The sequence below is a fragment of the Mauremys reevesii genome, linkage group 13 (assembly GCF_016161935.1).
Source record: "Mauremys reevesii isolate NIE-2019 linkage group 13, ASM1616193v1, whole genome shotgun sequence".
In the NCBI taxonomy this organism is placed as follows: Eukaryota; Metazoa; Chordata; order Testudines; family Geoemydidae; genus Mauremys; species Mauremys reevesii.
Window position 1 is genome coordinate 43,376,118 of NC_052635.1, and position 60,948 is coordinate 43,437,065.

Genomic DNA, 60,948 nt, shown 5'->3' on the forward strand with positions numbered 1-60,948 from the left:
TTGTATGCAAATTCACGGTTTTCATTACTGGTATTATAGAGTTGGCCTCAGTGGGACATGTGCCCGAGCAAGGACTGCTGGTCTCTCTTCTCCCCCTTTATTTTGCCATCTCTTAATGAGGAGCTTTACCCAATTAGGCTACCAACGAGTGTGTACCTGGCTTTCAATAAGAGACATTCTTGCTGCAGAAAGAGATCCAAGGGGAAATTATGGCATTATTTACAAAATGGTTTTATGGACCTAACTTTCTTTCCTGGCGGTTGTTTCATTAACGCCTATGTGCAGCACAACTGGGTCCGGCCGCTGTTTCAAAAGGAAAGATGGTGGCCTCCAAAGATCACATGCCACTCAGGTGGTATCAGACAAGTCAGTTGACTGGACATACCGGCCTGTCTCAATAAATGGAAGAGGATACGTTGAAGAACCGTGCATTTGAATTATGCATTTGATTCTTACAGACTCGCATCTCTCTCTTCACTTGTGTTAGTATCTGCCTATGTGTCAAGTGTTTTCATCTGAATATGGTAGATACCGTTTCTATTTAGCAGTTTCAAGAGTCACCTTTTAAAAAAAAATCAGTTTCTAGAACTGGATAACAATGGGTGTTTTAGAAAGACGCGACAGAAAATCTTTTTTAAAAACCTCAAATATGAAACTAACGTTTAAACAATCAACAGAGGCAATTTAGCAAGCCTTCCTACTGAAGATACAGCTGCCAAGGATGTTATAGGGTAAAAAGACACTATTTCTGGACTAGTGACTGGCATAAGCAAAGTGTGGGGTTGCACAGGATATGCTAGCTGAGTTGAATAGGAAATCCTAAAGCACTATGTTGAACAACGGAGGAAGCGGTTCTGTCCTAGCCTATAAACAACCAACCAAAAAAAAAAATCTAATCCTGAAACCTGTGATATAACCGCTAAAATCCCCCAAGATTTCCCAGGTATTAATTGGATCTTTTTGCGTGCTAAACACAATTTTAATTCCTTTCCAAATCCGTGCATGTAACTTTCTTCCAGAGTGACTGAGCGTGAGTGACTCGAGAGTTCTTGAAAATGTCTAAACATTGTTTTTAATTCAAAGCCTGAGATACAGAAGTGCAATATTTTATCTACATTTTATAAAAACAATAACCCCGAAATCCATCAGCAGCTCATGATGCTAGTTGTGCCTTGCCAATGTGGCTGGAGGGGAGAAAAAAAATCAAACTATAATGCCCTCTATTTATTGAAAATACAAAATAAATATCTATAGAAAAAGCTTTCTCCAGTGCAGAAGCATGGTGAAATGAGAAAGAATATTAGGTAATTGGAAAATTACCCAGCTATTTGATGGACTAATCTTTCCCTAAAGAGGAAATTCTTGACATGAGAATTCTGCCTGGGTCCGTGAAATAACGTGCGGATCAAAGTGAGGGTTCTTTTTTTATGATGATTATATTTTAAATTTGTAAATCGAGGAACAAGTGGAAGGGAGGGGGGAAGGCGAGCTTCTGGCATTCTTCACTTCAGATGCTTGAATGTTTCAAAGTTGCTGCTGTGCTGTTAGCTGACGGCTATTGTGTGTGTTTAAGACGGGGAGGGGGTGAGGAGGGGACTTTGACCCCCTGTTGGTGTGGATTTGCTGTCCAGAGACCGTTAGAAACAGGCAGAATGAATTGAATTGAACGCGATTGTAATGCACAAGGCCCTCCTCCTTTCTCAAGGAGTTGTGAGGCCAGGAAAGCAGCCGGGAGGAGAGCAAGCAGATTTCTTACGCGAAGGAAGATGCTTTGCAAATCAGTGAATTGTATATTTCGAGGGGGCGGGGTAATATTTTTATTATTGTTGTTGTTATTCCAGATCTGAGAAAAAAAATCAGCAACCAAGGCGACCAAAAAGACACAGAGAGAGAGAGAGAGGACACACTTGGTAGAGAAGTCTGAATCCCAAACCTCTTGTAAGTGTAATTACTTTCTAAGGAAGCTTTAAGTTATTCTTTTAAATGAACCACAGAAAAGACCAATCTCTTTTCTATGCCGCTAGATTGTTTGTGCCTAAACTAGAGGCCAGGGATCTATAATCCATCCCTCTATTTCCTTTACTTTGTGAAACAGAACAAGGCCTCGTTTAAAAATATATTATTGTTTGACTTGTGGGTCGGTTCCGAGCGACTGATTCTGGGGGTGGAGGGTCGAAACGTTGTATTCGATACCTGTGCCCAGTTCCGATGGCAAAAGAGATGCTTGTTAGTTACTTAATCGGCAGAAGAGGGAAAAATAAGAGGACTTTTTGAAAGCAACGCGCTTCTCTGATCACTTGCATCGCCTGATTTCACTGCAGTGTGTGTGCGTGCGTGTGTGTAATATATATATACACACACACACCTTCCTGCCTGGTTTAGGGGTGATCGTGTGTTGTGAGGGAGTTACTAAGGATTTCGGGGTATAATTTTTAACATGGTCAGCTAGGCATTGCAGAGTGAAGGTCTGAAAAGGGAAGGAAAGTGATAGCGTGTTTCTTGTCTTTAGGATCTCTTTGTTCGGGGAACAGTAGGTGGTATGTTTAAAGAGAGACAGAGGGAAAGAAAGAAAGAAAATGGCCTTTTGCAAGTCATCTGACTATTTTCTTCCGGAACACAGAAATGCTGCATTAGAGATTAGGGAAGGGATGTTCTTAAAACAAAATGTCTAGATGGAAGTGCTACTGAAATAGCCCCAAACCCTACACATCGTTAAAGCCTTTCATACAGGAGGTGGAAACGGGGTGGGGGAGAGAGTCGATTTAATAGCACATTTAAGAGGGGCTAAACCATTGGTATGGCTTATTTTAAAGCGAAGTAAAATCATGCCGCCTGGATGCCAAATAGGAAAGTTTTTCCCCTCTGCAGCCTGACACTGCTCAGTTACAACAGACGCTCTCTTTGCCTTAGTAGGAGGTTAAAAATATCACATCCATGCTGGGGCCACCAGGCTTACAACTCCAGAGTCGCTAGGAACATTTAGAAAGGCAGCGCGAATGTTAAACAGCACAGTCTGTGCATGGATGACAGGCCGACCCTCCCCCACCCGAACAGATCCAGGGATGGTCACTTCGCTTCTTAAGAAAGTTTATTTTAAGTCAATCAGGACGTATACGATTTCGCTGATCAGGATTCGAAGGAAAGGGAAAATCTCTATTTAGTACGAAAAAAAATACTCTTAATGATTCCTGATTGTACTATTCAAATACACCTGGAGTTAAATGATACGTTTTAAGTCAAACTGGCACGGGGTGGGGGATATAGGAGGGGAGGGCAGGGAGTGGGGGCACCGATTCTGAATACCAGAAAGGTGACTGATGTGAAGGGGGGGGGGGGGCTATTTCATTCAACACCATGGACAGCGAATCCTTGGCCGGCAATGGACCCAGAGGCCTGTAAGCTCACCTTTCTCTGCGGCACCTTTCCCCTGCAGAACAGGACCTGGTCTCTGTACTCGAATCCCTTCTTCTAACGTGAGACAGGGGAGGGGAAAGGAATCAATGTGGGGCCTCAGACCCAGGCGAAGGGGAATGCACAACAAACATGGAAGACCGAGAGTTTGAGACTATGATCATTGTTTCCCAGACTGACATCAATCGCCCTGTTTTTTCACTCCGCTGCCATTAGCTGCTCTGTATTAAGAGCACAGCAAGGTGTAGGCAGCTGAGACAGGTATTTCCTGAATGCCAGCTGGGACTAAAGGGGCAGCTCTAGCGAAATAGAAATGTCATTCTGGCTGCAACCCATGCAGTTGGGGGAACCCAATGCGCAAAGACTGAGCCTGAATGCTGTCCAATGAAATAAGCCTAGACCAGGCAAAGCAATAATAAATACATACTACTACTAATAATAATAATAGCCCCCCTTCAAGAACGCAAATCCTGGATTTGGGTGTGAAAAGAAAATTAATTCTAAATTTGGCTGAAGATGGGCATCGTGTTGATGTCAAATGCCTGAGAAAAGTGCTCCCTCGCTCACGTTAATGTCTTTAGATTTTTAACTTAGATTCACAAGGTACAGATTCGCGTTCATGTAGCTTCTCGTGGGCATAAATAAGTCGATAAACAATAAACTAAAATGAACCAGGTGAAAAAAGGTAGCTTCAGAAGATGGAAAAATGATGCTTAAATAGCAAATTTCCACTTGCAGCGTAACAAACAATGTATTTGCGCCTAAGATACATGCCATGCACTGTAGCACTATACAAAAGAAGGGAAGTCACACACACGCACGCACAATGAAGGTGTGCGAGTGTTTGTCCTATGGGCCTTAAGCCTTGAAGATATTTCACAGAGCTGCGGAGCATTTCTGATGGCTACTTTATTATATAATAGTTACTCTGTCGTGAGTCTATTTTAAACTGCCTTGAACCGATTTTTCCCCCCAATTGTGTCTCTGGGTTTGCGTTTCAGAGACCCTCTATCTAATATAAACAAACTATCAGAAACAACAAAATCCCCGAACAATTGGTTTGATCTAGTGGGAACAGCACGTATAGTAGTTTACAGTTCTACTAACACACCCATCATGTAATTGCTCACACAGCAATGGTAAAGTGGAGACTTTCAGAACTGGAACAAAAATGATTTCCGTCATAATCAGAGTCCAACTCCCACATAAGCATGTAAAATATCTGTGTCCATATAAATCCTACTAGAATCAAATCAAATCATAGTCTTAAATCATTCTAATAATAGAATGCAGCGTTTTGCTAGCTACGGAAGGTTATTATAGCGGAAGATAGTGCAGATTTGTGGGTTTTCCACCTAAAAATCCTTACATGGGGGGGGGTGTAGAAGTGGTTCGCCATATTTTCTAAGGATAAGACTAAAGTACAATGGGACGTGTTAGAACATTTCTAAAATACTCATCTCTGATCTGTATAGAGAATTATTTAATACAAATAAAAACAATCTCCCCTGAGCGAAAGGACACTGACTCTTAAATGGCATGACACTGGGAGTAGGCAAGCACAGCCTGATGAAAGAGGTCTCTAGGTATCATGCATTCATTCGCGACTTAAAAAAACCAAACAATCCATAAAATAAATCGGTTAAAACCATATAATGAAACGCCAGCGATAAATACAAGCAGAGCCCCGTTTGCTGGGGATGGTTTAAAGAACCACCAGCATATTGTATTCCGTGAAATATATCAAGACTATTTGATGACATTGCTACATTGTCCCTCTCGGTGGGCTTTTAAAAACGAGAACACTCTTTCGGTTTATTATTGAGAAATGATCTAGAAGGAACTCCTTTCCTTCCAAACTCAGCAATTCTTAGCTTCTGTGGTTATGTAACTTTAAGAAGCTTGCTCACAAGGAACAAAACCACATGTAAATAGGGAACCCCTTTATTTTAAAGGTGTGGCTTTAAACACATTTTCTCTTCCTGGGAAGGGGAAGGGAACAATTCCTCTACAATTTTCTCAAATCTGTTTTTTTTTTAAATTACATCCATGTCAGCTTTAAGGAAAATTATTGTTGATGTCTTTTGAGATAGGAAATAGAATTGAAGGCTATACAGTCCTCCCCCTCCTGCCTCTGTTTAAAAAAAAAAGCAACAGAAAATATAAAGCTTCTCTGATTAACAGTTTAGGTGCAGATCCCAATTTATAACGTCTGCGTGTTCCTATAATGACTAGATTCTCTAGCCCTGTAGTGCAGCCAGACATTATAGATGCAGCTGCAAGTGCTTAAAGCTTAAAACAATATTTTCCGAAAGCCCGAGCCCCCAGCCTGAGAGGAAGGTGGGGAAAGAGTCTCTCCAATGTTACTCCTATAGTTTCAAGGACATCTTGCTGATGAGGATTTGGTTAATGGAGGAGAACTTATGTCCTAGCGGTGACGTCATTGGGTCCCAATGTAATCCTCTTGTGCTGAACCCAATCAGCAGATGTGCTGAGAGCCTGGACGGAGGGAAGAAGCGCTAATCCTTTAGCCTGGATGAGATCAGCTGAAACAGGCAGGACTAGACCCAAAAACCCCTCTGCTAGGAAGATCAAGAGAAAAGGGATAAATTGAGAGAGGCGCCTCATAACCCCTTTAAAGAGCTTTGGCGAAGAGAAGAGCAGGAGAATGGAAAGATGCGTGGTGCACCCGTACAAGTTCAGCTGGCTTTTTCCACGCCGAGCGGGAGCCTGGGTTTCGCGCTGATGAGGTCTTTCTTCATTGTGCCAGGGGGAGGAAGAGAGAGAGAGAGAAAAAAGGTCTAAAATTCAAAAGATAATGAGGGACTAGGCGCTTTTCTTATTCATCTCTAGCCCGCATACACAAAACAAGCCTGCTGAAGCCACGGGAGGGCGTCCGCACTGGATCTGAGAAAGGAAGCGGAGTTTCTGCCGCCCAGCCACAGAGGGCTGCTTCCATTGGAATGGGTAAATCTGCTCCGAGCTAGGCTTGCCGGTGCCGTAATTATGGGGTTTAGGCGACAATGGTGGGAGAACATCCCAGCTCGGTTGCGAACTTGGAAGAGCGTCAGGATTTCCCCCCCCCCTTCCTCTTTTGCAAGCGTCCTTAATGGGCTTTATCATTATTATTAGGGGTTTTGGGGTGGGGGGTTCAGCGGCAAGATCTATAGAAAGAAATCGTCCTAAATTAATAAAGTGCCTTTAACGCCGATGCCAGCAAGTCAACCGCTTTAATCATGGTCACTCTCTTTCGATCCTTATTTAAGAAAGAAAAGCAAAACACCCTCCCCCCGAAAAAAACCCAAACCGTGGAGCTATTCTTGTGCCTAGCCGCTGCGGATTGCCAAAGGCTCCTCTAAGCTATTTCGGTTTCCCTTCTAAAGAAGAGAAATCAGCTCATTTGCATTGTGAGCGGCTTAAAAGAAACACGAGGATTATTTATGATTATTAAAAAGTAGAAGAGAGGACAAAAAGGTGCCCAGCACTGGCTAGCCCTGTAACGCTAGAGAAATTGACCCATCCCTTGACATGACGGATCTGTGGCTTAATTCAGGTCTGCCTGACTATCGGGAGGCCGCTAACAGTTTCTGGGGTGCTGTTATATGTTAAGAACGTATCCCTTTAATACGGTCTAGGCGGTTCTATACATGACACCGTACAGAAGGTTTGCATTACAAGTGGTTTGTGTAGGTATTATATAGGGTTTTTTTTTGCGTGTGCAGGCGGTGTAGAGGATCGGGGTTGTTGTATAGGTTTGTAGATGGGTTCACGGTATAGGCTTCTGAGCTCTGGGCTTTGCAGTTGTAAAGAGGTTTATTCTAGCGGGTAGAGCGCAGAGATATTTTGCATTGGACACGGGAGGGGGGGGGGGTTCTTTCCTAGGGTTTGTTTTTACATTGTCCGGTTTTTGTATACGACAAGGATTTTATACCGTATTGGGGAGGGGGTGTATGTCTCTGTGTGTGTGTGGGGGGGGTGGTTCTCCTCTCGGGGGCTCAGAGAACCCCTGTTCTCTCCCGCTCCGCAGGGGAGCCGAGCCCTTGGCCGGCCCGGGCGCGTGTTGGCGAGAGAGGGGGGCACACGAGCGGTGCCCGCACGGACAGCATCGCTCCGCGGAAGACGCGCCGGTGCCTTGTTCTCTCCCTGCCCTGCTGCCGACGAGCCCCTCTCTGCGTGTTCACAGCGGACCTTGATTTAATGTCCATACAATTAAGGCACGCGGTGAATGCCAAGAGAGGAGCCTCACAGCTTCATTTTAATGGAAATTGGGGACATAAACCCTCTAATTACACTTAACAGCAGCCACGGAGCGATCTATGGAGCATCCTCGGCCTTTTGACAAACAGGCGCAACAATGGCTCCAACGTCTTGCAGGGCAGCTGTCTCTTTACATTAAGAGTGGCAGGGGGGCGAAGCAGGCCCCTTCTGAATATGCAGAGGTTTAGGGGCTCCGGGCTCACAAAGGGAAAGGGCAGGACAATGCAGGGAGAGCCAGGCAGACAATGCGGTAGGGTTGCTATTATGATGGGGGGTTTAAGATGTCCTTGCAATCCCCAAGGTGGTAACTGTGCCTCGCTCGCTTTAGACGTTTGCAATGAATGGGGAGGTCCGAGGGGGTACAGAAGGGGAATTGCAAGAGCTCTGAGTAAGCCAGAAACCCGCCCAAGGTTCAGGGACGCGGTGCTGTCCATTGCTCAGTGTCGCTTGAAGCAAGGATTGCACTTAATAAGAAGAGAAAGATTTGTCTCTGGCTTGGAGGCAAAGCCCTCATCTTGGACTTAATGTCCCAAAAGCGTCGCTTGTATGTAACACACACATCCCTCCACTTCGAATTGGCCAAAGCACTTTAATTCCAGTTTCTGTGGTTAAGCGAATCATGTTTCAAATCTAAGAACAAGGGGAAAATGTGTTGGAATAAAGAGTTCAGCTTCTCTCGTGGTTCCTGGATTAATCGTTGCAATAACACTAATAAACTCCTTTTTTCAAATGGCAGCCGAAAGAATTTTGTGCTTCCTTTTTTGTTGTTGTTTAACGTCAATTTTTTATCATTATGCAGCAGGTTCAAAGTAGTGCTGCGCTTTAAAGATGTTACAGAGTTTAAATATTTTGAAACCACCACCACTATTTTGGTTGCTTCTTTAATCGGTTATTTACATCAGTATTGAAATGCACATTGCTTAGGTTTTTTAAATAAAATTCGTGCTTCTGTGTATTATTTTTGTTAAGTTTAGAATACAGCTATTGCTGTAATAGTTATAGTAAGAGGATTGGGGGTGTTATTTTAAGGAGTTTGGATTTTAGAACCCAAAATTGTTACGAATGCAGTTTAGTTATGCAGAAAGTGTCTAGGTATTTATGGATCTCTAACATGGCCATTCTAAAATAGAAATATATATATACACACGAGTAATTCTGTATGTATAGATATGTGCATGTAAGTTACATTACGTTTATATATGGTGTGCATATATAATCATGCATACAAAGGTGTTGATATAGGTATCTATGCAATTTATATCAATAGGATTGTGAGAATGTAAAGAAAGCTGACGTTTCTCGTTTATCTATTCCCCCCACCCCCAATCTGTGTAAAGACATTTTAAAAAGATTCTCCTAATACCCCCTTACTTTTAACATTAAATTGCTGGTCTAAAAACCTGGCAGAAAAATTGCATTTCCAGCGGCTGCAGAAGAGCCCTCGCATAGCGCCCCCTGCTGCTCCCTCTGCTGTACGGCAAGTATTGTCCGCGGTCCAAGCGCGAGATGCTGAAGGCAGCGCCCGCACCGCTTGGTTTTCTATGTTCAGATTAACTTTGTGCCGCAGGGTCTCCGGTCATCAAGACACAGCGGACCGGATCCCGCCTTGCTTAGGCCAACGCCCAACCCTACGGGAGCTTGCTCAGGCAGGGATTTCAGCAGCTGGCCTCAGGCACGTGCATGGAGGAAGAGAGAGACACACGAAGACACGGGGGACAGGGGCATCTCCAAAGGTGTAACTTGGGACCCAGCGCGTGGAGGGTTGGGGCTGGGCCCGCCCGCTGGAAAGGACCACAACGGGGGAGTGGCAGGGGGCTATTTGCCTGGCTTAGGGGTCTCCCCCCCCCCCCCACCGGCCCAGGGTACATCGCATTGTTTTGTGTAAAGCCACGTTCCCTCCGGGGGAGTCCCCCTGCCTCGCGGGGGTCTCCCAGCGGCTTGGCGTTTGGTCTCTGGGGCTGGTCCCCCAGCAGGACTCGCTGACGCTGGGGAAAGACCGAGGAGCCATTGCCCACCTGTCTACACTCAGCAGCACCAAGACCTACCAGCCAGCCTAGGCCCCCTGTATTCGGGCACTGGGGAGTCCTCCAGCACCGCGCCCCCAGACGCGTCTCAGCCGCGCTCCGCGCACCCTGTGCTCCAGGATGCGCCTGGCTAAGCGGGAGTCTGGGGAGAGGGGCAGAGATCGCCAGGACAAACTGAGCCCGTGGATTCCCCCCCCCACAGCTCAGGCCCGGAGAGGGGAGCCGAGCCTTGCCCCCCCCCCCGCTTCAGGCGCTGCAGAACGGGGGTTTGGGCAGACCTGGATCTCGCTCGCACCTGGTATCGGGCAGCCCCCCCCCCCAGTCTATGGAGTCTCCGCGGGGCAAGGCCCGCATGTGCGAGCTCAGAACAGGCCCGGGTCAGGGAAGGCGGGTTCGCTGGTCTATGGCCAGGCTCGGGCAGCCAGCGCTCTGGTCCGGCTAGACCCGCTGGGCCGCCCCTGCTGCGGGTCCCTCCACGGGGCCGTTTCCGTCCCTAGAGCAGAGCGGGGGGAGCCAGCGGGCTGGGATTGGGGGGCGGAGAGCGGTCAGGCGGCGTCGGGCCCGCCCTGCTCCCCGCAACCCTGGGCAGCGGGCTGGAGGGGCCGGTTCCCTGCCCGGGGCTGGCCCGGAGAGCGCAGGGGGCTCCTGGCCTCTCCGCGAGGCAGGTTCCCAGAACGCCAAGGGATCCCCGCCACCACCAGAGCCAGGCCGGGTTTGAAACACACCAACCCTGCTCTGACCACATCCTCGCTGCGGTTCAGCAAAGGCCACGTGTGACACACACACACACACACACACACACAGGGTAGCACCTTCACACCGCAGCAACAGCGCCCCCAAGCGCGCGCAGGGGGTGCCCAGCTCGCCCGGAGCTCGCTTCGCCTATTCGCTCCTGGGCTTTTCTAAAAGCCGATGGCGACAGCGGGGCAGGGAAAGCGGGTCCTGGACATGCCATCAGGTGACACCCCAGGCTCTGGGACAAGCGTCTGGAGTTTTTTCCAGGGCCTAGCAGCTACTCCAGTGGACAACGGAGAACCCAAATACCCCCTACTTCGCTGGCCTTTGCCACTGGCAGGAGAGCCGGGTGTTATCCGTGCCCGCTGGACTCGAGCAGCAGAGGGAGAGCGCAGTCCCCCGCCAGAGACCCACCTTAATACCCGCACCACTCACGCGCCCATGGCTCCTGCTCACAAACTGCCCGATCCAAACCCACTCAGACAGAGAAGGGTCCAACCAAAGCTGCCGGACCTCCCCACCCCCGCCCCGAGCAGGGCTAACGCCGTCCGGAAGCCTTGACCCACTCACCGCTAGTAAGTCCTGCTGGGGGGCCCAGCTGTCTGACTGTCCCACTCCCGGGCAGAGGGGTTACGCCAAAGAGGCAGAAGCTGCATCTTCCCAACACTCAAGGACCCCCAGGTGGTTCAGAGCCAGAGGCCGCTCTCCCCTGCCACGTGTTTCCCCTTGATTAGAGCCTCCCACGTGGCGAGGACTGGCCGAGAACCTCTCACCTGAATCCCCTTTGCCCCCGGGAGTCAATCAGACGCGGCTGTCACAGCTGTGCGCTGGAGGGAGGGGGGGCTCTGCTTTTACAGCTGGGGTAACCTCATTTCACCCCGACGCTCTGGCTCCCAAGCCCAGCAGCTATTCTTCAAAACCCACCAGCCTGGACATCACTGGAGACGATTGACAGCAGCTGAGGATGAGGGGCCCTATGGCCCAAGGAGCAACCATTAAAGCCCTTTCCTCTCCCCTGGCTTGTCAGTTGCCCCAGCAGGTTAGGCGCTGCAGGTCAATTAAAGCAGTGTGCCACGCAGATCTTGATCAGAGAGGAAGAAGCAGCGGAGGCTGACCCTGATTCACCCCCGAGCCTTGGTTCCATTTTACAGATGGGTACATCCAGAAGGAGGCAAAGGCTCAGCTCCTCAAAGGTATTTAGGTGCCTGAGGGTGGGAGTTAGGTAACTGAATACTTCTTAAGAGCTGGGCCAAAAGGATTTACCCAAGAGCACAGGGCGAGCCAGTGCCAGAGAACATCTAGCCCCTAGCTAAACACCCAGTTCCCTGCTGCTGGGGCTTGGTTGGACTGAAGCCAGTAGCAAACCTGGCACTTGATTCAATAACACAGGATTGGGCCCCACAAAGGGCGTGATAGCTGCTTCTTTCCCCTCCTGAGTCCGTCCCAGAGCCAGAGGCCCATTTCTTTTGTGCATCATAGCAAGTTCTTTGTTCCCAGTGACCCACTGCTACTGCACAGAGAACCAGTCCTCTCTGATTTACCCCTTCACCCTAACCAAACATTAGCCTGTTTGCAGGTCCTTGGGGGTGGGGGAAGGTTAAAAGTCTTCACAAACACTCACATGAAAGAGGACACAGGAATCTACACAATTCCCTCTCCCTGGTGTGGATCTGCTTTACCCAAAGCCCTTCTGTAAATACAGAGGAGGCCCACTGGTTTAGTGCCTGATTCCTCACACGAAGTGGACAGAGGCTTCCCAACATCTTCTCGCCTCCTCCTGCACCAGCTAGGGAACTCTGTCTCAGCTGCCAGCTCTTTTCCATAAGCTGCCCCGCTCCTGCCATGGCTCGATAGCTCCCTCTTGTGTCCAAACCTGAACCCACACCGTGGCCGGGGGTTAAAAACGACAGCAGTGGACAGAAACGATGGTTATGTGTATAAAAGCAGGAGCTAAAGCTCCAAGGATTGCCATTCACACGCGTGTGAGAAGGGGAAGAGGCCTGGAAGTTTCTGATGCATCCCCAATGGTAATGTTAATGAGATAGAGATAGAGCTACAGCTCACTCAAGGGATTCCCAATTGCAACTGGAATATACAGGTCACACTCAAGCTGTTGGAGTGCTAAAGTTTTTCTATTGAACTTCTAGGTTTCTATCTATACGCATCTAATTCATGCGTAGAAAGAGAGATTTGGAAATCTGGGTCTTTGCTTATTACATTTGCACTCAGCTGGTTTCATGCTCCATACAGAAAATACACAACCCAGCACTGCCCTCATATGCTGATGATCATGCAGATGACGTGTAAAAAGAGAATTTGTGACAGAGAATCCTTTCCCCCAACATTTCCAACCTTGCTTTATTTCTCCAGAACGTCATATTTTGAGGGGAGGAGGCACAATCAGCCACTACTGTATTAATATTATTTATTTGTTGTCCAAGTAGCACCTAGAGACTCCAGCTGAGATCAGGACCCATTGTACTGGCTGCTGCATGGATGATGCATAATAAGAAACAGAGCAGTTCACTCTCTGCAAAGACAAGGGACGTACCATTTTTAAAGATGGGGAGGGTTTAAGGATGTCCAGCAAACCAGGGAATTGAACCCACATTCAACTCCAGTGCCTTCTCACCAGTGGGAATAATTCCTTGGCTCAGTCTGTAATGAGGGAAGAAAAAGACCTCACCCCCTAACCTGACAGAGGAGAGACCTGTCAAAGCAATGTTCACAGAGATGTCCCCTTCTCAAACCGCTGCACAGTGTTTTGGTTGAATGCCCAAGACAGCCCTCTCCAGAGAAGCAGGTAGCTCCCCAGGGGGCCAGGGAAAGTTTGTGTAGGCCAACAACAGAGGACCAGCATTGGTGGGGGTGTGGGGAGAATAAACACACTCTTGTCAGAGGAGTAGCTGCGTTAGTCTGTATCCACAAAAACAATGAGGAGTCCGGTGGCACCTTAAGGACTAACCGATTTATTTGGGCATAAGCTTTTGTGGGTGAAACCCCCTCTTCTTCAGACACACTCTTGTTACTCTAGCTGGAATGTGAGCTGACTTTGTAGTTCATGTATCAATTTTTCCCCATATGGCCCGAGACTCCTGCTTCCTGATTGGAGGACACAGAGATATTGGCAGCAAATAAACCTCATCTAAGCATTGCACAACCCAAGCAAACTTTGGAGTTACTTGGTGCCTAGAAGAGAGCAAGGGTCCTTACTTATCCAGGGTACATATTGACCCCCATTACCACAAGATCTGAGCACCTTATAATCTTCAATCCATTTACACACAAAATCCCCTGTGAGGTAGGAAAGTGCTGTTATTCCTGTTTATAAGATGGGGAACTGGGGCCTGGACAGACTAGCTTCTCACAGGAAGTCTATAGCAGAGCAGGAAACTGAACCCTCATTTCTGGCTAGCACCCTAAACACTGGGCCATCTCTTTACTATGATTTACTGGGCCCTTCACAACCACAAGTAAATGTTTCATGCCCATGCCCTAGTCCAAAATAGTAGCTGAGAAGGGAGAGACAAGGTCTATACATAGGGCTTGAATGTCTTCTCACCTATGCTGATGTAAATCAGGAGTTACTCCCCTGATACCAATGGAGTTACATCCATGTGAACCTGATGCGCGTGGGTGGAGAATAAGGCCCACATAATGTAAAACAAGCCAGAAACAGGACAAGGTGTAGTTTAGGACATTTAACCATGAAGTCATCATCAGTGATATTTGTTCCCAAGACCTTTTTGAGCCACTTTCTGAAATAGGAGAGGATGGGTTATTAATCCATTTTAATAACTTCTCTTCTCTCTTAGGAAATGGTCCATCTGTCTAGAGACAGAAGCCTACATATGTACACACATGCCTTTAACTGAGGAGGGTGATGAATAAACTTCCCCTATAGGCCAATTATTCCTTTATTGACCAAAAAAAGTTTGTGAATGGGAGATGGCAGCTTGCATGGGGAATGGGCAGGGGGCAGAGTGGTCCACAAAACCACCTCTTAATTGAGGTTCAGTCAACATATTTTGAAAAGTCTGAGCACCCCGGCATTGGTACAAACTGAAGGCCAAACTCTGCTTGCCTCACTCACCGTCCCTTTGAACGTCTCAGTCTATTTAGTCATACTAATAGGCCCAAACTGAGAAAGAGAACACATTGATCTTAAACAAACCTCAGAATGAAGATTCAAGTGCATTACCAGGAGGACTTCAAGCCTCTACCACACCGCTGTCCCTGCACCTTCTGCCATTTGTCTTAACCTCCCAATAGATATTCTCGCATGCCTGGTCTGTATTATTTAAGAACATAAGATATGAAGGAAAGTATGTTGGCTTAGTCGTCCCATTGTGCACGTGGTCAAAAGTGTGAAGAGAAGGAAGGTGTAACAGCCCCTTCTCTTCTCCCTCCTCTTCCCCCAAGGAGAAGGTCAAGAGGTCTGGGAGAAACCAGGGATGGAAGAAGTTCAGCCGGTAGCTCTATTCCAGTCAAAAGGCCTGGACATTAGCATTCCTCCTGCCCTACAGAGAGGGAAAAAGTCTTTCACAGGAAATCACCGATGTTCAAGGGAATTCACCCTGTAGAGTCTGTAGTTTGTTTAAACTGGGCTGGCAGAGGTTTTACGGTGGGAGGGGAGTAGATTTTTATGACATTATGTAACTTTTGGGAATATAGCATCAGTAACTAAAGAACTGCTCTGTATTTGAAAGTAGAGCTTGTGTTGTTTTGGTAGCTATTGTGTGAGTACTAGGATGACATGTTTAATGCAAGAATAATTTTCACAAGGCTGCTCAGAACCCTGTAGTTAGTCCCTACAGTGCCAATTGCTCAGTGGACACATGCTGTGTAAAGAGAGGCAATACAGTTTTAAAATAAAATGGAAAGAAGGGACACTAATCTAACTGACTCATACATGGAGGGGACTCAGTGCATACTAAGCTTTGCCCGCGCTTCCCCTTTGTCTCCTCCGCAACAGAGCAAGAGATCAGTCCCTGGAAGGAGCCACAGATGACCACACGAGGGCACTACTCAGCATCTATTACATCTCCTGGAGTTTTATTTTATAGCCTGTGCCAGAAACTGGAAACAGACCTAACAAGAGGGCTGTGCTGCAGACAGTGCTTTGGGTGCTGAGACAGTATTTCTGGGGTTTGAAAGAAAATGCAGAGGAGACATTGTTTAAAGCTCCCAGGTGGTGTCTGTCACTTAGCCGCCAGTGAATGACTCAGGACGCTTGACCTATTCAGATGCTGAGCCATGGATTTGGTTTTGAGATGGTGGCTTGAATTGGATTTCACTCTGAGTTGAGGATGCGGTCAGAAGTGACCTAATGCTGCCTCCTTTCCCTAGTCCAGTTTCACTCTCTCTGTGGAGTAAATCTCCTCTCTTGCTGTTTATCTGTAGTGTTCACAGAATGAAGCCTGGGAATGGCACATAATGCAGGATTCTTTCCTCCTCAGCACTTGTGTCCATGATTTTCCTGTCTTCTATTCCAGTCTGACTTTACTTTGGAAACCCTTTGGAGTTTGGCAGGACAAGTAGACACTGCCTCCCTGTGATCTACTAACAAGGTATTTATTGATACAGCAAGAAAGCTAGAGATTTCATTTCACTCCATTCTTCCTTCATCACAGAACAAACACCTTATCAGCCTGATTCCCCATTGACTCGCAGTGCTTTACACAGGTGTAAATGACTACAGAAGCAGCAAGGGAGTGGAGAAGAATCAGGCCTCAGGAAGGAACCAGCAGAAATCTTTAGAGGGACGGAAGCTCCTTGTGCTTTCCAGAAGATGGCGCTCATTCTCCATTTGATTGGGGAGCAGCCTGAGCTTTAGGCAGAGAAAGGAGCTACTTGAACAAGATGCAAAGATACTTTGCTTGAGCCTGGTGATGTGATCCTTTGTTTTGTGGTTATGAGCTGGACATACAAAAATAAAACAAACACATATGTACCCAGAGAGCAGCTCAGCACAAGAGACCAAGGCCCAGATCCTCAGAGATATGTAGGCGCTTATTTTAACTCCTCCCCATTGCAATGGGAGTTAAGTGTCTAAAGAACTTCGAGGATCTGAGTCTTCTGTAGGTTGCCATGCCCACGTGGTATGTCTTACAGCTGGTACTGCTGTGTGCCAAGCTCCATGGAGCCACCAAATGATAGTCAAGAAAACATCTCTTGAAATCACAATAGCACAATGGGAATTTTAACCCAAGCCACATGCCCTTCCCATCTGTTTGCAGACTGGTATAATGGAAAAACAGAGACAGGCACTTTCACACCCCAGTGACTAAACTTAGGCACCTGAATCCATATTTAAGCCCCTGTGCATGCTGCTTGATTTTCAAATGCCCTAAGCTCCCCTGTCTCCTTCTGACAGGTGCTCAGCAGCTCTGTAAACCATTTATTTAGGGGCCTAAATATAGATCTAGTTGACTAACTTTTAAGCACCCAGGTGTGGACATATTTGATCACAAGCTTAACTGTGTAGTAGAAGAAAACAAATCAGTGTCTGAGCAACCACGAGACAAGAAGCTCTTTGCACAGAGGTAAAGGTCTCCCTCTTTGCAGCTGCAAATTGGCTTTACCTTGGGCTCCCTGCATTCTGCTCATGTCCATTATAATCTCCCTCTTTAATGCCCTCTTCCCTAGAACAAGCTTGGCTCTCAAATGTCTAATGAAAAGGAGGAAAGCGAGATATGTAAAACTGCTCACACTGTTAAAACAAAAGCTTTGCAATGGCAGCTTGTGTTGCAGATTTCTAATTTACTGAAATACTCTCAGCAATAAAGTCTGTCAGTTACCTAAGGAACAGTCCCCTTCATTAGGATCTACCACTGGATAATTGATAGTCAAAAACATAATGGATGTAATGGATGTCAAGGGAAACCACCAGGCAGTAATGTCTGCAATGATAGGATAATTGAACTTTTTTTTTTAAATGCACCAATACTTAACAAAATTATTCTAATACACAAAGAGCAGAATGACATTTTCTCTTAATTTGAATTACATGGAATAGGCTGTTGCCACAGGTCCCCTGCTGAGGCAAAAAACCAGACATTGATCCAGCGATAATGTTCTCTCACAATGATTTCATTTTTATTAGGCCAGATGACTGACGTAGATGTAATCATCTGATCTGATTCATGCTGCTGCAGCTACAATGTATGGTGGCTCATTGTAGCATTATAGACTGGCTGTAGAGACTAGGATCCAGATCCTTGGCTGGTGTACATCAGAGTCCAGAGTTCCATCGATTTCAAAGGCGCTACCTTGGTTTGCACCAACTGATTTCAGTGGAGCCATGTCGACTTACACATGCTGATCCACTTTAGGAAATGACCCCTACGGTGGCCAATTGGAAGAAGAGCAGTGCAGCTATTCAAATACAATGTTTGGAAAGAGGTTTTTATTCATAAAGTCCTATGTAGGGCCCTTCGATGACCCTCAGTACCACAGTATCTGAGCACGCTACAGACTTGAATGTGTTTATCCTCACCACGCCCCTGTGAGGTCAGGAAGTAGTACTATCCCCGTTGTACAGAGCAGGAGCTGAAATACAGTGAGATTCAGGCCCAGATCCTCAACGATATTCAGGCTTCTATTGATTTCATACTAGCTACTCAAAGACCTGTCAGTCATTGTCAGCCTGCAGGCAGTCTCCCCTCCTCCCCGACTCCCACCCCCACTCCCACCCCCGGCCACACCCTTCCCCTTCTCTTCCCCCCCAAAAAAGTCTTTTTTTCAAGGACTCCAAAATGGAGTGTTGGGTAGAATAACCCATCCCCTTATTTTGTCCACCAATTAGGCCTAATTTCCCACACACCAATTTTAGTTCACTGATTTCCAGTGTTACACTTCCCTTGTTTACCACACAAGATTTTAACACAGCACTTGAGTTATTTCAATGAGAGCTAGGCTTCACAATACCTTGGAGGATCTGGGCCTGAGTCAGTTGCCCAAGGTCAGACATGACATGAGCAAGGAAATAAACTCAAGTCGCAGGCTAGCGCCCTAACCGCTAATCGTAAAATTGTTTTTTGACTGGCTGAAGTTTCAGGTTTTAACTGTTTTCAGCGAGTAATAACCCTCTACCTAGAAAGCTGATTGGCTGGCATAGATTTTATTATGATAATGTTTAGCATTTATGGAGAACGTTGTTGTGTACAAACATTAAATGAACATCACAACAGCCCTGTGAGCTAAGTCTATTGCAGGGGTTGGCAACTTTTCAGAAGTGGTGTGCCGAGTTTTCATTGATTCACTCTAATTTAAGGTTTCGCGTGCCAGTAATACATTTTAACGTTTTTAGAAGGTCTCTTTCTATAAGTCTATAATATATAACTAAACTATTGTTGTATGTAAAGTAAATAAGGATTTTAAAATGTTTAAGAAGCTTCATTTAAAATTAAATTAAAATGGTGGCCAGGACCCAGGCAGCGTGAGTGCCACTGAAAATCAGGTCGCGTGCTGCCTTCAACACACATGCCATAGGTTGCCTACCCCTGATCTGTTGTGAGATCACTCTGTGACAAATGACAACAGAGGGGCAGAACTGAATGAGTTGCTGAATGGCTCCAAAAAGGAGTGTCTACTAAGACATTCCCATTAGAAATTGCTTATCTAGGAATGGATTTTCAAAAGATCACAGCACTCAGAAGTTCCCATTGTTCTCTACGGGGGGAGTACCCATTTTCCTTAGTGGAACTGTTGGGTGGTGAGCAATTTTGAAAAAAAAACTTGACTCTAATATTTAATGAATATTAGCTCTGGCTGATTAATGGGGGGTGAAGAAGAGAGACTGTGTTCATAAATTATTCAGATTCCAGATGGTGGTTTGGTGCATTATTCAGTACTTATTTTTTGTTACTTTTTGTCCTGAGGTTTAAAAAGTTTAGATCCTCCAATCAAGGAGAAGAAACAGCATCTTGGGACTCAGATTGCCAACTCCCATTGGCCATCCCATCCAACAAACAGCAAAAAGTGGAAGTTGAATAGGTCATGAACACCACTCAGAATGAAAGTTGTTCTCAAATCTGTTTGCCAAACCCCTACAAACAACAGACACATTTGAAGGGATCACAAATGATTCTGGAGCTGAAAAACAGGGCTACCTACATTTATCAGACCATGCACTCATAATTTATCTGTCAATCTCTATTTTAATACACACAAGACTCAGATAGGTAACACATAAAGACCAACTGGAGCAGAAACCTCCAGAAGGGAAAGTTCCTTTGAAATATCTCTGACATTCCCAGAAAACTGAATATGCACCTAAAATTGCCAAGACTTTGAAGATAAAAAATATATATTTTTTCATCACTGTGTTTAAATGTTAAAGACCGTGGCATTCGCTTCAGGCAGTAACATCTGAATACAGTTCTTTCTAACCATCAACTTACATCAGCCATTAGCTGCATTTTGTATGTATGCAAACAAGTACCAGGTACCATGCCTTCTTACATAAAAGCATTTGTCCTAGCTATGCTATGACATTTATTTCCGTGTTCTTTCTATCCTTTTTGGCACAGCTGCTCTCACAGTCTCTCACCCAACGTCAACTCAGCACCTTCTGCTGTTTTCATCGTAGACATCAGCTCTCTGCAGGTTCTGAGTTGGGGTGACACTAGAACAGGGAGTGACAAACGAAGTACCATGGCACAAGAAGAAAGGGCACGTTGCCCCCAGGCAAGTTGGAGAGTTTTTCCGAATGGGATTTCACTGGTCTATAATAAATGTTCCAGCCACAGAATATCAGGGTTTGGAAGGGACCTCAAGAGGTCATCTGGTCCAACCCCTGCTCAGAGCAGGACCAATCCCCAGACAGATTTTTACCCCAGTTCCCTAAATGGCCCCCTCAAGGACTGAACTCACAACCCTGGGTTTAGCAGGCCAACGCTCAACCCACTGTAAAAGCGGAGAGTCTCAGTGCTTAAAGAAATACTGGACTAAATAGTGACCAAAGCAAAAAGAGAAAGAAAAATGTAGCTCTTTGGTACAAATTAAAAAAAATAAAAACTGCATGTAACACACCGTTGCGCCTCCTTAGCTAGGTGGCACGAACAGACTCTGCTTCTAGAAAACTGGTTGTTGCATAGGTGTGTGTCCACAGAATGGCAGCTATTTGAATCCTGTTTTATTTAAAAAAAAATAATGAAATGTTCTGACCTGAGAGCCTGAAGCCTTCTGTCTTCGGAGAAGGTACTTTATGAGAACAGCGCAGCCCTCACTTCCCACCGCAGCCTGCCAATAGGCCCAACCCTGAATTGGAGGGGCCATTTCAAGGCTCCAGAGCTAGAGCTGGCTGGAAAATGGCAATTATTTTTCCACAAGAAATTTCCATTTTAAAAAAATTTTGTCCAAATTTCAAATGAATTTTTTTTTTAAAAAATGACCCCTCCCCCTCATCTAATGACATTTCTCCCGTTCAATTTTTGGTCTCCAAAAACTGCTTTTGGTTAAACAAAATCAATGAAAACTTTCACATTTTTTGTCCAAAAATCAGAATTTTGTTGAAAATTATATTTTTCCATGAAATGTTTCATTTTTGATGAAATGCCATTTTTGGTCAAAATTACTTTTCAATTAAAAATGTTTTGACCAGCGCAAGTCAGTGGATAGTTCATTCTCTGTGCCCGGTTAGTTCTTGGAAGCTAAGTAAGGCTTTGTACCTGCTAACAAAAGTTTGTTTTTATGTTGGGGTAACTAATGCATATGAACAATCTTGAGGTAAAACCACAGTGATGACAAGTTTACCATAGGGTAAATTAGGCCAGGTGAACCAGGAGTGAGGGGATATGCTGACCTCACTTAGTTTACCTCATGGTAAACATGTCATCAGTGTGTTTTTACCTCAGGATTGTTCACATGCGTTAGTTACCGCAGAATAAAAACACACCTTTGTTAGCAGCGAAGACAAGGCCTAAGCTGTGACAGGGATATCTGCCTAAGATAAAGTGACCTAAGATTTCCAAGCTCATTTCATGCAGACCAGGGAATGGACAGGTGGTAGAGCTTTGTTCTAGTATAACTATTTTGGATAGAGATGTGATTTGTTTTTTTTTTTACCCATATTGGCTATGTCTACGTGATGAGCTTGGGGAGTGATTCCCAGCTCGCACAGACAAACTCACATTAAAATAGTAGCATAAATGTGGTACCAGGGGCAGCTGCAGCGTGTGCTAACAGCCCTGGGTATGTACCCATGGAGTTCAGGTGGGTTTGTACTCAGGGAGGCGACCACAGTACCACCACTGCCCATCCTACCACAGCTAGCTCAAACGAGAGCTAGCACAAGTATGCCTATGCCAGCTGGGAATCACACCTCTAGCTTATAGTGTAGACATAGCCACAGTCATAGTACAACCCCTAGAGTGGATGCAGTTATACTGGTATAAATGTGTCTTCTATGTAGCATTTCCCCTGTCCCATACAGGAATATTGACATCGTTAGAGAAGTACAACTCTTGTGCAAAGATGAGGCCAAGGTCTAGTGTATAACCACTGAGTCAAGCTTGATTTAAGCTATTGATTTAGCTAGCTACCTGTAGAATATCCCATAATTCTGTGGTTAGTGCTCTGGCCTGGGATGCCAAAGACCAAGATTCAATTCCCCCACCCTCTCTGTGAGAGGAGGAGAAAGGATTTGACCAGCCCCCACCCCCACCTCCCAGAAGAATCCTCTTACCACTGAGCTATGGGATAGTCTGATGTGGCAGTCCCTCAATTTCTCTTGTTGAAGCTGTTCCATTGTGAATAACTAATAAAAGAGTGATTGGAACAGGGGGAGCGGGCTCAGGGTGTCCACCTCTCAGGTGTGTGCCCTAAGCACTGGACTACAAAATCGTTCATGTTCTCTCTCCCTCTGTCTCAGGCCCAGTGACACAGAGGAACAGTCATTGGGCGAGAGAGACTCTGTAGTCCAGTGGTTTCATTATTTATCGCTAATGGAACAGCTTCAGCAGGAGCGATTGAGGGCATCCCCCATCAGAATATCCCAAAGCTCACTCTCCTGAGAAGTATTCAGATCGTTTCTCTCTCTTGGGCAGAGAATGGGGAATTGAGCCTGGGTCTGCCGCATCCCAGCTGAGTGCTCTAACCACTGGGATAAAAGTTATAACTCACCTCTTCCTCTCCCTGGCTCCAGGAGGCATTCCAAGATGCCTGTCTCGCCACATTCATTGTATAGGGAGCCTGGACATCTAACTCGGCTTTGTGGATCGCCGTGCTGTTCCTGGGGGGGGGGGGGGGTAATAACAGGAGCCTATATAAGACAAAGCCCCAAATATCAGGACTGTCCCTATAAAATTGGGACATCTGGTCACCCTATGTCAGAGCCCAAATGCAAAACTTTGCTTCATTAAACTGAATCTCCTTGCCACTAAATTCAAGTGAAGTTCTTGAAGATGGGAAAGTCACTGACATAGAAATGACTGAAAAGGTTCTAGAGATGCCATAGGAAATTACCGGCCAATTAGTTTCAACGTCATCCATGGGGGAAGTGTTAGAGAGTGTTTAAGGGCTCAAATGTGAACGCACAGCTTGAGTTTGAGTAAGGAGGGCCGGTGTGGTCTGGGGGAAGGAAGGCTGTGTGGCTAATTTGATGGAGCTTTCTCAGGATATTACTGCTAGAGCAGGCCGAGTGAGCAAAACGGGCATCGCCTATTTAGATGTGGAGCGAACACTGGACACGGCTCCACAGAGAAGGTTAATGATCTAGGTGGGGAGTCCCAGAATAAATGAATGGCTTAATGGCTTAATGCACAGGAAATTGGCCAAAAGCAAAGGAACAAGTGGGAAGGTCTTAATGGAACCTTTCTATGTCAGGAGGAGATTGTTACCGGGGTTCCTGTAATGGACCAACACAGCCAGCTTACCTGGCACAGAACAAAACCCGGCAGGGCTGGATTGTGAGTGACTGAGCTCCCTAGGGCAGGGAGCAGTGACTTTAGGTCTGAAGCACCATGACCTTGTATAAACATGGCTTTCAACAGTTTCAGTCACAGCTGTTGGATTTTTGCATTTGTTTTGCACTGTCTCCCCCCCGTCGTTCTGTCCTAATGGATTTTTTAAAGCGTTTTTCAGAACTAACAGAAGTACAAACAAAGGCAACTGCACACGAGTGACAGGGGGCTCGATCCTGTTCCCAGACACTTCCGCGATCGTTTTGCCACTGACTTCAATGGGGACAGATTCAAGACTGTCAGATGGTAAGACTGGCTGAACACGCCTAGATTGCCAGGGTTGCAGAGTGTGTGCATCACATTGGGAATTGAGGCTGAGATTTTTCTAAGCGATTCCGAGCCCCCAGTCCCCTACTCGGTGTTGATGGTGCTGGCTATTATTTTTAATGGCTGAATAGTTTCGTGTTAAGGGTACATCAACGGGGTGTGGGCAGGAGACATTTGAAATAACGTTCATTTTATTATCATGGAACCTGATTTTCATAAACTCGAGCTAATCAAACTGGTACACACATGTAGGTGCCAATGCATGCCTAATTTGCACATGCAGTTACTAGGACTGAGCATAAAGCAGGTAATCATTGACTAGATCGGGCCACTTGCAACTGTTCCATTTGTGCACATACTGCAATCGCATGCATAAATTAGGCACATAAATGCATGTATTTCAGGATATTTCACTTACTAGGACCAAGAACTACTCCGTGTTGCTCTTTGAGCCCACGATCTAGCTGCAGAGCCATATTCCTGAGACAGTATGATACAAATAGTGGACCTTCTGAGCTCTATACATACCTATAGGCTAACATTTTCAAAAGCAATGAGATGCCCAACATAAATCACGGTGAAGACAATGTTGTAAATTGGAGAGGGTTCAGAGAAGAGCCACAAAATGATTAAAGGCTTAGAAAACTTGCCTTATAGTAACAAACTCAAAGTGCTCAATCTATTTAGCTTAACAAAGAGAATGGTAAGGTGTGACTTGATTACAATCTGTAAGTATCTACATGGGGGAAAATATTTAATAATGTAAAAGCAGCAACACGGCTACCCCTCTGATATTTAATAATGAGTTTTTCAATCGGGCAGAGAAAGGTTTAACACAATCCAATGGCTGGAAGTTGAAGCTAGATGCATTCAGACTGGAAATAAGGTGTACATATTTAACAGTGAGGGTAATTGACCACTGGAACAATTTACTAAGGGTTGTGGTGGATTCTCCATCACTGAAATTTTTTAAATCAAGTTTAGATGTTTTGCTAAAAGCTCTGCTCTAGGAATTATTTTGGGTCAGTTCTATGGCTTGTGTTATACAGAAGGTCAGACTAGATGATCACAATGGTTCCTTCTGCCTTGGAACCTATGAATCAATAAAAGAGGCCTGATTCTCAGGGGGTGGGTGCTCAGCACTTTTTGAAAATCAGGCCCCTTTTAAGGCATCTCAGTTCATCAACCCAAAATTGATACCACTAAAATCACTAGTTAATATAGAAAATCTTGGCCAGAGAGCTCATGCAATAACAAACAATATGATGGACATCAACATGCTAGTAAAAGAATCCTCCCCAACCCCAGCAATTGAACTTGAAACATTTTCAAGGACATGTAATGAGTCACGAATAAGGGGTTAGAACTTGGTATCTGAATGTAATCTCCAAAAACCCAAATCAAAACTGTCTAACGGGAATGAAATGCAAGATAATTGCTTTCTTAGGGAATTCTCCAAGATGCAGCATGGTCTTTATCAGATTACATTATTATCCACATATAAAAGGCATCAGCAGGTCATAATGCAATTGTCAGGACAGCCACCTGAACCCGAGCTTTAATGCCAGGGTAACTTTTGTTAGAGGAAGAAAATAAAAGGGGGTGTGCATGTAGGGTTGGATTTTGTGATAAACAGAATTGCTAGTGCTTGAAATAGTTTAGGATTTCTATAATACAGTCAGCACTGCCTGTCCAAACTTGCTATCCTTTTATCAAATCCAACATCCCATTGTAATGTCTATTGCTATGCTGATATTAGAAACTCTGCTGGAAAGTTACAAACATGAAATGCTGTGGCTACCTGAAAAAGATGTCCAGGGATTTCTCTTCCTGCCCACTTGACATCTGACTGCATCTCTCACTTCCATCTTAATACAAAGCATGCTGTAAAGTACCTCACCCTGTCTCTGGGAGAAGGCAAAAATCCTCAGTTAAATACAAAACCAGAGCATCTTAATGTTGATTTTTGTTGGCTTTTTACATGGTTTTTTTTTTAGCAAAGCCTTTGACTGCAGAAATAACATGCAGATCAATTGATGACTTCATGCAAAACAATAGCAATATGGCAGTATTTTAGGAAGGGTTGAATTGAGCCGGTACACAATGGTGCACCATACTAGCCCTTCAGCAATGTCCTTATCAACTGCTGCAGACTGTAAGCTTTCATATATGTGTGTGTGTGTGTGTCTTGATTTTCAAAACAGTTGTGAGAACAGCTCCCATAGAGGTTAATGGACATTAAGTCTTATGCTTCTAGTGTTGTGGAGGTAAACTTCAGAATGCCACGTGATGCAATATCATTGTACTGAGTCTCTGACTAGACACACTGAAACAATGGTTCAGAGAGGTGTGAACTGCTCCCATTCAACTCAGCAGGAGGATGAATCTGAAGTCTGCCCAGGACCACTCAAATGTCAGTGTTAACTGTTTCAATGATGATCAATTCAGCAGAAACATCTGGCTACTGTGATTGTGGGTGCAGATTTGATGGCGTGCCATCACTTTTATCAACGGTTTTAAGCAACAGAAGAACCACAGGTGCCTGCCATCTCAGCTTCTTTTTGGCCTTCTGCAAGTTCCTGCATATGACAAAACCCATACTTGCAGAACTACCCTTTTATGGATGGCTTCCAGACAGTCATTGTTTGATTTACTTTTACAGCATAACCAGCTGCTCATTTTCTTATGCTCCTCTGATTAAGGCTTTAAAAAAATGTGAAAAGATTTTTCTTGCCGGGTTCTATTTTATTTTAGTTATGGTGAACCATTCAGACCTCTTCTTCCTCCACATTTTGTCTTTTTTCTACATTCCCCCTTTTCATCTATTGTCATCACATTGTTTTAGTTCTCCAAGCCAGTCTCATGGTCCCTCCAGTGCAGTAAGGCCAGATCCTCAGCTGGTATAAATCAGGATAGTCCACTGAGCGATGTCAATTTACATCAGATCAAGAACTGACCCCTAGTGAACATGGCGATAAAATCACTCACCTCGCTATCTGTATAGAGCGAAAGCTGGTGTTATTTGTCACTGTATTTGGCTCTTCAAAATGCAAACCAAACCAAAAAATTACAAATATTATGGCTGGTTTTTATATCCTGGGTTTAATAAGATCTCTTTGAAGAAAGGAATAATTTACAGGAGGCAGCATGTCCTGTTCTACCAAGGATAGATTCTATGTAGCATCATTCAGTCTGAGCAGGCTGCAGGTTTAACTGCATTAGAAGTGAGGCAATTAGATCATCAAGGACATTTTAATTGACAGGGCTGTGTCTTCCCTTCATTCTTTGTACAATATATTTTGCTCGCAGACCTCCATGAGCCATAGAACAGCACAAGCAGAGGTACAGCCTATAAATCCCACCTTCTTTGTGACTTGCTGGTCCTTGTAAGTCATTTGAAAACTGATTCAAGGTCTGTTGTAGTTACTATACCCTCTGCCTCTGGACAAACTGTACTAAGGTGACTAATGGAACAGTTGGTCACCTTGGAATAACTCTGATGATTTCCTTATCTGTACATGAGCTGCAGCTGCAGCTATCCTTCTTCTTTTATAACCACTCGTGCCTGGGTTTACACTGCTGGTATGTTTGTCTTTTACAAGTCATGCAATGACTGCACAAAGGACGAGAATTCCTCACACCTCAACCACTGACATTTCACACCAGTGATTTGCAGGCACAGAAGTATTTACATGGAGATGTCATTATATATGGCACAAAAGGTTTGAGACATTAACTTTAACTTCACCACCCCCTCCTTCCAAGTCTCCCTTCCCTTCCTGTCTTCCACTAGGCCACACCTAACATGCCCTCGCACAAACCACAACATCAAAGTCAAAATCAGGACACTAACATGTTATTTGCTGTCATCACCTTCCTCTGCCGCATGTTCACTTTGCTTGTGTGTTATACCCCTTCTCCCTACGCTGTTTGTCTAGTCAAATTACTTTGTAAACTCTTTGGGGCAGGGATTCTCTCTTAATCTTTATGCTTGCAAAATGCCCCTGCTCTGGGATTTTGACAAATAATGACCTCAGCCTACAGCATTTATGAATTAATAATTACACAGGTTCAATAGCCTAAAAGCCCCTTCCAGTAAATGCCTTACATTTGGTTACTTACCATTACCAAAAGTAGATATTCACCAGTAAATATCTGATCATCAATACTTCCATCCTGTCAGTCTCATTCCTCTCCACTGTTACTGTAGACCACTTATTCTTCTATAAAAATACTAGCCAGTTAGTGGGAGGTGATTAAGAGCAGTGTGCTTAGCACATTGCCCAGTAGTGCTCGAATAAGTCATTTCCACCATAGCAGGAGAGGTTTTTGTATATGTTCCTGAACCTGGGCTTCTCACTGCAACACAATCCACAGCCATTGCACTAGTACCAAGATGTGTTTGAAATCTAACACAAGAAAGGAGTATCCATGTGATTGTCTCTACTGTGACTTCAAACTTTCAGTTGATTATATTTATTATTTAAAACAAACCCACAAAGATTAATCAAAAACCAATCTAAAGGATCTTCTTATCCACCTCTCCTTACCAATCCACTTCTTCCAGGACTTGTCTCCAATTCTCACACACTTTAAAACTGTTCAGCTTGCAAATATCTGGTAGATTCCCCCCCAGCAGATTCAATATGTCAAGGAGGAATTTGAAAATGTCTTGCTCATGAATGAAAACATTTTGATAACTCACTCATGGAGTCACTATCCATCACCCATCAAGTTCTTTACTCATCACTGGTAGGTGAAATCTCCCATAGGAGCTTATCATGTATCTTCCTGATTTTACACCATGAAATGTTTTGGAGCTGCTCTTTAGTCCCAGCTAGTAAAACACAGATTCCTCCCCCGCACTCCACCTTACTTCCCCCTCCCCTGCATTCATTTTGAAACAGCATCATTAGAAAGAGCTTTTATGGACACAAACCCCAATGTCTGTGACCTTGGAGATAACTTTAAAGATTGAGTGTTATATGAACTGAATGTGCACCAATGGGACAATGAAGGATACACTTATTTGACTGAAGGGTTAAAACCAGGAGCTCTTCTTTCATTACCTGTCAGATCAAACAAAGAATCATTACTATTTCTGTGTCATAGTCACACTTCACATTTTACGGGTCAAATGTATAAAACTAGAGAACAGGGAATCTTATTTCTTTCCCCTCCCCTCCACATCTTTAAACACTGCACATTTCCAACATATTGATATGTTTCCTTAATTTTTTCTTTCCATCTGGGTTTCTCTTGGCTAATGCGCTGTCAATGAAAAACAAATCACTACACCAGGATGTTCCCAAAGATTGCATATGATGCACGGCAAGCCAGCTCAGCTTGCTACATGCTCTACAGAAAATAAATATTGTTTAAAAAATCAATGCAAGTGATTTAATTTGATGACATGTTGCACATGCTTGCTTTATTGCCACACAGACTTCACTTTCATCGGAAACTGCCATTAAATAATGTGCATTAAAGTGAACTTTGTATAATAGTTAAACAAGCACTTCTCATATTTTGGGAAGAGGAAAAAGGTTACATATATTTATCATTGGGTTGAGCGAGCAAAGCTGCTACAGTATCTAACGATCTAACATAATTCTAGAATTAATGATTCACTGGTGATTTCTATCCACAAATTATTAAACCTCTTGCTGCCATTGTAACATCTCATTCAACGTCAGCAATTCTTAAATCCCACTGTCAGTGTTCACACTTGTGGATTTGAGGAAGCTGTAGCGTGGTCAAGACAGGCTATTTGAGACCTCTGTTCTCTTTAAGCACCTGGAGGTAGAGCACAAAACAGCTTATTGAGGGATCAAGCTCTGCTTATGAGCTGAGTCACTATAAAAAAGAAATCTGTGATTACTGCATCTTCATCACTATGCTTTTTCACATTTGTCCTAGGAATAATTCATGGTTGCTTTCCAGAGTTTGCCGTGTCTCAGGATGTGCTACTATGAATGGGAGGCATTGAAAGGTTCTAAGCTCCAAACTATTCTAGAGTTTAAAACCAGCAGAGCTCTAGAACAGTGCTAGGTAAACAACTGATTATTTGATTTTCTGGCTGAACCAAAAAATTGAAAATAAAATTTAGTTTTGGGTTGAACAAAACATTTTGTTTGAGTTTTTTTAAAACCTTTTATTAGAAAATACATTGAGGTAAAATGTGAAACAAAAAGTCATTTCAAACTGGAAAAGACAAACACATTTCGATTTTTTTCAGAATTTTGTTAGGTGTTTTTGGGGTGTTTCTTTTTTTGGTTAGCAAATTCAACACAAATTCATTCAGTGTTTTCGTCTACCCGAATCTATATTTTTTTGTCTGAAAAAAGTGTCTGCCGAAATTTTTTTCCCATACTGCAGCAGCTATTTTTGTCTCTTATAGTTTATTTCTGATGAAAGAGTGGAGGCACTAGAAATTGAATTCACTTTCGTAGTTACACGGGACAGATTTCAATTAGAAACATCTTTCCATACATATCATGGGCCAAAATTTGCAAAACTAGGAATCTAACATTAGTGTCTTCAGTTCACATTGAGATGCCTGCCTGATTTTCAAAAGTGCTGAGCACACAACAGTCCCCTCAGGGTAAATAGCATTTCTGAAAATCAGGCAGGTGCCTTAACAGAGATTAGAAGCTTAACTTTAGACTCCTAGTTTTGCAAACCGTGGCACATTGCAAGTCTATACAGCTAAATGTATACTGGCTGCTTGTTTACTCTCTCTAATACTGAACTTAGTACGGGTAAGTTTCTAGTGGGGCATATATATACATCTATTTACTCATTTAGGCGACCTAGGCGGTCACCTAGGACACTAGGATTTGGGGGGCGCCATTTTCTTCGGCAGTGACTGTGGCGGGTGGATCTTTGGCCGCCCCGGTCGCCACCGGCATTTAGGCGGAGGGAGCTGGGGCAGGGGAGCGCAGAGAGGGATGCCTGCAGCAAGTAAGGGGAGGGGGGGCAGCACGCAGGGGAATTCCCCGCCCCTGCTCACCCCTGCCCTGCCTCCTTCCCTAGCATGCTGTGGCCACTTCACTTCTCCTGCCTCCCTGGCTTGTCGCACCTAAGGCGCCGCAAGCCTGGGAGACGGGAGAAGTAAAGCAGCGACGGAGTGCTTGGGGTGGAGGCGGAGCAGGTGGGAGCTGGAGCCGGGGGGGGGCCTCCGGGCGGGGGAGCTGCTGCAAGGGGGGCGCCTCAGGGTGGAGGGGGGGAGATGCCGCGGGGGGGGGGGCGCCTCAGGGCAGGGGCGCGGGGGAGGGAATGCGCAAGGTGGAAGTTTCTCCTAGGGCGCGAAACATCCTTGTACTGGCCCTGATTCCATTGCCCCAAATATATTTATTTATAACTAGTATTGGGGTAAATATAGTTTCTGCAGAGCATGTTCTGTGGAACAGTACAATTATGATCAATAATTCTGGTAGCACAGAATGTTTTTAGTTCACCTTAGCTCTGTCTTGTGATGCTGCATGAAGAGAATAGATGACAGAAGAGATGCAAAGCTGAGAACAGCAAGAACACTAGCTACACTAAATTGCACCGGCAATTCTGTTACATTGAAAGTACGTATTTACCTCAGCAGTGTGATAAAGCACTGAGGGGTGGTCCAGCAGAATAGACAAATTACCTTGGAAAAGCTCCTTACCCATTTCAATACAAATATTTAATTCTTATCTTGAACCTATTTATTTTCCTCCTGTTTTGTAATTATTTTTAAATAAAAAAAGCAAAAATAGGTGGTGCTGGTAACAGGGTACTCTTCTTGCAGGTGCAAGGCAACTGGTATTGTAACAGTACTTGGGGAGAATATATTTGGCAAGACAAGTATTTGCCTCCCATCAGGGCTGTCTTCGTTACTGTAACCATTGTGTAACATTATCAAATCCTATCCATTTAGCAGTATTTGCACAGTAAATGATGGTGTCAGTGCACCCCAACACCCCGCACCCTCAGCTCTGCCACTGCACCCCAAGCCTGCCTGCACCCCAGAGCTCTGCCAATGTATCTCAACTCTGCATCCACAGCTCTACCAGTAGTGAATACCCATCCATGGCTGCTTTTCCAATCTGAATCTTTGTACAGCTGTGCAATAGAGATTTAGGAACGCATATTCCTTACTACAACACGGTCAAAATGGCCTCAAATGGTCATTTTTTAGTTAATCTAGTCCATGGTACCCACTAAGTTTTTGGAGGAGACAAATTCTGAGCAGTATTTAGGAACATGTTCACTTCTTCATCTGCAGTCTGGAAGGATTACAGAATGCATACACCCATTAAGAAAAATATCAAGAGGGTTACTTTATGTCGCCCTGGGTAGTTCAAATAAAGATTGGATAAACTCAAAAAGTTGATTGCTGGAAGTTGTCTGTTATAATATAACCTATTTTTATTTTTACTGTGAGCATAACAGAATAGTCAGCAGCTGATCTAACCAAAATTGCTATATTGTGTGGAGCAGAAGCCAGAGACAAAGGGCTGTACATCTGCATGTGTACATTTCAGCAACTGTTGGGTTGATAAAGGTGTGTATTAAATGGGGCATAGCGGAAGGAGGGCAGAATGAAGAGGGCACCTCTACCTCTATAGTTCCTGTTTTTTGGAAATTTGTGTTTTTCTCAACCCAGTATTCTGCCAGGGAACAATATACAACCAAGTACCCTCAACTCTGCATTCATAATTATTTTGCCATTGAATCAGGAATCTAGTTGGTGAAGACATGGCCAAATAGTCTATTGCCATGGTAACATTCCAGGTAAAAAGAGTTCCTTTGATATGTCATAAGCCAAGTAATGGTAAGATGACAGACAGCAATAAAATGGATTTAAAAACAATTAAACAAGATGTGGCAAACAGTAATTCAAACATCAGCTTTTCAAGCTTCTATTTGCTGAACAAACTGCATGCCCTAAAACATCAAGGTCTGCTTCATGTCGTCAAACACTCACGTCAGGTATTTGTACATGGAGGAAGAGTAGGGAAAATTATAAAGGGCGAACAAGACTGAGATAGAATAGGAGATGGTGCCCTTTTGCACGTACATAGGACTTCCCTGAGTCTCCCAAAAGAGGTTAGTAAAGGATCACCAGGATTAGCCTCAAACATAAAAAGATAAGTGACTTAAATCACACAACAACCCTGTCGGGAATAGAACCCATCCGCTCAACTCCCAGACCCCTGCTCTAACTTCTAGCCCATACCAGGAATTAAAAACACTGAAGTCCGCACTCATGGGAGGGGATGCAATGGTAATATTTTCCATTTTTGTTATGGATTTTTTCCAGTAGGGGAGTTTTGAAGGGAGGAAGGAGGTGAAGTCAGTAAGATATCCAAATGCAAGCAGGAAAATCAAATTCAGAGGGAGATGCCAAGAAATATAAACTGTGGAATCTCATGAAATAGACGGCAGCCACAGCACGGTTCAGTGGATAGGCCAGAGCATCACAGGTCAGGAAAATGGTGTTCCACCCCTGCCCCTGTCCTGGCTGAGTCACCAGCTTGGTCAAATCACTTCACTCTGCTTAGTTTTCCCCATCTATAAAAGGAGGCAACATTTAACCTTTGTAATGAGATCTATTCGAGAAGTGCTATGCAAGAGCTAAGTATTATCATGGAGGACAATAATATGTCCAGAGGCAAGTTTATGTACTATCACCGTATCAAGCTCCACAGAACAATACAGCTTTGGAACAGGGGACTGAGTCTTCATTACTTGAGAGCGGCACTGGAGCTGAATTCTGATTAACAGGCAGTATGTCTTTAAAAATTGCAAGTACCTTTCTGCTAAAGACTGTACACAGTTCGTAGCTGCAGATATTCTTGGAAGCCAGAGGTTTCCCAAGCTTAACGGATTACACAAGGAACACCAGCTCAGCCAGGAGACCCGTTGTGAGAGTTAAGAGGGACTGCTTTGTCTTCCATTTTCTTGCTTTACTTTCAGGTTTACAGGTCTGTCTCATCTTATGCTGGGGTTACGTTCCGGAGTCAGTGCGTAAAGTGAAAATCGTGTATAGTCAAAATTACATTGAGTGTAATAGCGGGCAGAATCGCCCGCACTACAGAAACAGTATTTAAATTTTCTTTTTTTGTTGTTTTTTTCTTGTTTTTGCCAACCGCCTAAAGCTGAATTTGCGCATGTTAAATGTGCCTAAGAAATGACAGACCTGTATTTCATTTTAAATAAAATCCCACCCCATTTCTTATAGGAATGTCTACATAAGAAGCAAACAGCACACAAGTTGGTTTTTTTTTGGGGGGGGGGGGGGTTGCATTTTTTGTTGTTTTTTTTTTTTTTTTTTGGTAGAGCAAGAAAGGCTGACACTTCCTTGCCACTTCATGTACTGACTCAGAGAGCTACAATTGTTCTAGTGCCTACTGTTGCTGAGATTCTCTTTTTCCCCTGCATAAGGTTAGGCTGGAAAGTAACCCCTACACATTATTAGATTGGAAAAGAAGATACATGCTGCTTCAAGTAAGTTACCACCTCCCTAGTGTGTTGTCATCAGTTTAATACAAAGAAACGCACACTGTTCCTTTTAGCTTAAGTCCTGTAGCACATCGAGGAGTAAATCTATGGCTACTGCATAGGAAGTTTATAGACAAGAAAGAAATGCCAGGCAGAATTAAATTCAATAATAAAGCTACTTTAAAAATGCTTTAGATAAAAGTTTGTTGGGTTTAGTAAAGGATACAATTGCAAGTTTTTAAAAATCAAGAGACTAACGAGGTGTGAGGAGAGAGAAAAAACTTGGGACTTGCATTTCACACTCATGTACCCCCTTCCCTAAAACCTCACAGGTTAAAAAAAAAAGCCATCGTATTTTACAAACACACTAAGTTAAGGTCACAGTGACAGCTTTTAGCCTTTATTTCCCTACTTCTGTCAGCTTGTTTCAATCTTGATGTAACATCAGTTAGTTTTGTTTGTTCCTTGTCATTTCTCATACAAGTCCAAGTTGTATCAAGCCCTCATTAATCAGTAGCAAGTGTAACCACCATGGAAGTTAAGCAACTGAAAGGCTGGTAATGTTATTGTCTGATACAATTGTACTTGCAGTTATGAATCATTTTTTGATAATGCTGTGATGTCTATAACCACAGCTTTGGGACAGGCAAGATGTGCTGCTCTGGTTGCCTGTCTTGTATCAGAGAAATACAAGTAAACAAAACTCTCATTCTTTGAGAGAAAATACTTTCAAGCATTACTAAAGTAGAAGCACAGCAAGTGATTCAATTTTAACATCACACATTCTACAGGAGAAATATTGCTGCGTATTTATTCTACAACACCTACTTACGGATTTATTCTATTTGATTTTTAGAATGTATTGCTAATTTAGTGCTGGTCATGGCAAAGGTGAAACAACAATTTGAGTCAGATGCTATTCAAGCTTCCTCTCTGAGCCAGCTACTCCTGGGACTGCATAGTACCACATTTATAACTGCACCCCTTTGCAGTCTCTGGGAGAGACGCCTATCAGAGCAGCTTATGGTAGTTTTCTGATGCCCAGAAAAGGGACAGTAGGCTGAGACACACGGAATCAGCTTTCCCAATTGTCATTGAAACCAGCCTAACTACAATGGTTCTATTCCTTAAGAGACTGAACATTTATTTTCTAGGTTAGCAGCAGCAGCACCAAAGCAGTGATACTTGCACATTTTTGGTGGGAAACTAAAAATGTGTGCTACCAGCATCAGACTGCTGTTTGGGGACTAAAGAGAACTGCATTTCTTTTGGCAGTGGAATGCTTGGCTGCATGAGCCCAACTGATGGAAAAGAGAGGGCCAGAGTTGTGCCCTATCAGGATGTGAACAGGGCAACAGACTTTGAAGAAAAAGGCAGCTTTTTAAAATCTACGAGGTTAAATCCTAGAACATAAGGAACAGTGCAACACTGTCAAAAGCCATAATGTTACATAAAAGTGTTTTACTTGGTTTATTCCTAATTTTGAAAGTTCTTTCCTCATCACACTGATCCAGATTTGTAATGTCCTTGTATGAATGGTGAATCCTGCAGACCAGCTTTCAATTCCTTAAGCTTCTCAGCCATACAAGCAGAATAAAAAGTATAACAATTGTCAGTTAATAAATGCACGAGAATCCCACACTAGAGGAAATACTGCAAGTAGCTTAGACATATTCTTAAAACAATTTCCAAGAAAGATCCCTGCCAGAGAGAATGTGCGTTGACCAACTCAGATGTTTGCAATTCTATCAGCAGACTGACTACTCTAATTGGTCTTGTGCTCATGAGTTTGTGTTACATGGCTACAATATATGCAGGTGTTTGAGTGTAGGGAAAAAATGAAAATGACATCATACTTGCTAAATATGTATTGTTTATTAAGGCTTGTATTCTCCTAGAGGAAAAAAGTTAATCTGATGCTGTCCATGAGTCCTTACAGGCAGTGACAGTCCAGAGACAAAGTTATACGTTCTAAATACAAGTCTAAATGATACAGCTTAAACTTTATTTAAATCAGAGGTCCTTTTGGAGTAAATAGTTGTCAGAAGACGATATTTGCTTTCTAATATAGTAAAAGATCCTCTACAATAAACACGTGCAGATTCAGTGTGCTAGAGCAACAGGCATGAGCACAATTTTCATGCTTAATTGAAACTCCAGTTGGTGACGAGTTCTTCAACGGTTCCCTTATTCCACAAAAACATGACAGCAAATTCAGTTTCTTAAAACATTTTTTTTTACTCATCCAACAGAAAAAAAAAATTAGACATACACAGTCGATTTTAAACATCTGAGGCATAATCCATCATATTGTCCATACTATTAGTTTCTACGTTAAAGCTCAGCATTATTGGTATAAAAACTTTAAATGGCATTGGGATTTTGGGGGGAAAAGAAAGGGAAAGATTAAAAATGATCTGCAATTAACTAATAACACCTGAAAGCGGAAACAGGTTTAAACACACTGTCCAAAAACCCTGCAATGTTGATAGCATTTACATTATTATTTAATTATTAAGCTACAAAAACAATAAAGCAGAATTATGGCTGAGAGAAAGCACCTCACTAACTCTCTGCAGGATATGGGTATAACAAATGCACACTGAAGCACTGGGTTAACAGAATGTGAAAGGGAAATATTTTCAGAGTTAAACAGTTTCACTGACAATTTGATTTTCTTGGAGACAGAAAAAAATCCAAGTGGCATGTTAGCATTTTTAAAAGTATAATTGTACAATTCAATTAAAAAGTGATCTTAACTTGAATTTTTATTTCAATATTCTGAATGCATTCTTAAACAACATTCTTAAAGTGACAAAACTCAATGGTTTCTTATGATTGCCATGAAGAAACAGGGTTTGGGATGAAGAGAGAAATTCTGTCATATACAAAATTATGGTGAATATCAGAATAAGAACATAATCTGTGCCAAAATAAAGTCTTTGGGAAACACTGACATTTTTAGGATGCTCATTTATAGTTCCATATTAGGTCAGTATAATTGTTTACTAACTTAAAAAATAAAAACAGATACATCTTTATTAATGGATTCTATAGCATTTTACATAGAAAAGATACAAATTAATGCAGATCCACCTGGGCAAAAACAAACTACAATGTACTTAAAGATGCAACAACTTAATTCCCCCTGTACAAGAAGAAATATTGGAGCTGAAAGCTTTAGTTTGTCCTGATGCCAGGATATAGCACCAGATTATGTTTTAAGATTTGTTTTTCATGGTCAAATTTAATATCAGTTCTATTATATATAGCAAATTGTATACGCTTATTCTTATTGTTTGTTTCGATTCTGCCGTTCCTGTAAAAAGAAAAAAACAAAGTTTAAAAAAAAAGGCAGGAAAAAACAGATCTTTAATAACTTGAACAAACTTTTAGCGACAACAGCTAAAAAAGGTGGAGATTTTTTTTTATAAATGCAATTACTGGTGCAGCCCAAAATTATGTCTTACATGTCATTTTAAAATCACAACAGCAATTATTATAGTATATATTTGATACATACAAGGATACAGGAATCAAATGAACACATGAAATTTCAAGTGGAGTGGCTGAATGCATGCAGAGCAAATGTACATGCAGCTAGAGCAGTCACCCAGGCCCCAAAATGGTAGCAGTTGAGGGCTACAGCAGAGAATGTAAGTATAGAAAACTAAAATTCATAACTGAAGAGAAGATCTGCAATATTTTGATCTCTAGATCAAGTTAACTATTGCAACAGCAGCTGGATTGGTACAAGGGTAGGAACAGACTGAAGGGATCCACAGAATAAGTGTAAAATTTTCCAAAAGTGCCCTTGTGATAGGACCTTAGGTCTCATTGAAAGGCAATAGAACTTCGGCTCTTAAGTGCTTGTCACTTTTGAAACTTGCCCCAAACCCTTTTTCCCTCCGCTACCTTACTACTCTGTTTGGAAGACATTCTGGGAGACTTCACGAGTCTGGTAGAGAAAGTGCTGCTGGATGAAGCAAGCAAGACTTGTAAGATGCTATGATGCTGAATGAAGTAAGATGAAAGATGTTCAACATCTTTATTAATGATCTGGATGATTGGATGGATTGCACCCTCAGCAAGTTTGCTGATGACACTAAGCTGGGTGGAGAGGTAGATACGCTGGAGGGTAGGGGTAGGGTCCAGAGTTACCGTGACAAATTGGAGGATTGGGCCAAAAGAAATCTGATGAGGTTCAACAGGGACAAGTGCAGAGTCCTGTACTTAGGATGGAAGAATCCCATGCACTGCTACAGGCTGGGGACCGATTGGCTAAGCAGCATTTCTGTATAAAAGGACCTGGGGATTACAGTGGATGAGAAGCTGGATATGAGTCAGCAGTGTGCCCTTGTTGCCAAGAAGGCTAACGGCATATTGGGGCTTCATTGGTAGGAGTATCAGAGGGGTAGCTGTGTTAGTCTGGATCTGTAAAAGCAGCAAAGAGTCTTGTGGCACCTTATAGACTAACAGACTGCATAATAGTCTATAACGTGCCACAAGACTCTTTGCTGCTATTAGTAGAAGCATTGCCAGCAGATCAAGGGAAGTGATTATTCCCCTCAATTCAGCACTGGTGAGGCCACATCTGGAGTATGTTTTCGGCCCCCCACTACGGAAAGGATGTGGACAAATTGGAGAGAGTCTAGCCGAGGGCAACGAAAATGATCAGGGGGCTGGGGCACATGACTTACGAGGAGAGGCTGAGGGAACTGGGCTTGTTTAGTCTGCAGAAGAGAAGAGTGAGGGGGGATTTGCCTTCAACTACCTGAAGAGAGGTTCCAAAGAGGATGGAGCTTGACTGTTCTCAGTGGTGTCAGATGACAGAACAAGGAGCAATGGTCTCAAGTTGCAGTGGAGGAGGTCTAGGTTCGATATTAGGAAACACTATTTCACTGGAATGGGTTACCTAGGGAGGTGGTTGAATCTCCATCCGTACAGGTTTAAGGCCCAGCTTGATAAAGCCCTGGTTGGGATGATTTAGTTGGTGTTGGTCCTGCTTTGAGCAGGGGGTTGGACTAGATGACCTCCTGAGGTCTCTTACAACCCTAATGTTCTATGATTCTTCTGTAAGTAGAAGCCACGGGTTCACTGAAGTCTCACTGAGCTTCTGATAACCACCACCAACAGGAAAGAGCAAGGGACATTAAAGGAAAACTCCAGACAGGGCTCAACCGTAGAAAGGGCAATCACTTAATTTGTGCCCCAAATGCAGTAAATGTGGAGAGAAAGGGTCTCAACAAGTCTGCGAGAACATCTCTCAGAGAGCAAGAGAAGCAGCTGTGCTCTCCATTCTTCAGTGGAGGTAGCGACCAAGGGATCATGCAGGGAAGTTCAGGCAAAAACAGGGGAAAGTGGTAACAAACAAGAAAAACAGAGGGACTGTTCAGTAACTGCCTCTGGAATAAAGACATTGTCAGAATATCACAGCAAAAGCATATGTGGGTTAAAATTCAGAGCTCCAAAGAGTAGAGCAGTGGATATCTATTATGAAAAGCCCAAAATGCCATTTTACCTTCCCAAGAAGCTAGGGGTCTTTTAACAGCTAAACATTGCTAGTTTATGACTTTTTCCTTTAGTTTCCTAGTTAGTTGGGATTGCTATATTTTCCCTGTTTTTACAAACTCAGAAAAATTGTAGTGACAAATATTTTAACTTTTTTTTTTCTTGGACTGGTGTCATTTTCTACTTAGATGAAAACAAAGATACAAGGCAGGTTAATATGAGGGGCCTATCTTCATAACTTTCCCCTCGTATCCATTAATATTCCTTAAAGCAAATCATTTGCATAATGTAAAATACAAGGCATTAAGAACCATAGTTTAACAAGACTTTATTTGAGTGACTGGTTCAGATGAACAGTAGTCCAACCACTATGTCCAACAAGTGGCTTAGAAGTTAAAAAGTCCTATTGGATAGATTAATTGAGTTTAGTAGCATTTATGATCAGCATTTATATTATCTACAGACAGACATGAAAGATGGAGCTCCCAAGCAGGATGCAGATACTGTTTGTTTTTTTGTTTTTTACTTTTTAAAAATTAGATTCTTACATTTCAAAATAAGCTTAAAATGAATGCAAGTAACCTTAGCATAAATTAATCAGACTAATTACCTCAAATCACACTTTTCAATTTTAAGCCTTTTCACATAGATCCCATCCACATTTTCTCCAAACAGGGTGGTAAAGGGCTATTTACACAGAGCTTCCTACCATGTTGAACTATTCTAATCTTAAACTTGTGATAACTAGAGAGAATGAAACCAAACTGCATTTGTAACCGGGTTAACACATGTTTTAGTCTTCAGGCTACAACCTGCTTCTGAACAAGACCTGAACATTTATGATGATTATTTTTTTGCTGTGGAAAATACAAGTACAACAAACTGATAAGGACTAAATTAAATGAAAATTGAAAATGCAAGTAGTCTGTAGGATTTGTAAAGCAGATAATCTTTTTTAAACTAGAACAGTGTAGAAAGCAGGTTCTCATTGGTTGCCTGAATTACCAATTGCCAATGTAGTGGTTTGTTTCTTAATTATAATAATTGTAACAAAAGTGATATGTTCTTAATCAGGGGGCTCAGACTTGGGGCTAGCATTATTAGGATAATTATATATTGTTATTAAGTTCTCCAACCTATACTTGAATTGCTTAAGTCAAGACAGTGGTTTTAAGCTCCAATCTTTTGACGGCAGATGTCCTTCTCCACTTCACTGTTCTGACATTTACTACCATGTCTCCAAACTATTCTCTCTCTTCTAAGGAAAGGGAAGAAAAATAAATTAGGTTTCTTTTTTGTTTGTTTTAGTCATCTGCTGGCTTCCCACACAAGGTGGATAAAAATAAAATTGGATAGTTAAAGTATATTTTTTAAATTAAAGTTTAAATTATGACAACCTATATTAAAGGCCTAAATTTACTATAGTTTATTAAAATCTTGAATATTTTTTGTAATTTAAATGAAGTTTGTGTTTACTATTGCCAAAGTTTTAAATGAAGTCAAACCATTGAACTGGAAGCCGCAAGCTGAGCACCTGGAACCAGAGTTTCGTAAAGTGCTAAACCAGCTTTTGACAACGGCAGTCTCATCTGGAGGTGCGGAGAGAGTATTTTCTTCATTTGTTTTTAAACTAGATCAATTCAATGACCAGCTCATTCAAAGTTGAGAAACTGACTGGCAGCTGAAAAAGCAGAGATCTAAGAGGTCTAAAATCTTGACTGACATGGTGACCAGAAACTACAGCTATTCTTTCCTTTGTATAACATTTGCTTTATCAACACAATCATAGAATATCAGGGTTGGAAGAGCCCTCAGGAATTCATCAAGTCCAACCCCCTGCTCAAAGCAGGACCAATCCCCAGACAGATTTTTGCCCCAGGTCCCTAAATGGCCCCCTCAAGGACTGAACTCACAACCCTGGGTTTAGCAGATGAATGCTCAAACCACTGAGCTATCCCTCCCCCCATGTTTTGCATTTAAACTTTTTTCTTAAATTTCTATCACATTTAAGGTAGTTTAACTAATAAAAAACAATTTGGAATTCAATTCAAAATACACAAATACATTCCCCACCCAAATATAACTTGACATAAATATTTAGTAGATAATTAGTATTTTACTCATTAAGAAATGGTGTCATTCACCATTTTCTAACAAATGTAAAAGTTAGGAATCTGAATAAACATTGCTAAACTACATAACTGTTTATGTTCCTGCAGCCCCAATTGGCCTGGAGCAGGGGACCGCGGCCAGTGGGAGCTGCGATGGGCCGAACCTGCAGATGCGGCAGGTACGCAAACCAGCCCAGCCCACCAGGGGCTTTTCCCTGAACAAGCAGCAGACCTAGTTTGAGAACCACTGATGTAAAGGACATATTTAATTGAAAATCTACATGTTTTTATGATTACCAACTAATGAGAATAACTTAAAAAGCATAAATGCATAACAGGATTAAAACAGTCTACTTAAATCAAAGTTTTCTGTTTGCTGATTTGAACAACTAAAATTGGTGATTTTAAAATCAATCCATCCTGCTCTCCTTCAAAAAGCTACAAGCTCCTTAAGGCATCCATTGGTGGTTTAGCAGGATGAGGCTGCCTAGGTTATTGAGGTCAAGTACCACAGGAGCAGAGAATGGGCTACTCCCTGAGCTTCCAGCCCTACATTTCAGAGCAGAGAAGGAAGACAGATAGTTTTCAAAGAGCCATTTTAGATTTTGCCAGTAGTCAAAAGGTGATGTGAAACAGGACAGATCTGTTGTGTATATTTCCCTTCCCCCAATGCTCCTTTCCTGTCCCCTGGACTAATCTGGAGCTTCCTTTTAGGAAGGAGGACTGTAGCCCAGGTTGAGGCACACTGATGCGTCACAACTTATGCAACCTCTCTCAGTGAACCATGCTGCTAGTTACAAGTTCTCACAAGTCTATTGTTCTTTGGCCTGACTAAAAATGTGGAGGTGACTTAATAATGAAAGCAGAGAAGCTGAGAGAGAAAAGTTCGTCATCTGGATAATTTGGGGGAACAAAGACAACTATCTTCCCAGCCAGAGACAGTGAAAATTGCAGAAAGGGATGAAGAAAAGGCCTCTAATTCCATACAAGAACTAGATAATAGTTTTGAACTTATTGTTCCCAGGCAGAACTGTCAACCCTTCTACCAAGCCAGGGTCAGTGGGATTATTAATTATGATTATTAATCACAACCAAGAATGGGCCCCATTGTGCTCAGGACTGTCCAAATAGAGAGCAGCCGACACTTTCTGCCCGGAAGACTTTATATGCTAAATTAGTGGTCCTCAACCAGGGGTCCTGGGCCCCCTGGGGGGCCACAAGTAGGTTTCAGGGGGTCAGCCAAGCACAGCTGGCATTAGACTCGCTAGGGCCCAGGGCAGAAAGCTGAAGCCCTGCCACATGGGACTGCAGCCCGGGGCCTCAAGCTCCCACCTATGGCTGAAGCCAAAGCCTGAGCAACTTCAGCTTTGCGGTATCCTCTGTGGCATGGGGTCCCAGGCAACTGCCCTCCTTGCTACTCCCCCAATGCCGGCCCTGGCTTTTATATGCAGAAAAACAGTTGTTGTGGCACAGCTGGTCCATGAAGTTTTTATAGCATGCTGGGGGGGCCTCAGAAAGAAAAAGATTGATACCCTTGATCTAAACAGACAAGACAGACACAAGGTGGGGGCAGGGGTATAACTCACAAGTAAAGTGAAGAAATAAGATGGCAGCAAACAGCATGTTAGTTTCACTATTTTTTGTTTTTGGTTTTTTTGGATAAGTTTAGTTAGGAGGGGACAGGCTGGATGAAAACACAAGTGAAGGGAGGGGGCAGGAGTGGAGTGAAGTTAAGTTGAGATGAAAGGACAGAAAAAAGAGAGAAGGACAGAGTTGGAACACACAGCCAATAAAAGAGAGCCCATTAAATCTTAATTGGCATTCCTCTTCCCTACCACTAAAACGTAGACTACAAAAAAAAAGCCTCTACCACAGCATAATTAAAATCAAGAAATGTAATGTTATAAGCACTGGTCTTAAAAATGCAACAGTAGTTATCAGCATTTGGGGGTGGGGGCGAGCAGGATGCACTCCAATGCCATACACTTTCCATCCTGAAAATCTTCATACCAGTGAGCCTTCCAACAAGAAAATGGGCATGCAGCTCCCCCAGAGCCCGTCATTGTTGCTCCTTCAGTAAATCCAACAAGTCCAGACTAGGATTTGGAAGATAACAACTGGCACATGTTAACACCCTATTGTAGGCAACTCAGTGTGCCTTTAACTTGTTACCAGTTAAACATATGTTATAGTCACACTAACTGGTCTACCCTAGGCTGTTATCACGTTCCAGCTAACATCTGCCAAACTCTAGCTTAGACAAGGCCAAAGTGGACACCTGGGAAGCTAAGAGATACACAATGACCTTGCCTTCTTGGGGTGGAATGCACATCATCTGCTGCACACTTCAGACCTTCTCCTTCTGAAGTATAAGAGCCCCTGAACTCAGATCCCCAAGATACTGGCATACTGTGCTGTTACTAGACTGCCAAGCCAGCTATAATCATCAATATAAGACAATATCTGTAAAGGTTTCATTTTCATCTCCTAGAAAATAAATGCCCCTCCAACCTCTGCCCCAAATTTGTTCCAAACAAAATACACCCAAAAAAACCATAATACACAACCAGTTTGTTTTGTTTACTAATGTCACATCAAGCTTTTTTATTTTGAAGAAAGATTTTGTAGTTTAAAATAAGCTTATTTACTGGAGATGATTCATGAACTATTAATGCCTCACGGTAAATTTACAAAATCTTCTATTTAGATAATTTGCCCACATTATGAAGTTTTAATCTTTTTCAGTGCACAATCTTGGATCACCTGGGGTGAAATTAGAACCCTCCCTTGGCACAAAAACCAGAATAAACTGGCTTTCAACAGAAAACTCAGAGGTGGTAAGCCGGTGTGAATCCATGTCCAACCTACCCTGGGTATTTTGTTATACAGGGTGGAACAGCAGCCAATGCCCCTCCTCTAGCATATGCATTGTTTTAGGCTATTGGAACTGCACCAGTATAATTCTATTATTCCCTCCTATCTTGATTTAGCAGCATACAGGGCTACAAGTGTGATTACATCTTTCCTTCATCCACAGAGGACAATGCAGGTCTTAAGTGATGCAGAGGACCCTGGATGAATCTTCTGCACTCTGGTAAATGTTACCCAACTAGATTATATTTTTTACCTCAAGGTTCCAAAGACACAGACAAGGTTTTCATCTTGAGGCCAAAAGACCAAAAACATCAAGACACTTGATCACGGCCTTGGATAGACCAAGAGACTACTCGCCCCCTCTGAGCTCAAAGAGGTGCTACACAGCTACTTAGTCCTCATCTGAAGTCATAATCCTCATTTGACGAGTTATAGTTAACACAAAAGTAAGATGTAGTATCACATTAGACTGACTTTAGTTGGAGAATAAGCAGCAAGGGGATGATTAACTTCTAAGGAACATGTTCTGCACATGCCCTTGGTGATTAAACTGTTAAAGCAGCACTGCTCATATTTGTAGGCAAAACTGTCTAAAAGGGATTTTTAATATTTCTTAAAATATCAGTGGCTTTATTACATAAAATTATTGATTTTCTCAGCAAAATAGGAAAAATACATATTTGAATAGTATAAGATTTTAAAAAGCTATCTTTATGTAATTATGATGACAAACACATTTTTAAACAAATGATTTGACCGCTAAACCAAATACGACGAATAGAAGGATACTGCAATCTGAAAACCCGTTACAGTTAAGTCTGACATACACATATGTATTAACTTTAATTGGCAAAAAGTTCCTGTATATAATGTTTGCTTTTTAATGGAAGGTCTGTTTAAGACAGAGTTCTCAAGTATGTTAAATTTCAATAGCAGGTGCTTTGACTCTGCATATGCTTTAGAAGGAAACTCTTACAGCAAGCTACTGCACTGCCAAAATTTGTTTACACTTAGGTTAAAAATAGATGCTTTCCTTTCAGAATATAATTTACATTGACTGCCATAGTCTGATTATTTTTCACTATATCATGTCATCTTTCTCAGCCTATTCCTATTGTTTATACACAGCTCAGTTTTGAAAGCTATTCAGATATAAGAAATGATACCTTTAGAAAATATAACCATTAGTCTAATATATCTGTAATTAAACTGAATCCCAATGTTCCCTCAATATTAAGTGCGGCAGAAAACATGCATTAATTGTTGAGAAACTGATCCTATTAGAAAGTAGTATCTGGATAGGCACATTTTGTTTATAGATTTAATTTTAAATAGAAGCAGAAAATGAAAGTCCACATTAAAGTAATGCAGAGGTGGGGTCAGCTCAATGGTCTGGTGCCAGTATACTGAGCTATTATAAAAGAGTTAAATATTATAAAGAGAGCTATTATAAAAGAGAGCAGCAAAAAATCCTGTGGCACCTTATAGACTAACAGACTTTTTGCAGCATGAGCTTTCGAGGGTGAATACCCACTTCTTCGGATGAACGAAGAAGTGGGTATTCACCCACGAAAGCTCATGCTGCAAAACGTCTGTTAGTCTATAAGGTGCCACAGGAGTCTTTGCTGCTTTTACAGAACCAGACTAACACGGCTACCCCTCTGATATAAAAGAGAGGTGATCCCATTCATAAAGCTAGCAAGGATTGACATAGAATTAAATATTTTCTCTTGAACTGAGAAGAAGAGAGGCCTGAAACCACTTTCAGTGGTTGACACAAGAGACACTCCAGATGGAGGGTTGTTTTTTGTGTGAGTTAAATCTTAGCATTATCATGGAGAGACTAAGTGATTTGCCTTAGCCATCTCACATCTCACCTGTGGTAAAGGAACACAATGCAGATCTCCTGACTCCTAACTGTGGTTGGGGAAAAGTGAGAAAAAACAATTCTCAGCAGGCAGAAAGTTTGCAGGGATGTGGATAAAGCTTTTGCTCCAAAAATCCCACAGAGGACATAAAAAGCTAATTCAGAGAATTAAAGGTCTTCTCCATCAGGCCTAGCTACCATTGGCCTGAAATTTGCATGTGTATATACTGTAAGATGGCTAGACTGAAAAAGTGGTGCTGAAATTTGAATGAAAGCCTTAAAACTGAATTTCCCTGAATTTGTAAGAGTAGGTCCTCCCCAAACAGTATAAAGCAGTGGTGGGCAACATACGGCCTGTTATGGTAACGTGCTGGCAGGCCGCGAGACAGTTTGTTTACACTGACTGTCCGCAGGCACGGCTGCCTGCAGCTCCCACTGGCCGCAGTTCACTGCTCCCAGCCAATGGGAGCTGCGGGAAGCGGCACGGGCCACAGGGATGTGCTGGCCGACGCTTCCCGCAGCTCCCATTATCCAGGAATGGCGAACTGCAGCCACTGGGAGCTGTGGGCAGCCTTGCCTGCGTACGGTCAATGTAAACAAACTGTCTCGCAGCCTCCAGCACATTACCCTGACTGGCTGCGTGTGGCGCACAAGTTGCCCACCATTGGTTAAAAGCAACTTAAAGGATGATAAAGGGAAAGCCCCATATTACTGCAACTTCCACTTTACTTCAGGACACTGCATCTAAGTCTGTGCTTAAAAATTTTTTTGAAGCGCATGTAAATGCACTAAGCTGAATTGGCAAACTTCTACACTTCCGAGGAACTATAGAAGAAACTATACACTGAAACACTAACATCAGTATCAAACCATTGTAAGTGTCAGCTAGCCATTACATTCTGACAGCTCCTACTTAGTCAGCCCATAGTGTACATATAGGGTCATTGATGTTAGACATTTGGATCCCATTCTTAGGCCCAGCTGAGCTGCACTTGGCATAGGACTTGAGGCAAGGGTCAAGGAGCTAGCTAAATCTTTTCATAATCACACTTTCATATAAAAATAGGCTATATACTGTGAGACTCTGGAGATTCCCCACCTCACCTCCCCACACCCTACTCTAAAAATTCCAGTGATTTTTAGTGTTGGAAGGTGTTAAGACAGTCCTGAGGACTCAGATCCTTCATTTATCCACAGAATAGATACAACGAACAGCAGCAGCAATACAAGCTTCCTCACACTGTAATTTTCCTCAACTCTTGTTCTGGAGAAGCCAGGTAATGGGATGAGAATAATTCAGTGACTTTTCAAATCTTGGCTTCACTGCTGAAGATACAACCAAAGGTGCCAGTTGTGACAGAATATTTGACTACGAACTGGATTGATACCTTCTCATTCACAGAAGCCAATGAGCTATTACATGGCAACCACTGACCTGGGTCAACTTTGAAACAGTCATAGGCTCTGTATCCCATGAACAATCCCAAAATAAAATGTCATGCTCCAGTAGAATTGGATGTAACATATTTTACTTGTATATTTAACTTGGCTTAAAAAACAAACAAACAAACTTTACCTGAGACTACGAAAACCACAAACAGAACTGAAGCACAGGTTTTTGTTTTAGTATTAAATGCACTTAGGACAACCATGTTTGAACACATTCTAAAATATTTGTAATCTCTACTTAGCTTCCCCCCAACACACACACTCTCTCTCTCATGGCAGCATTCACATTTTTCCAAGTATGTCTTTTTAATTTTTTTCTAAAAAATGCAAGTTTACCTTCCGCACCACCTCCTCCTCTTCTTGGCGCTTTTCATAATGGGAAAAGTCATCAAAGATGGAGGTTGTGTGCTTGTAAGTAGCAATAATTTTAAGCACTTGTTTTGCTTTTTCTAAGGGCACCTCCTGTGTGTCACGGGAGTTTGTAACTGGTTTGTTGTCATTGTTCTCCAGCCTGATGTGTCGGAGCTGGTTGTTGGGCACGTCCTTCACAAAGATCCATTTGACATCAAATTTCCCCTTCCATTTGTCCTGAGACCAGACGCCAGCACTAGTGCCATAGTCCACAGGTGATTTCATTTCTGCTACTCCACAGAAATGTCCACTACCATTAACACTGAACAGTAAGTAGACCGGGCCCTTACTATTCATGGATCGGAAAGCGCTGTCCAAGCGTTTGTTGCCATGTTCTGTGCTACACCAAATAGAATATTTAATGGAACGATGAATATCATCCTCAGAATAGCTCTTTATTATGAACACACGTCCATTTTTAAGATTCCATTCAAAATCTTTCGGGTTATAGCTATGAGCAGCTTTCAGTTTTTCAAGAACGGGATGGGATTCACCACTTGGGACAGAGTTAGGCTGGGTACTGCCAGTTGAGTTGCTATCATTACCAGTTCCTCCACTTTGGCCAAAAGCTGCATTTCTGTTGCGGGGAGCCACCCAGCGGTTTTGGGGTGGTTGCTGAGGACTTTGATACTGTGGCTGGGTCAATGGAGGAGGTTGAGCTGGAATAGGCTGAACCATTTGTTGCTGTGGGACAGACTGAGGAGATGGGATCTGCTGGGGAGCAGGAACTTTTGCCACAGGACCCTTATTATCCCAAGTACCTATGTCCATATTATGTTTTATAGGTGGCGGAGGCAAAGCTCCTCCAATTACAGGCCCAGTTTTTGTTTTCATTTTAGGTTGTGGTTTTGCAGGCTTGCTGGCAATAGCAGCCCAAGAGGTTGGTTTAGATACTGGCAAGTTTACACTGGATCCACCATTACCAGGAAGAGCACCTGTCATTCCAGCACTGTTGACAACAGAACCTACTGTTTTCACAGCAGACGTTGTTACATCTCCACCAATCTTAAGTCCAACCATTCCCTGTTCAATACTATTCATTCCAGGTGCTTTATTCAAAGTATCATTATGAAATCCTGTTTGTCCATCCACAATAGTACCACCCAGTGAACTAGGTGGGTAGCTGTAACTGCTCCCATAAGCTGAACTTTGAGTCTGCTGTCCTTGGGATCCACTTGTTCCCCAAGCTGAGAATGCAGGATTTTCAGGGAAAAAATTAAATCTGTGTTGGTAGATGTTATTTCCCAGACCCCCAGGCTGTCCAAAAACAGCATCATGCATAAAATGATGGTCTCCATTACTGAGCTGTCCATAGGTGGTGAGGTATGGGATAGGAGGATCTCCTCCAGTAGACCACGGTGCTTCACTGAGAGAATAGGGAAACCCAATAGATGGTGGATAATAATTGGACAAATAGGGATCAGTCATTGATGGATAGCTATTATTCTGTTAAAGAAAAGAAAAGAAATTTCAGATGTACGCACTTTTTCATAAATGACTACAACATTTGCATACTACTAAATAGAAAAGACGTTAAGTAGTAACCAATGTTTCAAACTCCAAGTTACACAACTTATTATTCCATGGCCTGTTTAGTCTAAGTTAATGTCATTGCATCTTATATATTCCTATACCAGAGATGCATTCTCCTTCTCCACTTCCTGTAGATTTTTAAACAGTGACCATCACTCTCAGATGAATGCTAGTTGACCCCATGACCTCAAACTCACTTTTATTACACTGCAGATAATTCATCTGTCATGAAAATTCAAGACTTGTAATTGAGAAATATATTTGTTCTATGAGTATATGACCAAATACTTTCATATTGTACTAAAAGTTTAAGATATTGTGTTTAATCATCAGCAGTATGCAATGATTATAGAAAAACAATTTTAAAATTGCAGCAAGACCAACTCTCAGAAATTAATAGGATCTAGAAATTGTACAAGATTGAAGATAATTCTATTTGAATATTAAGATTTACACAAGTTTGTACTAACAACTTCTGAAAAATACAAAATTAGTGAATTTAACTCCAAAAATCAAGAGAAAGATGAACGAACAGATAAGCAGGTTTTGCTGCATAACACAACATATATTATTTATTGGATTTGTTTTATATAATCCATCCATTATATAGTCTTTAAGTTTATTAAGTTACACAAAAAAGTAGTACATACTACCAAACGTTCATGTGAAAACAAAATATTTTATAGAATGTGAAAAATTGCTCTGCATATGTTGCATGATGTGCAGCCTTCATTCTTTTCAGAATTTTTATTTATGTACAACTTAAGAATTATTATGTTTATATAGGGAAGTGCTAGGAAATGGAACACTGTCCTCATACTGTGCACTATATGCATGATGTATGTTAAGTACATTTTTAATTTGTCAACTCACCTTTTGCAATTATGAGCAATATCTAAAACTCCAAATTTGTTTTGGAAAAAGGAAGATCTGACTAGTATTTGTGACTGCACTGGAGTCACAATGTTACTGGCTGAATGCCAGACCCATGGAGGGGGAGAATAAATAATTTGGCTTGACCCAATTTGACTGTTGTTTGTACTATAATTTTAAATAGTCCGTGATGAGTATTTGAGGCTGTATGTAGAGGATATTAAAGTAACTGAAATTGGGGTGTACAGACAAATGCTTGACTTCAAATTAGGACAATATTCAAGCTTGACTGTAAATGAGACTGAATATATTGGCATGAGCATTTAAAAATGCATACAATATATGTAACATCCTCAGGAGTTACAAAATGAGAGTAGATTTTAAAAAAATAGCTGTGTGCTGGGGTGAAAAAAATAGTTCTGGAAAATCCTAAATCCCTTCTTGACCCCTATATGGCAACTGGAAAGAGAAAATCCAGAGTCAAAGTGGTTAATATTGAAAATCAAGGATTTGTATCTGTAAAAGCATCGAGTAATAAGAGTTTTCCATCCACCCTTGTTGTGTTGCACAAGTAACTACAGAGACTAGAGCCAATGAGGCTCCACATGGGCATAGGTGTCTGCCCCAAGCACAGCTGCAGAACGTTAGTTAGAATGCATTTTAAGTGACAACTCAGCTTATAGTTTCCACAATCCTCACAGCAGCCTAATTAGTTAATATGGAGTTTGGAGACCAAGCAGGTATAGAGAACATTAGAGATGTCAGGAAACTGGTACAGTAGATTAACACCTCTGATTTTTCAGAGTTACCTTTTCCCGACTGCCAGATATTATAGAAAAATCTTCTTAAAATTTCTTTGGTATAGACTTCTTCCAGTACAGTGATTTTATTTTGTTAAGGTGAAGAATATAATAAAAAGCTGGTTACAATCTTAACTATGGAGTTGCTACCATGGCTTCATAATTCTTAACAGACAAGAAGTTTGTGACTGTAATTTTTCTGTATTTGTAAACAAGTAGTAAAACATTAGTGAAGTGGTAACAGATGTAAAGATTAGCCCCCTGGACTTCTACCTCTGAAGACTTAGGTCAGAGACCAGAAGGAGGTCATAAGCAAAGCTGAGTTGGATAAGAATGGGGGTTTGCTTAAATAAGTCCTGGTGTCAAGGCATTTCAATTTACAAACAGAGTTTATTACTATGTCAGGGATATAAACCTATAGACACAAATTCTGCATCTGACATATGCAGGTAAATCACTCAGGTTTTATTCAAGAGTTACTCTTTTCCACCAAGGTCTCATTGCCCCACGCAGCAGTCCAGTTACAGAAGCTTGGAGCTCTTCCCTCCAGCTTTTCCCAAATCTGTCTGACCATCTTTTAGAACCCTATGAAAAAAATCAACTGGCTTGTAGCAGCACGGAGATTTTGCTTTAAAGCTGCTCCAGGGACAAGCTCATCATGTGTGTCCCTTCCCCCCACCTCTTAGCTGCTTTTTAGGATCAGGCATTCAAGTTTTCCCCTCTATTCTCTTACCAAGTGTTCAATTGACTCTTGGTTTCTTCCACTCTCTTCACTCCCCATCACATAATAATGCAGAAGTACAAATAAAGATTTAAAATATTCTGTAGTAAATTTAAGATTAAGTTACTAGTAAAAATTACATAGAAACAAAGCTTAAAATTAACACTATTCAATATGATGAAAGTCTTATCTTGTCTCTTGTCCAGGAGTTGCCTGCTGTGGACCTACCTCTCCTGCAAATAAGTCTAGGTATGGCAACAGGCTATAGCATGTCCCAGCCACTTGGGTCTGAAAGTCAGTGATGGGGCTTCAACTGCAGCAAATTAAAAGTTAATAGGAAAAAAAAAAAAGTAGACGCAGCACTTAATAGAAATAATGGACAATGGAGGCCACCCATCTTATTTAACAATACGCCAAACAAAAAACTGCCAATGCAAAATGATAGCAAGAAAGAAGGCAGATCAGAGAAAGGTGAAGAGGCAGTATGAGAATGTAAGGTACTGGTTAAAATTCAAAGAGGAGAATATTTTCCCTTCTTTCTCCTCCCCCAGACAATGTATACAAAAACTTAAGTTCTTCGAATCAGGTACATTTTTCTGTACCTGATGCTTTACATACTGGAGACGAGAGAAGCATTAGACTGCAAAATACTGTATTAGCCTTTCTTGCCAAAGGGCTCAGCCAAGTTGTGCAGCAATTAGCATTCCCAGACACCAAACAGATCCTTAGATTTTTTGCTAAAAGTTAAAAAAAAAAAAAAAATTCACGTTCTTAACCTTCATAAACTATTTCCTTGAACCTTTGACCCTTAGCAAGTTCATTTCAGACAAACATCTGTTTAAAAAAATGAAAGAACATCCCCAAAAAGGAAACCAAATCCAAGTTCATTTCTGCAACCATACAAAAATGTTAAGAAACTGATATTTCAGGGATTTCACAACATGCATTTTTGGGGGGTGGGGATGAGGGGGGTTAGGGTGAGCTGAGGCTGACTTCATAAGGAAGCAGATTCCATACACTACAGAGCAAAGGGAGTGATTGCTTGTTAAAATTGGCTTTCACAAGTAACCTAGTGTATTTGCTTCTCTTAATTCAAGGTATGCCTTGAAAACACTAAGAAAATTACTTAGTGCCACAAAAGTAAGGAAGGACTGAGATTGATTCCTCTCCCCCAAAAGAATGGAAGACACTCTTAGGATAGGTATTTCTATGGCCTTTCACATTCACTACGAATTACCCTGAGCACAATATTATGTGTCAGTAAATAGAAAGTAAAAAAAAAAATTACACATCAGAGAAAAAAGAGTTGCTTCTGATCTGTCACTTCTATTTTGATAGACTGAGATTTTACATGTATATTTTACATTTACACTAAAATTTAAGGGTAACTTAAAAAAAATTAACACCGCCCCCCACATAGTTGAAGTTGAATAGTTTTAAGCACTACACCTTTCTCAGAGTTCCCTTGTCAGTTTTTACACTTTTATAACCAACCAACAAAAAAAAAAAAAAAAATTTCTTTCTGGAATTGCTCCAAGAACCAAATAAAAAAGGGGAACTGAGTATGCATTGGAAAGAGTAATGTCTACACATGGAGTGACATCAGATGCACAAAGCACAACCAAAAATAAATTTCCGTCTCTCTGGTCTACTTCAGTTATAGAAAGCTTAGATATTACAAGTAAAAAAGAGTGGATAGATGTGAGTTAAGATGACATTACCCCTTTAAAATGGCTCTAAGGGCTTGGCTACACTTGAAAGTTACAGCGCTGGTCGTGCAGCTGTGTAGGGACAGCGCTGGTGTGTGGCCACACTCACAGCTACCAGCGCTGCAGTGTGGCCACATTTGCAGCGCTGTTGGGAGCAGTGCATTATGGGCAGCTACCCCAGCGTTCAAGTGACAGCAATGTGCTTTTCAAAAGAGGGGGGTGGTGTGGTGTGTAGTGTGACAGGGAGCGGGGGAGAGAGAGAGAGAGTGGATTTTTGGAGCCAACACTGTATGTTAGCTTCCTGACTTGCAAAATCAGAAAATGTTCCCGACCCCTTAATCTTAACTCTTAACTGCAAACAGCCTGCATCCAACCGACTCCCGTTCTCCCCTCTGCCCCCGCTGTTCCTCGTCAAGCAAACACTCAACCCCTGGGAATGAGACAGGCAGGGGGTTTTCTCATTTGATTGTTCACAGTCAGGTACAGATTGATCATAGCAAACAGGAGCTGTGTTTGTTTTTTAGATAAGCAGCTCCCTGTGCTCCAGAGCGCCGCGGAGCTCCGAGTTCACAACAAAACAAAGAGAGGCTGCATAACAAAACAAAGAGTAATTTAGTTAAAAGCATTCTGGGATATCTCCTAATACCCTGGAGGCCAATAACAGCGCTGGTGTGTGGCCACACTTGACGAGCAGCGCTGGATCACCAGCGCTGCACTTGTTATACCCCAAGCAGACCAGGTATACAGCCAGCGTTGCAGCCAGGGAGTTGCAGCACTGGATGTGCCTTGCAGGTGTGGACAGTTACTAATTGCAGCACTGGAAAGCCTCCACCAGCACTGCAACTTTCAAGTGTAGCCAAGCCCTAAGTCATTAAAAGAGAGGGAGGAAGAAAAGGGGGTATTTATGAGGTGGACAAAAATGTCAATCTTAATGGCAGATGCTTCTACGCATTCAGTTTTTGAAATCTGATGGCTTTAGTTACTATAAGACACTAAGAATGGTTCAATGCAAGACAAGTATAATGGTTAGCATTTTTCCTAATTTATTCTAAGGAAAATCATGAGAATTAAAAAAACAATGACGCACACAGTGTGAACCATCACAAATAAGCAAGAATCAAATAGCAGCTACACCTTTCTTACTCATGATCAAGACCATTATAAGATTCTTGAAAGGAGAATGACAGACTCCAAGTTTGGAATCCTAACTATGGCTTGACAGAATAACATAGTTGATTCCAGTAGAAGCTTATTTTCTAATTCTTCACCCACAACATCACTTTTTCTAAACTCATTCTGAAACCTATGCAGAAATTTCTTGCTAAAAATACTAGTACTGAATACCAAATCTGATTCAGTGAACGGAGTAATCTGTACAACTCATCCTTCCAGTGACTACCTCCCACAGCACCCCTAAGTATAGTGAAATCAACATCGTGAATCACAATGTAAAGAATTAATCCACAGAGTTCTAACATTAAGAGATACACTAAGCCTTTTTACTATTGAGAACATTCACTAAAAGACATAAAAACATTCAATTTTGGTTTTGTGTTTTCTGCAGTAGTGTTTCTTGTGCCTGGATTTTCAAAACCTCTTGGACTAAAGGAATAATACTCAGGACATGAAGACATTTTCTGAGACCCATTATTTTGTCTGACACTGACATCAATGTCTTTTATTTTACACCACAGTATTCTTGATGTCTTCAAAAATGTAAGCACCAATAATACAAAAATGGAAGTGGTTTTTTACCACCAACACTTCAAACTCTGTAGACTTAACTCTCATTCTCAGCTAATCTGCACCATCTCCATACACTCGGTGACAGCTTAGACCTTTTATAGCTCTAGCTAGAAGGGTCCTTGACCATAAGTGATTGAAATCAACAGGTGTTTTGTTCCAGAAATATGTATGTTCTCGGAGACATCCTAACCAAATTCCTTGGACTGTCACCATCTAAGCACCCAGTGTGGAAAGTTTCCACATGAATCCTAGCAGAATAAAGAATTTCACCAGACATTTAAACAAAGCATTCAGTCTATTTTGTTTGGCTTTATGCCACAGGGTGTAAGAGAAACCCTGAAGGAAGTGAGTAGTGATACATTTATTTCAACATACTTATTCTTGACCTTTTTGAGCCCCTCCCACAGTTCTCTTTGCTAACCCCTTTGTGTTAACTGGGAACAGATTATGTATCTGCAGATATTTTTCTTGGTCTATCACTTATGACAGATGTTCTGACTGGCTGTATATTTGGACTGGTTTCTTCATTTCTGTGTTGGAATGCTATACATCAGCAATACCTACCAATAAAGGGCTAATACATTTTAGCTAGCGTTCCCAGGCACTTGAAATTACAAGTATTACAATTTGATATTGTAGCTCAATTTTCACATGGAAGAACCACTACTATTCCAAATCTGACCTCCTATTTTACAAAGAAAAGTGTGCATAATTGCGTGGAGTTCAGTGACACAGAAGTGAGGATAGGAGAAAGCTAGTTTCTTATATTTTTTGGCATTTAAACTTTTAAGCATAATTTTTTGGAGCTTGATTTACATTTCTTAAAATAAATTTGCACATTAAGTTATTAATGTGAGTAAAAATGTACTCTATTTACATTGTTTTTAAATTTCCAACTCCCCCCAGTAAATTTTAGTTATTCAGGATTTTTAACAAAATGTAATTTGTACTCTTGGTTTGAGTCATATATATGTATAATTTACACTATTTTTACAATGCCCTCAAGCAGCTCATCTTTCGTTAATCATCTCTAGATAATACGCCTCTGCAAAGAGGTAAGAGTTGAGGACTTCAGTAACTCAGACTGAGATTATGGATCTACTGCAAGAATTGGTGAGTGAGGATCTGTGGCCTGTGATGTGCAGAAGTCAGATTAGATTATCATGATGGTGCCTTCTGGCCTTAAAGTCTATCAGTCCTCATCATGGCATCTTTAAGAGAGTTTCAAATGATACTGTGGTCACTTACCATTTATTTCCACTTACAGCACAAGGGTTCAATCCACCAGTCATACAGAAGCAGAACCCCAATGACTGCAATAATGGGTGATTTGTTTATTAAAGAACTGAAAGTCAAAGGCCCCTGGCAGGCTGCCAACTATGTCAGCTTTTACAGGAAATGTGTCATTTGGTAAGTGCCCAGCAGAAACTAGGATTTCTAAATAACTTCATTTCCACATGTGAACAAACTAGATATAAATAATAAATAATAATAATACCAGTATTCTGAGCAAAAATGCTAATGCCATTACTCAGTAACACTTCAGGCACTATAGCTTTTTCTATTTCATTTTAAAGCTATCCCCGGGGTAGAAACAAGTCATACTGGTGTTTGCTGTACAAGCAACACTACCCTCCACATCCCTTAAAAAAGCCACCAAAATTAACAGAGATGCACTAACCTGATTTGACTGTCCAGAAAGGTAAGGTTCAAAATCGTTGTCGTGAACTGTGTCCTTCTGATGCAATGAACCATTTTGTACTAAAACAAAAAGTTGCAACATATTATAACATTGTCTGACAATGTTTCAGTAAAGAAACTCACCCTAGAGTAACTTGACAAAAATAAGTTAGCTCCCTTCCTTCTTGTGGCATTGTTAATAACCCCAGAAGGCAAAGGGGCCAGATTTCACCAGAATGAGAACTTCCACATGCACTCTAAATATCACTATTGCTTACAAAACTGATCTGAATGACAGTTACAGAGAGTCAGAGGAACCTGCAATTTTAGTAAACATAAGTATTTATACTTTCCCCATAAAATATCTTAAAACCAAATAGACAACTTTTGACATGAACTTGTGAGAAGAACTGGAGGACAGAGCAGTATCTTCTGTAAAAGCTGAGCTGCCTCTTTAAAAAGTAATGTTAAATCATATCAGAGGTGGAACAGTAAAATACTGGCTGTTGAGTGTTTGACATCCTAATAATATTTACAAGCTTTAAATGCAAGCCTTGGTTTTCTTGTCTGTAAAAGTGAGATAAAACTTCACTAAATCAGAGATATTTGGGACTCAATTATTAATAATATCTGTAAATCACACTGAAATCCACAGCTGGAAGATGCTACATAAACAAATTATTAAAGTCACTTCATTCTTAATTTCCATCATTTGTTTCAAAGCATAAGTCACATTGTATACATTAAGCCATTGGAAAGCAGTTCAAGAGTGTCACAGGAAGGCTAAACTAAAAATATTATGACAGGAAAAAGAAATACGACGCTAAAAAATAAAACTAAAGTGAGGATTTCAAAGAGGTCTGCAAGTGTAAACTAATGTTAGGAAGGCTCTTCAGAGAAAATGGACGCATAATAAGAAGGGTTTATTATAAACTGGGGGAAAATATGATCTTGTTGGGACTATAGCTGTTTGAAACACTGATAAAGTGAAATTCAAAGAACCTTAACACTGAAAAGATGTGCCTACATAAATTGATGGGAGTATCCTTTCTATTATTAAACAGTTATGTATTTGGTAACAGTCATAGTACCATACATAATGTAGTTTATAAAGCAGGCCATTTACTTGAAAGCCAACTTGCTTCTGAAGTTTCATTTGTGACAATGTGCTTGAGGTCACACAAAAGCGTGTCACACTATCAAAGAACTTTTTTTTGCTTAATACTGAAATTATTTCATGAAAAAACTTGTACCGATGTACCACCTGTCATAATCTATAAACTGTCATTTGCCAATACCAGTCCAGTAACAGAACAATAATTATATAGCAGAAAAATACTGTAAAGCAAGTTTGGGTACTTTTTAATCTGTCACTTGAGTAAATGAATCTCCTAAACTGTATCTGTATATCTATTTGTAACTGTAACAATTTGCTTTTCTTAAAAATGTTTTTATTATTAAACACTGAAAGCGTGCTTAGTACTGTACAACCTTAAAAACACAGTGGCACTAGTGGCATGCAAAAAAACCCTTAGGAATCAGTTTCCTTTTTAAAAAAACCCCACTTTGCTCCATATTTCACCACAGAGTTTAGACTAATACCTATTGGTTCACCCATCCCTGCCTGCTTCATCTACCTTCAGCAATAACAACTCAAGTGGAAAAATCCCAGCATTCGCCTTACCTTTATTATCTTGTCCTTTCGGTCGCTATGATGCCATGCACACGATTGTGAAGAGGAAAATAAAGACAGAGGAGAAAGTCAGTTTTGGAAAATGCTCTTGTCTCATTGCAGACAGGGTTGTGGGGGAGAAGTAAGCACGGGGGGGGGGGAAAGGGGCAGGGGGGGGGAGGGCTAACAGCTTTATTTACTATTAAGGGCTGGCCCTCGCTGGAAATGGCCACGGATCAGGAGAAGGAAGAGTTAAAGGGAGTGCCTAGGGCCCCAGGAAGGCGAGAGGGCCCTCGCGGGGCAGGCACACGGGCTGGGGCTGGGGGTGGAGGGGCGGGAGGAGAAGCCCTCGGCCCCGGGCCCAGCTGGGCTTCCGCACTTACCTGAGGGTCAACGCTTGTGGCCGACATAATTCATGTACGGGGCCCCCGTGGTGAGCAGGGAGCGGGGCAGGGGCAGGGCCCGGGCCCCTCCGCGCGGAGGGGAGAACGCGGGGGAGGGAGCGCCTGTCCCCGGGGCCTGCGAGGGGCGCTCCGGACCGGGCCTGGGGGAGGGGCCGGCTCGGCGTGCAAGGCGGGGCCCCGTGGGGGGGGGGTCGCTCTCCTCAGGCTGGGCCCCCCGGGGAGGGGAGGGGGGCGGGGCGGCGGTCCGGTCACTTCTCGCCCTGCCGGCCCTTCTCCTCACATCCCCGCCCGCCCCTCGCTCCGCGCCCCGCGGCCTGTCCCCGCGCTGGCCCCGAGCCGGGATGGAGCGAGAGACCCTCCAACTCCAATGGCGGCGGGGACCGGGCGGCGGTGACGTCAACGCCACTCGCGCGCGGGGCACGCCGGGAAGACACGACGAGGCGGCGGGGTGAGGGTGGGGGCAGGGAGGAGCAGAGGGAAGGCAGCACCTGCCGCGCATGCGCGGTGGGGCTCTGCTGCCAGTCCTCCCTTCTCCCATGGCTTGGGGGGGAGCAGCAGGGCCTGTGATCCCCAGGCTCTGCGGGGAGAGGGGCTCTACATAGGCTCTCCCCACTCTAGGGCATGGCCAGAGAGCAGGGCTCCTGGCTCTGCATTGCAACCCCCCCCACTGGGTCAGACACTGCCCCCAGACTCTGGGATGTGACCCCCCCCCACACACACAGAAGATCAGCTGAAGCCCATGTGGATACTACCTGGGGTCCAGCTGCCAGCTGCAGTTCCACGCCACAGCGCCCCATAGTTAGGTTCTGGGCGGAGGCCTTTAGGGGCAGCTTGCACGGGTCCATGCTGGGCACCTCCGGACATGCCATTCAATGGAGCCTAGGTAGGGAGACCAGATGCCCTGATTTTATAGGGACAGTCCTGATTTTGGGGGCTTTTTCTTATACAGGCACCTATTACTCCCCCACCCCGTCCTGATTTTTCACACTTGCTATCCGGTCACTGTACGCCTACGTTACTGTTGGATGCAGTCTGTATGCATGGGGGACACATCTAGCCCAGCTTGTCCTCTATCGCAGTCCCTGTGCTGAGGCTTAAAGGCAGCCTGCATCATTCTACACTGCAGACCTAGGGTCTGGATTCAAATGCAGCCTGCGTGGTTCTATGCCATGGCTGTCATATGGGGTGGGGATGTGGGGTACAATTTAGGATTGCCAACCCCTCCAGGATATTCCTGGAGTCGCCAGGAATTAAAGATTAATCTTTAATTAAAGATTATGTCATGTGATGAAACCTCCAGGAATAAGTCCAACCAAAACTGGCAACCCTAGGTACAACCCACACTGTTCTGCTCTGGGGCAAATGGGCAGTTTTAAACTGTTTCCCCCCACCCCTCACACACATCCCTCTGCAATCCATGGGATTCTACTCTGCACCCCCTACGCTTGG

The 60,948-nt window shown here is 42.7% G+C and overlaps 1 protein-coding gene and 1 long non-coding RNA gene across 2 annotated transcripts; one reads left to right on the plus strand and one right to left on the minus strand.

The window, feature by feature from the left end:
• The first annotated feature begins 11,110 nt into the window (after positions 1 to 11,110).
• LOC120380413 lies at positions 11,111 to 17,065 on the plus strand. The gene is made up of 3 exons (XR_005587761.1): positions 11,111 to 11,620; positions 15,403 to 15,997; positions 16,061 to 17,065. It is a non-coding gene; the product is annotated as an uncharacterized LOC120380413 (long non-coding RNA).
• An 856-nt stretch (positions 17,066 to 17,921) lies between these two features.
• YTHDF1 (YTH N6-methyladenosine RNA binding protein 1) lies at positions 17,922 to 59,900 on the minus strand. Its single transcript, XM_039497661.1, has 8 exons — positions 59,479 to 59,900; positions 59,108 to 59,132; positions 57,425 to 57,504; positions 48,287 to 49,807; positions 28,683 to 28,728; positions 28,210 to 28,276; positions 22,554 to 22,662; positions 17,922 to 17,978 (listed from the first exon to the last, which is right to left on the minus strand). Exons 1-8 carry the CDS (start codon positions 59,503 to 59,505, stop codon positions 17,922 to 17,924), a joined length of 1,932 nt encoding a protein of 643 aa, XP_039353595.1. The 5' UTR covers positions 59,506 to 59,900.
• Positions 59,901 to 60,948: the final 1,048 nt, after the last annotated feature.

Excerpts from the sequence above, each read along its gene's own strand:
- YTHDF1 (XM_039497661.1), bottom strand. The coding sequence starts at position 59,505 with ATGTCGGCCACAAGCGTTGACCCTCAG. Across the intron at positions 57,505-59,107 it reads GAAAGGACAAGATAATAAAG|TACAAAATGGTTCATTGCAT; the intron begins GTAAGGCGAATG and ends TTTTTGTTTTAG. Across the intron at positions 22,663-28,209 it reads GTCCTGGAAGAAGTGGATTG|GAACAGCACGGCGATCCACA; the intron begins GTAAGGAGAGGT and ends CCCCCCCCCCAG.